This window comes from Pezoporus occidentalis, unplaced genomic scaffold, assembly GCF_034315485.1.
Source record: "Pezoporus occidentalis ecotype Australia unplaced genomic scaffold, CSIRO_AGI_Poc_V1 ctg123, whole genome shotgun sequence".
In the NCBI taxonomy this organism is placed as follows: Eukaryota; Metazoa; Chordata; class Aves; order Psittaciformes; family Psittacidae; genus Pezoporus; species Pezoporus occidentalis.
The window spans coordinates 1,650,976-1,712,498 of NW_026913027.1; the positions used below are offsets into that span (position 1 = coordinate 1,650,976).

The 61,523-nt window shown below is 37.9% G+C and overlaps 1 protein-coding gene across 11 annotated transcripts; it reads left to right on the forward strand.

The window, feature by feature from the left end:
* Nucleotides 1-1,006: 1,006 nt before the first annotated feature.
* THOC2 (THO complex subunit 2) lies at nt 1,007-51,296 on the forward strand. 11 transcript variants are annotated; one of them, XM_062607462.1, is made up of 40 exons: nt 1,009-1,168; nt 7,983-8,041; nt 10,270-10,361; nt 11,536-11,587; nt 13,083-13,153; nt 13,857-13,978; nt 14,688-14,821; nt 16,472-16,638; nt 17,240-17,332; nt 19,716-19,871; nt 21,669-21,841; nt 21,989-22,184; nt 23,791-23,832; nt 24,529-24,570; nt 25,767-25,897; nt 25,986-26,087; nt 26,687-26,807; nt 27,999-28,092; nt 28,584-28,664; nt 28,940-29,036; nt 30,911-31,028; nt 31,797-31,976; nt 32,532-32,696; nt 33,351-33,626; nt 34,063-34,204; nt 35,993-36,150; nt 36,788-36,916; nt 37,416-37,547; nt 37,630-37,814; nt 38,522-38,706; nt 38,995-39,097; nt 39,470-39,906; nt 40,780-40,838; nt 42,352-42,387; nt 45,991-46,128; nt 46,487-46,556; nt 46,631-46,788; nt 47,436-47,512; nt 47,610-47,657; nt 50,434-51,296. In XM_062607462.1, the coding sequence occupies exons 1-39, from the start codon at nt 1,107-1,109 to the stop codon at nt 47,635-47,637; spliced, it is 4,863 nt and encodes a 1,620-aa protein (XP_062463446.1). In that variant the 5' UTR covers nt 1,009-1,106; the 3' UTR covers nt 47,638-47,657; nt 50,434-51,296. The 11 variants fall into 11 exon arrangements, 7 of the variants coding, with proteins under 7 accessions (XP_062463446.1, XP_062463451.1, XP_062463452.1 ...); XM_062607464.1 differs by having other exon boundaries at nt 1,010-1,168; nt 26,723-26,807; XM_062607467.1 differs by lacking the exon at nt 25,986-26,087 and having other exon boundaries at nt 26,723-26,807.
* Nucleotides 51,297-61,523: the final 10,227 nt, after the last annotated feature.

Sequence of the window (61,523 nt, forward strand, 5' to 3'; positions counted from 1 at the left end):
ATATGCAGAACTTGGATAACAAAATAACCCTGAAGGCCTAGTGAGGGCCAGGGGAGTTTCAGGGGCAAGATGTTCTGCAAATCACACCATTGCCTTTACTCCTTTTAAATTCCCATCTTTAAGTTGTGGTTTGGTGTATTAGCTCTGTTGCTCAGTTACTGCAACACTTGTGCTGCTCACACACCCGCATGAAGCTACGTGCTGCTTCCATGCTGCCATGCTTTGGGTCCCTGTGAATTAGAGGACGTTGCTTATGCGGGAAGGCAACATCCGAACGAGTTGGTGTGTTTTCAGCTTTGTGTTATTCAAAGGCAGTGGATGAACAGAGGACACACAGAGATCACAGCTTGTGATCCCGGCCAACTCAGACCTACACAGAGGTTCTTCAGCTGCAGGGTTCATGCAGCTCACATTTTTGGGGTGTTTTTTGGGGAACAGTGATGCAAAGTGGCACATAGTTTTGGAGAAAGCACAGAGCTTTATCCCTATTATAAAATCCGGTTTTAGTTTTTAAAAGCTCTTGCTGCTTTCAAACAACAGCGATGGAATCTGGATCACAAGCTCAGGGGTCAAACAGTAATGGGTTGGTTTTTAACTGTTAACTGTCAATGAACGTCCTTCTAATGGACTGAAATAAAACCCATGCTTCGTGTCACATATGCGTTAAACACATCTAAACACACTCAAGCTCCCTCAGCGTATTTCCTGAACCGTTTTCACAGGTGTAGAAACCTCTGCTCACAGCGTTTTTATCTACCTGAAGGGAGCTGCCTAACGTGACTGGGGAGGTTCCCCCGACCTCAGCAGCTTCACCCGCAGGTCGGGCTGCCCCCATCCGCGGCTCCCGGTGCCCCGAGGGGCTCCGCGGGACGTCGCACGACCAGAGCCGCTATCCGGGTGCCAACCGAGGCGGGCCCGCGCTGCTTAGGCGGGCTGTCCGCACGGCGGGCTTTAGATGGTTCCGAGGCGCATGCGCAGTGGAACGTCGCCCGTCGTCTCCCAGGGTACGGCGCGTTCGCGTCCCGTCGTGCCTCGCGAGCTGTTGCGTCCCCTCTGACCCGGGCTCACGGCTCCACCATCCGGGCTCTCGGCGCCACACGGGGAAGATGGCGGCGCTGCTCCCTGCCGAGTGGATAAAGAACTGGGAGAAAGGGGGCAAGAACGAGTTGTGAGTGTGGGGCTGTAGTGCGGGAGGGGTGATGGGGCTCCGCAGGCCGCTGACCTGCGGGAGCAAGGGGGAGCCTGGGCCTCACTGGCCGAGGGAGGCTGGTGGGGGGGGGGCGGCGAAGAGGTAGGATCGGGCGGGGAGGTCGTTGCTTGGGGCTGCGTCCTTGCTGTCGGGGCTGAGGGTCGAAACCCGGGTCGGGCGGAAGTCTTAGGCCCTCTCTTATGCGGCTCGGCCTTCTTTGTCGGTTGCTAACGACCTCCGCCGAAGCTCGTCCCCCGTAGCTGGGCCTGCTGTCCTGGCGCCCGTTGATTGCGCCCCGATCGTCCCCTTCCCGGCTCTGGGTCAGGTTTATCGGGCGTTGGACTCCTCTTTAGCTACCCACCCGGGGTAACATGAAGCGTGACTTGTTTTTATTTCGCTAGCTCCGCGATTCAGACCTTTCTAGCAGAGGTCCCAGCCCCCGTTCTCACTTTTATACTTATTGTGTGAGTACTAGCACGTTATTCTTTCATTCTGGCAAGGTAGGATCCTAGTCGTTCCTGTTTGCCCTGGAAGGTAATCTTTGTGCACTGAGGGGTCTGGTTATAGCTTCACAAATCAATCCAGGTGTGCTAAAAGCTTTCCCTTTTGGGGCCTTCTGTGTATCTGTTTTAAGCACTTTTAACTTAGCAGGTTCATTAACTGTGGTGTGTTTCAGTAGTCCCTCTGTTTAGGGAGTTGTTCCATTCCATGTTCCTTTGTTGTAGTTAAAAACCCTACAGTTTCAAATATGGGTGGTTGGGGAATCATTTTGAGAAATGCTTCTTGGTGCTCATATTTTGTTATTTTATTTTGTTCACCTGTTTTAAAAGGTTGTGCAGCTGTGGTAGTGATCTTCCCTCTACATGAAGAAAGAAAGAGGTAGTGAGTAGAGAAGAGGCTGTAGAGGCTCCGTGCACAAAACGCAGTTCTTCCCAGAACTTCCATTTTGTAGTGAAGGAGCCCCCCTTTACAGACATGCCCTTTTTGACTTTTCAGTTGTGCTAGAACCATTACAGTAACATGTAAGGTTAACGTGTTTTAATGTGATACAAGGCCGATGAAAATCTCTTTTGTATCTGCGTTTGCAACAATAATAGAAGTGTTCAGGAGCCATCCTCCAAACCATGCTGAGGTTTGCATTGCTTTGTTTTTAATCTCCTATTTAAGATTTTATGACAGTAACTGAATTTGCATCTGGCATGGCAATATTTATTCAATAAAAGACTTTTTATTGAATGTGAGTATTTAGGAATTTCTGTGTCAATAACAAACGAGGAAACATACAGATGTATACAGATACCTTACAGAAGTGCACAAATAACTATAATAAAACAGATTGTCTTATACGTAACTTTATATACACGTAGATGCACGACTAGCTTTTCTGTAATGCCCATTAAGAAATTTTTAACTGAATTAGTCACATATGATTATGGTTTTTGTAACTTGCGCTGTTACGACCACTGAGATTGCATGGTGTATGCACGAGAACAGAAATTTCATAGTTGATCATATAATGGCAGCTGCATAGTTTGCATTGAATTCTTGCGACTTTTAACTGTGTAACAGGCAAGTTACATTGGCTTTTGACCATGCTAGTATTTTACGTTTCTCCCCTCCTCTTAGAGCAGTTCTTAACTGTAATGGGAAGAAAGTTTTAATCTGCTGTGGGACCAATAAAACAAAGCAGTAGGCTAAATTCCTGTGTCTGTGGCATTTATATTTCAATGGGAATACTGCTTAAATGCAGTTCCAAGCATGATTTAAAGTAGCTTGCAAAAGAGGCCATACATTTTAGAAGAAATGTGATTGTGCCTGGATAACAGTTGTTGGATTTTGCAGTGGTAACTTTAGAAGCATCTGGAATATGTACAGACTTCCTTCCTAGATGCAAAGCAGTGTATCTGCAGCCTAAATCTAGAGAACTTTGTGGGAAACTATTTTTTTGGGATAAATCTTCAGTGCATAACTTTGTTTCTTTTTCCAAGATTTTCTATCTCCTGTTTTACTGGTGGAAAGTAAAATCACGGTGCTCTCTTTACAAAAGGAAACTCATGAAATATTTGTAAATGTTACTTAAACTAAGAGTTGTACAATTGTAATGGTATTTTTTATTTTTCTTGAATTATTCATCTAATATAGATAGGCCCAGGATTATAAATTGTCTAGGCCACAACTGCGGTGTTTAGGGCTTGTGGTCCAAAAGTGGGACAATGTGTTAATTGGTAAATAAGTTAGAAAAGTTGTGAGGGAAAGGACACTGCGAAAGGACAAAACTGACATTTCTAGCAAATACAGAATTTACAGAAGTTTTACTCTATGGAAGCCTGGTTTGCTAAAGCCCCTGCATGAAGTCAGAGAACATACGCTCTTGTGTGGAGGGGGTTGTTTTGTTTTTAAACAAAGCGGTGGGCTTCTTCACAGGGAGACAAATACCAACTTTGTTGAAAAGTGAGGATTACAGGAAAAAAAACCCACCCAAACCTCATAATTAGCAGAAAAAAAAGATTAGGTCTTGCAGTGAAAAAAAAGAAAAAGATTTCCTGGAGTATGAAATGGCTTATGTGATCTCACTAGATCAGCCAGAGGTAGTATTTTAGCAGTTTCTAGTCACTTAAAATGCAGTTTCATGTTTTGGGGGAATGTGAAACTGTTTTGAAAGAAGTAAATGGTTTGGTTTTAGTTGGCAGTTCAGTCTCTACTGTGATTAATAATGGATGTTTAAGATGATCCCTGCATGTTGGGTTTTTTTTTGAGTGCTATGGTAGTGGTCTGCTTATGCTTGAAAGCAAACAGGATTTGTAATGTTGCTGTAGTCAGTGGGAGAGGAGAAAAAGTTTGCTAGGATTTTTTAAAAGAAATCCAGTAAGGAAGTTGGTTTTAAATCTTTTACTGTGAAAAATAATGAACTTTATTTTTGCTGATACGGTCCGTTTGTTATGATATAACAGTAATATCCAAAACCCAGAAGGTAAGAATTTTGTACACGTCTTAAGGGTGTCATAATATTAATAAGGCAGCATCATTGAGCTTGGGTAACAGTGAGCATTGACTTAGTAGAAATTGTTCAGAGACCTTGTTAAAATTGTACATGCTGTGATTTTAATTAATTCAGCTACTGATGTGCAGTAATATCTAATACAAATACATAAATGTACATCATGTTGTAGTTTCAAGTGTTCTTAGCTGCCAAAACTATAAATTGGTGGAGATGTGGTCATTTCTCATTTTTTATTTTTTCAGACCCATCTCTGTCTAAACACAATTTATTAAATTATGTGCATTTATTTTGCTACTGCAAAATATTGTGGTACCATGATATCACAGTAAAGATATTGTGTAGAGATTGTTGGAATCTGTGTGACTGCTTATTGTGCTAATCAGTCTAAACTCCTTTTATACCTATTTGCATGTACATATGCTGTCCTCTATTGTGAAATTATGTTGTTATATATAGGGTCTTCCACAATAAGATGCTAGTCTATGACTGCAGCCCATATAGACATTTCTAGTATGCTCACAATGACAAGCACTTACCGTTTGACTGATACCTTGTTCTGTGGTAGATTTAACATTGAGAACTCTTTAGTGGGGAAGTAGGACTAATAATGTTCTTTGCTGGCAGTTGATGTGGTATGTTATGCTTCAAAATAAACTGAAAAAGCTTAATATTCTGTGAATGTGAGTTTTTGGGACTCGATCTTTCAAGCAGTCTCTGCATGCTACTTTACTTGTACAAGGAATGTCACGGTGTTGAGTTAAAGGCCTGAGAGTCAGGAAATCAGAGTTTAGTTGCACTTTTGCCATCCTGGCTGCTAATTGATTTGTACTTCACCTCAAGTAGGGAACTACACACGGTTGAATTATGCATATAGTTAAATGTTTGCAGGCACATGCCCTTTGTGATAATTACTGGCATATGCTATGTGTGTGGGAGTGTAATGGAGGATATAGGATATTGTGTATGAACAAGTAGGGTTAGGTTCAGTTGTTGGCTCTTTCTTGCAAAAACGTTGCTTCAGAATTTGTTGTTGAAGCAAATCTCTCCCATCTTAGTCCAAAAAAAAATAATTTTGAAACTTTGGTTGTCAGAAAGTATTCTCTATTTTTTTAATAATTATTTTTTTCTAGGTTATCATATTTTTTTTAAGTTGTATTTTACATGTATTACACACTTTATCTTTGGATGAAGTGATACAGGTTTTACTAGAGTAGGAGAGGACTCTGTCTGAAGCTTGCAGCAACGAACTCTACAAGATTAATGAAAGTTTCAAATGGGGTGACTGGGTCTGTTGAATTGAAAAGTGGACCTGATAAGTTTCCATTGTTCTGGGTGCCACTTAAGGGGGAAAATATTGGTGTGGCTTTCTTTGTGAATTGATTAATCTTCCTAATACTGACATTTTTATTCTTGTGAACATGCAAGTATTATGACTTTAATTTATGATGTGCTTAATTAAGACTAGATGAAGTAATCTCATAGCTTGTTGGTACTGTAAGGGAGGACTTCTGCCTTGTCTTCATTCACCAGGGTGCTCTCTGCTCTGGTGCTTATCTGGCCTCCTGGTAAGCTTGTTTCAACGTGTGAAGTTGGTAGAACACTTGTTTTTGACCAAGTTTGTCAGTTTAGCTGATTTAATTGACATAAGGGTTAGAACAGGTCAGCCAAGAAGGGAAGAAGTGTTGATGAATGTGTCCCATTTCTGCAGCAAGAAGCCATTAATTAAATCAGCTCAGCTGTGCTGCCTGACAGCACCTTCAGAAAGGGTCATCCTCCTTTGGAGACAGCATACCTGTGTGAAAGAATCTAAGGAGAATTACTAATTTAGATCCAAAGAGTTATACCAGCATCCTCTTTTTTACTACCAATATTTTCCCATGTAGACTTCCACAAAATTAATATTTTGACCTCTCCTGCCCCCCCTTTTAATAATTCGGGGGGGGGGGGGGGGGGGGGGGGGGGGGGGGGGGGCTGTTAATTACAAATGCAAAGCAAGTTGTTTTTAGACTTATCTTAAATAGGGTTTCTTGTTACATTTATCAGTCAAATGTACGTCTTAAAGGTACGTGAAGTTGATAGTATTACTTTAGTATTGCTGGAAAGGGAATTGGAAGAGGTTAAAACTTATTTTGTATTAGGATGTAGTTAAGTGAAGGCTTCAGCTCAAGCAGACAGGGTTGTTGCTCATGTAATCTAGCTAATGATAGCACGTCATGGCACAGGGGTCAAAGCGTGCATCTGAGTAGATAAATTTTTGGAATCAGATATTTCACATGACTGTTATTTGTATACAGACCTTAGAAATAAGTACTTACAGGGTAACATCGTTATAGAGAAGTAATAATTAATATTTAATAAAATCTGACTTGGTTCAAACTGATGTGCTCTTTGGGGACAGTGGGGGGAAAATCAATTGCTTCTTTAAAATACTGTTCATGAAAAAGAAAATAGATTACCTATTTCCCTATTTTGCTGTCTCTTTTCTGGTTATTGCCAAACATGTTGTGTTTTCTTCAATAGCATTTAGAGCATCTTAGCCCTTCAATTGCTTTTTGCTGAGCTTGCACGTTTCTGCTGATTCCACTGTATGTGAAACTGCCCGTTTTCCAGTTGTCATTGTAGGGTGCTTATACCTTGTATTTGCTAATTATAATCCTTTGATTACTGGAACAGTCCTGCTGGAGAGGTAATAATCTCTGGGTAGGATGCAAATAGAATGAGTAATAGATTGCTACAGAATCTTTTCCTACTACTTATTTTTCATGGTAAACCTTACTTGAGAGCATGCTTCAAAATCACTTCCACAGGAAATTGTAGTCTTGCCATCTTATGTAAATACAGTGCAGCTTTGAGAACTGTCTTCAGTTTCTACACAAATCTTTCTTGATGAAAAAGATATGAAACTTTTGGTTGAAGATTTTCAAGTATGAAGAAAATTCTTAAGATATTCTTTGGTATTAGTTATAAATCTAGGTAAATTGCTGCTTTTTTAATATACTGTTGCTTTTAAATGTGAAGCTGCTTTTGAGTCTTCATTGGGGTGACAGTAATGGCAGAGGAGAGGGGAAAATCCTTATAACTTGGAAGCATGTCTTTCTAAGCTGTCAGTGTAGTGGAGAAGCCTCCTCTTTGAGCATTTATTTTATAACATACAGAACTATAATTTCATGAAACAGTCTGTATGGTATTCAGTGAACTAATTTGGTTGGGGGAGCCTCAGGGGTGACTAAAGGCAATGTAACATGGCAGGTCTTTGCTTCCTATATGGGTTACCTTAATGACTTAGTTTATCTTAGCTGTCCCTAGGTTAGATAAAATTCTGCCTTACCGTTGATAAAACATTGCATCAGGAGATCATGCACCTACTTAATGTTAAATGTTTTTACAGGCCAGAGTTTGAAAGTAATCATAGCCATGGTATTTCTGTGAGAAGCATTTCTTCGCTAGTTAGCAACAGTAGGCTAATGCTAGCACATCTGTGCTTCCTTTCATGTACTAGAATTGCCTTTCGTGTACTAGAATGTTCTTGTTTTGCTGTGTATAATATTAGGAAGATTTTTTTTCCTAAGTATATGATATATATGTATGAGATCTGTTGGGAGTCTTGTATTTCTTTGCTCTCACTTCTGTGAATTAGTGTTTACTGTATGAAAATCAAAATGTGGTTGGTCATTTAAGCTGCCCAAATTGAAAGTTATTTTAGCCAGAACAACAAAAAGTGAGCCCCAGACATTTATGTGTGTAGGCTAATATCCAACTTTTAAAGTTTTTTTTCTGTGTTTTTTATTGCAGCGTGCAGTTATGTCGTGCAGTCAGTGAAAACAAAAGCCATGATTCTATGGGTTTCAGAGGTAAGTTGGGTGGGTTTTTTTGGTTGCTTTTGATTAACTAAAAAGCCTGGAAGCGGTTGCTGGTAGTACTATGTGTGTCTGCCTGAAGCATTACTATATGGTGACTATTAGTGTATGCTACAGGTGAATGCTGCAAATTGCAAGGCAGTACAAACATCCACAACTCATTTTGTCTTCAGATGCCCAGGTGAGAGATTTCTTATGTGGTAGTAAGTAATGGTAAGATCCAGTATTTGGTCTGTGCTGTAGAAAATGGAATTCCATTTTGCAAGCTCAACATAAAACTGGATTTTATTCTGAAAGTTAAATATACGAACTCTAATGTATTCAGGTGTGATTATATACTGCAGAAAGTAATTTTGATAACAGCACCTGAGTTACAGACTTTTTCTCCTTTTTTAGTGAAAATCACTGCTGTCATTAAGTTTGAATTTTCACTTTATGAAATCTTTAGTGTTTAAAGAAAAATGTTTGCTTGGCACATTCTGTTGGAAAAATCCTTCCATATGACTGAGACCACAGATGTGCTATGCTGTTTAGATGTTTTTTTGGGTTCTTGCTAAAATAATCATAATGGACAATTATAATAGCAGAAAAGATAAAATGTTTCAATGTAAATTATAAGTAATACTGTTAAGTAGAAAGAATTTATTTTTCAGCAAAGCAAAGTCTTTGTTCCCAAAGTTTGTGAAGAAAGGTCACCAGTTGTTCTCTGTTCTAGAAAGAGATTGATAATTTCTATGTGCTGATTTTTTTCTTTCTTTGTCCTTGCTGTCAGGATCTAAAATATCCCATGGGAATGACTAGATAGATATGTGCAGTGGCTATATTGGAGGAATTAATAGACAGTAGAAATAGAATCATCATAGAATCATTTAGGTTGGAAAAGACCCTTAAGATCATTGAGTAGTTGAAGTGCTTCTGGTGATTGGATAAAAACCTGACAATACGGATAATCTGGAGTGAGGTCCAGAGATACTGACTGGTAAGAATTTCTTTGAGTCCGTGTGACCTGGATCCAGTTCTGAAAACTGTGCTGGCAGTTGCATTTCTGCCCTTTTCCAGAAAAACGTTTACTGAAGTCCAGGGTACCACAAGTTTATGGAGACAGGTCAGATCTGGCCATGTACCTGTGTTAACAACTTCTCCACGATGTGGAGAACCACGTGGAGGTGGCATCTGAGGCTGCACTTACGGCTGGTTTGGATTCTTCATTAATTATTAAATTGGATACTGCACCACTGTCACCAACTCTTGAACTGGCCTTTAAAGCAGTAGAGCTGTGCATAGAATTGATGTCTAAACCAGTCCTGCTCTCGCAATCAGTGTTCTTTTGGCAAAAGTACTGTAAAAAGTAAAATTAACCTGTTTATTTAAAAGAAGCTTTTAATGAAGCTGCAGAGGTCTGCAGTTACCAAGTTATTGAGTACTTGGTTTAGGCCATTAAAATCTGTAACTTGTATACCCATTGTGTATGTTTATTCAGTGAACCACATGGTACATGTGAAAGGTGAAATTATGAGATCTTATTATTTTTCATAAACTAAAAAGGATAGCAGAGCTGTGGTGTATTATTTAAGAACAATTCCTTACAAGTTTACCATAGTTGGTTTTGCAGTCACTACGTTTAACATTGCATGTTTTTTCTCAAATGCAGTACCTCTGTTTCATATTTCAGCTTAATATAAGCTTCTGTAAATCAGCGTTCTTCAGTCATGGGAGACTTTCCTTAAAACAATTAAAATCCTTGTTAAGCATTTTTTCTCCAATTGAATATTACTTTCTCCTAGAGGAATGGTTTTTGAAAGCATATCTGTGATGAGAGATGATTAGGAAAAAATACTGGAATGTTGTCTATGTATTAGATACACACACACAAAAGATGTGTAATATATTAATTTTTTGAATTACAAGGGAAAGGTGTCTGTTAAGCAACTGCTAACACTCAAGTTATATGCAGGGCTAGTTTTTCATCCCATTTTACTGTTCCATAAGCTCTCTAGGGACAGTGGATCATCTCTTACTATCTGCTTGAATGAAACCTTAGATACTGATGCTCAAATTTAATCTATCAGCAGTAAGGAAGTAATCCCCTTCTCACTGGTAAGAAAAGTACATTCTCTCTACTTTCAGGGTGTCTGAAGTCTACAGCATTGTTGTAAACGTTGCGTTAAGTTAGACCAAGGATTACCTAATACGTTCCTTAATCATCTGTTTTCTTTCAACAGATATCCAGCAAGCTCTGTATGAGCTTGCATACCATGTCGTCAGAGGAAACTTAAAGCATGATCAAGCTTCTAATGTTCTTGGTGATGTCATAGTAGGTATCTGTTTGTAATAATTGCTTACTTCCTAAATTTTTAATTTGTTATAAGAGTCTGAATAAAAATCCAGCAGGATAATACTCAACAGACTTGTTTTTCCATGTCTAAAAAGTGGGTTTTGTCCTTTCTTCATTTGTGTGCACTTGAAATAAATGTAATCTGTCAGTTTTTTCCCTCCTTTTTGTGCTGAGGGTTAGATCCATTTTAGCAGAAATTAAAAATTAAGTAATCTTTCCAGGGCAGATAAAGTCTGAAGTCTTTAGCATGCTAAAAATAGATTTCATTTGCTTTTGCGGCATGTCTGTAATGCCACCTACTGGTTTTTTACATCTTGCAGTGTAACAATGCGCATCTGCCATTTTACTGTTGAGATGTCAGAGACCTGTGACTGCCTCTGAAATAATGCATTGCACTTATTTTTTTGTGTTTGAAAAAGTTTTTTCTTACAATGCTTTGAATAAATAGAGAAGGTAAGGAAAAGAATATCTTCCTCTCAACTTCCAGGATTACCAAATGTTGGTGTTCCTAAAAAAAAAAAAAATGGGAAAAGAAATAAGCAAAACACCTTCTAAAAATAATTTATTCTTTGGAAGTTCAGAGATTGCTGTTTTGACGTGTATAGAACATTAAGAATATACATTTTGCAGTAATTGTTCTAAGATAAGCATTTTAGGTTTTTAAACTTCTTCACTGGGTTTGGGAGAAGTGAAGGCTGCAGGGCATGTTAGTGTGGGGGCAGCATTTGATAATGTTTGATCTTTAGTCATGGTAGGAAATCACAGTTTGTTTGGTGCCTGAGAAGATGTAGTTTGCTGTACAGGGAGGTGCTGCTCTTCAGACAGGGAGTTCCCTTGTGCTAGAGAAACAGGAAGTAACTTGAGGAGTTTGTCCCTGGCCACTAGATGCTCTTAGAAATCACATTAAAAGGTTATGTTACTTCATTACATACCAATAATTACTAAAGCACTTATGCTAGATATTACTCAATAATTCAGCCTCTTCATTATTAATTGATCTGAATTATTAATAATTAATATAATTACCAGTGATGTACATTATTAATCTGAACTTCTAGTATGATGAAGTTGTGTTTTATGTAATGAAATAAGAATTGTTTAAAAGTGATATTGGAATTTCTGTACCAATTAAGTGGGATCTTTCTTTTTTCAGGAATTTCGGGAAGACATGCCTTCCATCCTAGCTGATGTATTCTGCATATTAGGTGAGCTGGGTTCCCTTCCTTTCAGCATTGAGACAGATATATGCTTTGTACATTTGCTTGTTAAATTCTTCAGGAGATTTGATTAAATCCATAAAGCACGGCTTCTTTACAAGATATGTGTTGGCTCTTCCTCAGTGTATCTGTATCTTGGTTCTTAATGTTGTCTGTTCCTTCTGTGTTCTGTTACAGTTTCTAGAAGTTTACCTATTAAAGGCAGTGGAAGTTGATCTGCTAAGAATAGTTAAATGAGCTAGCTTGTAAGCATGTTGGATGTTGGTTTAATGGACTCAGTGACTTAGCATTGTTATTATAAGTATTTAAAATGAAAGCTGACTTACTGATAGGTAGATCTTCTATTCTCAGAATGGGTTCTGTAAATATTTTTATCTGTACCGTCACCACTGATGAAACAGAGCTTGCACTAATTATTCAGAAATCTAAAGGCAAATGGTATAATTTGCCAAGTAACTATCTGCCAACTGAGCAGGCTTTAAAGGTGTTTACTTCTTATTCTGGTAATAATTTCTGGATTATGAGAATAATGTTGATCCAAAGCTGTTTTTCTCATGTTTTTAGCAATTTAATCCTGCATTTTTTCCCAGATCAGATTTTCAAATGCTTGCACTTTTTGTCTTGTTCTGTGTGTCTCTAACAAAATACAGCAAATCCTTTTGCCACTGCTCCTCACAGATCCCGGTTTGTTCCCTAGTCAGGAGGAGCGTGGCTGTGCTGTACTGTGCTGTGGCTGCATGTGATATCAAAATTACATTGACTTTGTTTCATAAATGTTCATTCTGTGTACTTGTATCATCTTTTGATAATAATTAGTTTTTGTAATGTGATATTCACTGCATTACACTTGTTTTTTAAGCTGTGTGTGTCTTTTGTGCTTTTTGTTTGTTTTTGTAATGACTGCATTCTTGAGTTCTTCACTCCTTTTGCAGCTCCTCAAGTCCTGTAATGATGTGCTTTTTTTAAACTGCTTTAGCTGGGTGTGCTTCCTTGGCCATTGTTTTATGGGCTAGCGTCCCATAGAAGTGAGTTTATGAATTTCATTCAGTAGCTGATGATGCAAAAGAAAAGAATGGAAATGCAGAATCATATCTAGTAAAAGACTGCAGACCAGGCAGTAAATGGTTGTTACTCTGAAGACACAGCAATTCATCTTTCTCTTCTTTCATGCTTATTATTGGTTCTTAAATGCTTGTCCTTAACTTACTGTAACAGAGAGAAGGGCAGGAAAAATAATTATGGCATTCCTCTGGTTTCTGTTTTACCTTTTCATGAGACTTGTGGATGTGTGAGAATTCTCATCAAAGTATTAATATAGACTTCAAGGTAGATGAGTAGCCAGAAAGTGGCAAGAAGCTAGTATGTTATGAACAAGATGTTTCACACTGTTATCAGTAGTATTTATTGGAATAGTAATAACAAGAATAAACTCTTGCAAGTTCTACAAGTAATGATGTCTTTTTTCCATCTTCTTTTACACTAGATATTGAAACAAGCTGTTTAGAAGAAAAAAGTAAGAGAGATCACTTTACCCAGCTGGTATTAGCCTGTTTGGTAAGTTGCATGTAGAAAGTCTTTTGGTAAAAGTATATGCCAAAATCCAACAAGAAAAAGAAGTTTTGATGTTTGCTCTTTTTTGAGGAAAAGACTGCTAGAAAGTAAATTCCCAACTAATTTAAAAATGCATCTTCAAAGTGTTATGGTAGAGTACTATAGTATAATTGTCTTTTGGATTCTTTGATGAGTTATGAAAGAATTTTTTCCTTGTCAGTTCAACAGAAATTTTGCTTCTGAAGTATGTTTTGAATTTGACTTCTCCTTTATGCAGCCTCCTCTGTCTTTAGAAGTGGTGTTCCTAAGCGTGTGGAGTGAGCTTGATTTTTATCAAAATTCAGCATATGAAAATATTTTCTCCCAGAATATGGGAGAGAGTGGGTACAAGCTTTGTAAATATGCAGCTGTTGGTAATAGATGCTATGCAATATATACTTTGTTACCAGCAGTTAGACCCTAGGGCTTGTTTCTTCAAGGTGCTCTGGTATGTAAAAATCTACCACTGTAACATTCCGATTTCAGTTGAATAGTTTCTCAATTTTGTCTACTTCTGTGTTTGAAGCAAAATGCATGTAGCATGATGGTGTATCATGACATTTGAACTTGGTGGTTGTAGTGAGAATACATATATAGCACGAGTAATAATCATATGGTTTCTAGGTCTTTGTAATTGAGAAACTTGTATGTTTTTGATGTTTTTTAGTATCTTGTATCTGACACTGTCCTAAAGGAACGTTTAGATCCAGAGACACTGGAGTCATTAGGACTTATCAAGCAGTCGCAGCAGTTCAATCAGAAATCAGTTAAAATAAAGACAAAACTATTGTAAGTTACGGGGCGAGGGTTGCTTGGGGAGTGGGTGAGGAGGGTCAAGGGTAATTATAGGAAATGTGTTTTGTTACACTTAAACTCGTCATTGGCAGAAGAACCTTATTAGCCCTCTGCATTTTCAGACTCTTGAGAAATGTAAAATTTTTTTAAATGTCACCTATTGCTATTGTGATTCTGTATGCAGATTAAATATTTAATTTTATTTGTGATAAATGGGAACTTGAAAGTATGAGAAAATTAATCACTGCTGTTCTGTCAGTTAAGCATAGGCATTTGTTTTCATAAGTAAACAAATGTTATGTTGTGGCAACACAGGATACGTTTTTGTGGTGTATGTTAGTTTTCTGTGTGTGACAATGTTTTGATCTAAAGAACACCTCTTAAAACTAGACCAGGTCTTTAAGTGCTACAGAGCAGTTCTCCAGCATAGTGTCTAAGAACAAGCTTTACAAGTATAAGCATGATTTTGCTTTTAAATCGTCTGCATTTGAAATAGAAGAGCTGAATTTGTTTGGAGACTACTGACTACCTCACAGGTATTCTTTGTACTGCATTCTATAATTTTTGCAATAGCTCATGTAAATCACAAGTTCTTAATGTGTTCAAAATTAGCATTTTGTGCAACAAATTTAATGTTAAGATCATAAATAAGCTTCACTAGGCATATGGTACATAATAGTGTTTAATTTCTGTTTATTTGCAGTTACAAGCAACAGAAGTTTAATTTATTGAGAGAGGAGAATGAAGGTTATGCAAAGCTGATTGCAGAACTGGGGCAAGACTTATCTGGAAATATCACTAGTGAGCTAATCCTTGAAAATATCAAATCTTTAATAGGTAAGGAATTTGGGCAGTGGTTTTCTTACATGATCTTATGACTTTTTCTTACGGAAAATGACTTTAGACTACTTTTTGAGATAATCTGTGGATCAAGTAGTATGTCACATGAACATGTAGTATGATAGTAACATGTATTTATAGATCACCTTGGGCAGAATTATGACATTTGAAAGTTCCTGTTTCTGTGGCAAAGTTAATTTTGGGAATGTTGTGTAGTTATTTTAGATACTGATTTTATATGCAGCCTCAAATGTGTATGTTGTGATTTTGGTTCAGTATTTTTTGTGGATGAGTTTGCCATCTCCTAGCAGGCAGATTGCAGTGTAACAAAGTAATGCTTTTTGCTGTTAAAAGTACTTGGCTCAGTGCACGAATATTCTTTCAGTCTTCAAGAAGTTGAATTGAGTTATTCACTATAAAAAGAAATGAGAAGTAGAAATATAGACTAATCACAAACAAAATTAAATAAAGGAAGAACATTTACTAAGTTGAGACTTGGCGAGAATGTAACAAAGTGTGTAATACATTAAAACCAGGAAACACATGTTACGGCCCATGTTTTACCTTTCCTCTTTAAATAAAGAATTTTATACAATATATTGATGTTTTCATGAGATCCTATTTCATGTGGTGCCAGTGCAGTAACATTCAAAGGCGGTGCTACTATTTAATAAAAGATAATTTCTCATCTGTCACAGAACTTTGCCTGAGACTGTAATAATACTATTTATTTTGGAGGAGAGCTAGAGAAGAGGATACTTTTGCTAGTTACTACAGTAAAAAATACTCAGTTTGAGAAATTCTGTAGCAAAGCATTTTTCTGTATTCTGGAATTTTAGGAATTGCAAATATACTTCCCCTAAATTGTCAATTCTTTTAAAGTACTGAGTTGCAGTAGGTCCTGGTGTAGTCGAAATGGCTTTTGGGAAGGAAAGACCGATGCAATTATATATCTGCATAGTGAATATGCCTGGAAAAAACTTCTTATGGCACAATGAAAAAAATAGTCTAGATGTGGATTCTTTTGATCTAAGTAATATTTCTGTCTTGAGGATGTCTCCTGGACTTCTGGTAGAAAAGTTTCTATAGTAAACTACAGGTATAATTACAACGTTGGCTTACCTGATCTGTATCCTTGCCTTTGCTCTCCTCAGAATAAACAAACCATTCTCCCTAACACTAGCAATAACACTGAATTCACAGGACAGTATGACCTGGTGGATCAGGCTCTACCTCAAACTATAACAACTTCTGAGGTGTAAAATAATTTCTAGCTATCTGATGTGTACAACCGCATGAATATGTGTGGCAGCACAAGGTAAGAGGCAGAAACCTGTGCCTTTTGCTGGCACTGTGGTATTACTGAGGTTGAGTTTTTACTTTTTAAGTGTTTGCATTAAGGTGGCAATTTCTATTTCTGTAAACTGAATTGAACATCCTGTTTATTATCTTTGCTTAGCGCAATATTCAGTATAAGTCAAAGTGGTCAATGTTATAGTTACAGATGGTCCAGATTATTTTAATGTGGATAATTCCAGGCTCTGTTTTAACTGAAAAGAATTAACTTTAATATATTTGTGGTTTAGTAACAGAATGAACATGAAATATAGCAATGTTAAGCTTTTATGCTCTGTTTTTCTCCTCTAGGATGTTTTAACCTTGATCCTAACAGAGTTTTGGATATTATCCTAGAGGTTTATGAGTGCAGGCCCGAGTATGATGACTTCTTTGTACCACTGATAGAATCTTACATGTACATGTGTGAACCTCAAACTCTATGCCATATCCTTGGGTTCAAATTCAAATTTTATCAGGTAATGTATCTCTGTTCCCAGTTTTTGGTTTTCATGGTTGGTTATATTCAGTGTTGAACTGCAGTCAGTGATAACATATTTTGGCTGCAGACTTTTTAACATGAAAATTATTTTCTAAGGTGCAAAATTCCAGTATTGAAAGCAATAATTTTATGGTTTGAGTGGAAATCTATAATGTACTTTACAGGAGAATGCTTAGGATTCTCCAAGATAGCTTGTATAGTTATATAAGTACTGGCATTAATGAAGATATTGTACCTTATAAGCAAAAGGCTTGTCCCCAGAAATGAAAAGCGTGTTTGCAAGGGAGTCATGGCTGATCCTTGTTAAAATATTCAAGAGGTTTTTTTATGTATGTTTAGGAATTGCATACAAGCACCATAAGATGTGAAGGTAGTTGAACATCTATTTCTGAACATTCTGATTGTGTATCACAATTAAGTCTAGTGCCTTTGGAGTAATAGCAGCTACATGATAACAAGGAAGACTATGAGTTAATATATTTTTTAACTACACTTTGAGTAGTTTCTTTTCTGTTTCATGACCTGCAGTCATCTGACTGCTGGTTTTTTTCTTAACTTTGCAATCTTGTCCTTTTTAGGATCCAAGTGGTGAGACGCCTTCTTCCTTATACAGAGTTGCTGCTGTCCTCCTGCAACATAATCTCATAGATTTGGAAGACCTTTATGTTCATGTAAGTGACAGTGCTACTCTTTCAAATGTCAAAACTATGAAAACTAAAAAAAACAGATAATTTACCCGATCCCTAAAGCTTCAGATTCAGAGCATACTATGCAATATTTGTATATGTGCATGCTTAATGTCCTTTAAAATTTCCAGCACTTTCTACTGCTGCATATTCATATAAACACACACTGAAATATGAATGCTGATACACTTTCTTTGGATTATCTGTGTAGCAACTTCCATTTTGTTTACCTCCTGCCTGAATAGGAGAGAAATGCGTGAGTAATGTTCCTTAAGAACCAGACTCTTTGGCTGTTTTGCTTTACAAGATCAATTTCTGAAGAAGTGGTAGGATACTCAGCTCCTAACCGTCTTGGTTTAGTTTAATAGTAGGATGTTTTTAAAAAAAAGCCCTCTTATATTCCTGAATAGGCCTGTCACTCCCATTTACAAGAATTTTGGCCATTTGCTAGTTTGGAAGAGGAAAATGGAATTACATGTTCAGACTTAATCAGAGGGAGATACCCTCTCCAGTCTGGCACTTCCCAACCTAAGCAACATATTAATTTGGCAGATGGTAAAGAAAATGCTACAATTGTAAAAATAACTTTACAATACACGTGATTTTTTTAATTTCAGAATATCCATGGATACTTAAAGACTCTTAACTCTTGACTGAAATCAATGAAATGAGCTATGGAAAACTTGGAATGTAGTCATGCCATTAATTGCGTGACAGTAGCATTAGTCACAATAAGACCTGTCAATAACTGTCTCTGGCTTCATAGGAGTACTTTGGCTAAGAACATGTTGGGTGGAGCAGGAGTAGGAGTACATGTCTGAGATAATCGATGTAGAGGGAGGAATGCGTGATGATAATGTTAGTTTGTTAAGGAATGTTCGTAATCTTACAAGACATGCTCAGACTTGGAATTAGAGTGGCCTGTGCAGTCTCAACTCAGACCTGTTATAGGTATGAGCATGTTTTCTGACAGTCTTGGAGCTATAATGGTCCCTGCATAACTTATGCTGTTCACCTTTGTCATGTTGATTTTTGGTCAGTTTTTGTCTCTTTGCATGTTTTCAATGGCATTTTTTATCTCTTCAGTTCAGGCTTAATTTAACTTGCTATGCAAGTTTCAAGAAAATTGTTAGCATGTAGGTGTGAAGTCTTAAATGGTATATATCGTGCAGCTCCTATGCAATAGCAGCTGCCAGCATTACCATTTGTATCAGCAATGTTCTCCCCACCTCTGCCCTGCCCTCCCTTCCCCTTGCAAGCCTGTAAGAATTGTTCTCTGTTTGTGTTTATATGCACACAGCCGCATATAGTACATATTGTGTCCTGTGATTTGCCCCTTGAAATGACATACTAGGTATTTATTGGTGAACATCAGTAGGTTACCTATGTTTTCAAATGAGAAGAGCATAGCTCTTTAAACCTTTTACTTTTCTAAGAGGGATTCCTTCTTCCCTGAATTTCTGTGAAATTGGGGAATTCTACTATCCCTTCTCTGAAGAAGGTAATGCTTAGTCTTTCTACTGTCAGTTCGGGTGGCAAAAAAAAGTAGAAATTTTTCCCTTGTTAAAATCAACGAAGGAGAAGATTACTGTATCAAAGAGGTCATAACTCTACAGTAAGTTTTGATTACTTGCAGTTAAAGTTTGAGCATGACTTTAGGAATCAAATCAATATTTAGTTTTGTCAGCAAAAGAGATTTCCTTCTGTTTCACAACTTGACCTTTTAATTTGTGAGTATAGGGTTATATTGCTCATGCTGATCATTCTCAAGTACAAGACTGCTGAGGTTTTATCATACTAGGTATCTCTTAAAGTAAGAGGGCTTTTAAGAAACAAATGTTACATGTGTGTAACCCACATTGCTGATAAGTAGGAAATTTGGTAAGCTTTAAATAGCATTCCTTTAAAATAAAGGCGTAGTCAAAATGCGTGTTTAAGTAGGTTACCTGGTTTTCTTTGGTGATGATATTTTTTTTTTTCCCTTTAGAAGAGGAAGTGAAAACTTATGTCTTTGAATATTCACTGTTTTAAGACACTGAATTTAGTAAATGTTACCATCACGTATGTGTGCAGTTGTCACTATCTAGCTACAACTGGATGATAAGTTGGAGAGGGGAAGGAGAGCTTACACAGGTAATGGTTGTGAGGAAGTAGAATGGTGTTACTTCTCATGACTCCTTGATTTTTGGAATAGTCTTAATTATATACCACTTTGTTGCGATGATGGTGACAAGGGAAGGAATCTTCCAGGCAGTGAGTTTATTTTACTAGTAACAAGGAAAGCCAAACTTCGGCTTCAAGTGATCCAAAGTAGCAGAACTTAAATTTTCAGATACAATGTTTGGTTTGTTTTTTGCTTTTTTTTTAGCTTCTTCCTGGGGATAATGCCATTGTTGAGGAACACAAGCGAGAGATCATGGAAGCTAAGCAAATTGTCAGGAAGCTTACAATGGTTGTCTTATCCTCGGAAAAAACTGAGGAAAAGGAGAAGGAAAAAGAAAAAGAGGAGGAAAAAACCGAAAAGGTGCGTGTCTGTGAATGTTTCAGATAAATGTAAAAGTGTTTTCATAGCAATTATGTTTAGTTTTAAATAATTTAAAATATTTTTATTGGAAAGGAAACCAGACACGTGTGTATTTTTTGGAAGGCTTGTGCCTGTCCTCTTCCATTATATTGAATATGCAGAAATGCATGGTTTGGGGTTTGTTCTGTATTTCTCTAGGTTTTAATGTTCTTGTTTCAATGGTTAATTATTTCCTCCCTTTTTGTTGTATTAGCTAAACTAAGTATCTCTTGGCACTGATACACTTCACAATCTTTAACAACTGTGTTTTCTAGGAGCCATAATACTATAATCCTAGTTGATTTCTTAAAAATAAGCACATTACTGAGAGTTTATTCCTTATTTCTCCCAGTCAAGAACTGGGACATGAAGAATTGCCAGGCTTAGGAATGCTGGTATGATTATGCTGCATTGTAGAAAAAGGTTTGAACTGAACATTTTAAATTGTAACTGTCAGCTGTGCTTTCCATTTAATCTGTATCTATGTATGTGTAAATATATACCCTTTATTTAAGGTGCTACTGTGTCATGTGTTGTTCATGTTGCTCTAGGTCTGATTTGTTTCTGTGTGTCCAAGTCTTACTTTAAAACCAAAATTATTTAATCTCTTAGCAGCCTTTCTGTTGTCATCTTTTGTCATTTTCATTTGAGAGTCAAAGTACTGCTCAAAACATCTTATTTAGAATTAAGAACTAGGGAATCTTAAGCTGTAGGAGAAACTGCAACATTTTTCTGAAGGATTACAATGACAAGTAACAAAGTCTGGGCCTGTGAGATGGGAAAATGGAGAGCTGTGCTTAACAGAAACAATTTTTGCATGCATTGTGTAAGCGTGTAAAGAGTCTCAGTTTCTTGAAAAACTTGTTTCTGTGTTAGTATTTTTGTATGTGATTCCCTGTGCAATTCATAGCAGTTAGAGTAACTAATGTGAAATCTGTTGACAGTCTTAAATTGAGCACTTTGTGTCCAGTTTTAATGTACAATTTTTGGTACAGTATCATGGAATAAATGCCCAGATAAATAGTGTTTAATGATTATTGACTTTTATAAATTCATAAAGTGCTTATTTTGTGTGGTTAAAATTTATTGTTGTCTCATGACTCCAGTAGTTTAGTACAGGAAAATGCATGATCTACTTTTGCATTTTAAGGTGCATTTGACATAATCAAATAATAGGGAAATACCTGAGAAGTCGCAGAACTCAGCAGCTTGACTAGATTGGTCAGCAGTTCCAGACTGACTCTTGTATGTGCCATACCTGCTTATGCTGTTGGAGAGCATGTTTCAGAAGAGCTTTTTCTTTTTCTTTCTTTCTTTTTTATATCTGGCTTTCCAAGACAAATTTGTGCTTTTAAATCCAGAACAACACAAAACACAAAGGATTCCTAAATGCTTATATTGTCCTTAAAATTCCGTGTGAAGAAATAAACTGCAATAGAATGACCTATGTTCTAATCATGTACTTCTCAAAATGTCACAGGCAACTTTATAAACTTCTGTTTTGAACTTTATTTTTAACTTTTTTCTTTGATCCAGATCTTTGATTTTATGTAGACTGGTTTATTATTGCTTTAGAAGTGTACTTATTGTCTGAATGCCTAGCTGAATTTTATTTTTTATATATATATATTTTACTATGTAGTTAAAATACTAGGGTGTTTTTTCTCTAGCTATGGATTACAGCTGCATAATGCTTAAGGAGAAATATTGAGACTACTATATGAGTATATGAAAAGCTCTTTCATTGTTATCTTTCAGCCTCCTGATAATCAAAAGCTTGGCTTATTGGAAGCTTTATTAAAAATTGGTGACTGGCAGCACGCACAAAGTATTATGGATCAGATGCCCCCGTTTTATGCTACTTCACACAAGCCTATTGCAATTGCCCTTTGTCAGCTTGTACATGTTACAGTTGAACCTCTGTACCGCAGGTAAAGTGAAAAGTAAAGTTCTGTTGCTGTGTAGGGGAAACCTATTTGTTTATAAGCCTGAATTTACTCATAAGCCTAACTATATTGATACATTTCTAAAACTTTCACTTCTGTTTCATGTGACATGCTGCACATCTTATTTTTCAGAGTTGGTGTACCTAAAGGAGCTAAAGGGTCACCAATTTCCTCTTTGCCAAACAAGAGAGCACCAAAACAAGCAGACAGCTTTGAGGACCTGAGAAAGGAAGTGTTCAACATGCTTTGTTACCTTGGTCCTCATCTTTCCCATGATCCCATTTTATTCGCAAAAGTGGTGCGTCTTGGAAAAGCATTTATGAAGGAGGTTGGTATGACAGAACAGCTTGTTAAAACTTGAAAAATACCAATTCATCTGATGTTCAGAAATGCTCGAGTGTATATATTTAAATACTAAACCAGAAAATTTCTTTGACTAAGAACAAATTTGGAGAATCTTACTTTAATTACTGATTGTTTTTATGATCAATAAACATAAACCATTTTAATGAACAAACTAAGGCATTTAAGGTTTAGAACCAAGAATATTTAATAATAATTAATTTTTCATTATGGTCTTTATCTTTCAAAGCATTACCTGTATGTGGATATTTAAAGAAAACCAAACCCCAACCGACATTTGATAGTAATTGCATAGAAGCTTTTGTATCATTAGACTGACAGTGTAGCCAATGGGGGAACAATAACCTAATATGCATCCAGTATTTAAAATAGTACTTGCTATTCCACCTGTTGGGTTACTTGGGAAGCAGGAGATGTTGCATCTCTTTAATTAGTGGGGTGTCACCCTGTTCTGCCAGTTAAAATGCTGCTGTTCTTGCACTTGTGTCAGGGACAAATCCGTGCATGCCAATAAGGATGAGTTCAGTGTGGAGATCTGAAACACCCTGTAAAGCCTCAAGTTGCCAACTTTAGAAATAAAATGGCATTCTGAGATCTGTTGCTGTCTTTTGATAGTATTTTTACTATGCATATGTTGAAGTGTTGATAGCAGGACCTGTTTTCAAAGGCTGAAAGTTCAGTTTATATTCTGAACTCCCTTAGAATATACTCTGCAGCTCAGACTGAGGCTAATGGTTTCTTTTGCTGCTTTTCTGATGCACACATGTGCTCCCCAACTTAAAAATAACTTTGTTACCTAGCTTTTTACTTTAACTTAAAACTGGAAGTCAGGGAGGTTGGTTGATCTAAATGGTACTGTAGGGGGGATTTTCAGTTTTATATCTTTCTTTCTTGAATTTATGTTTTATTTCAGCTACAACTAGCAAATATAGAGGATTCAAAATTTATGTACCACTAGAGGGAAAGCTTTCATGTCCAACTGTATGTGATGTTACAGAGCAAAGAACATAAGTAGTTCTTGGGGTTGAAGATCTTTTTGTTTAACTTCACAGATCTTGGCAAGAGAGTTTGCTCTCATCAGGTTCCAAGATGCCATGATAAGGTGGCAAAAGCTACACTAAGTTTGAGTTCCAAGTAGTCTTTGTAATTAAAACCATGATAACTTAAAGCATTTCCATCTTTCCATACTTCCGTATCTTTGTAGGAGGTGTAGTATCTCGGCATCTTCTCATCCAGAATGATAAGATTTCCCAGTGGGTAATAATCTGGATTTATAGCATGCTTATTTCTTGCTGGCCTGTGAGAAGATAGATATTTGAGTGATATGCTATGTTGCACTGACAGTGCAGCTAATTTGGAAATCATAAGGGAGTAATTGATTTTCTTGCTGTCAGCAGACTATTAAGACTACTTTGTCATTAAGTTCAAATACTGAAGGTTTGTGAGAAAGCCCTTGTTTCTGTGGATACATGCAATTTAGGAGTCTCGTGCAATTTTACTGTATATATATTAATATAATAGTTTAATGTTTTTCTGACAAGAATGAGCAACATTTTAGCTATTTGCTCTAGGTTGGAACTGTGAAGAAATTCGTCAGTGACAGAGTGGTTAAGGTAACACAGGGAAAGTTATTTTTAATGCATTATTGCCATCAGCATGTTCTAGTTATGAAACTACATTTAACACGCAATAGAAATACTTATAACTGGAGATAATTTGACTGTAAGTTAACCTGTGCAGTAGTTTAAAAGTTAGACTACTAACATTGCAGCAGTGCAGCTTTCCTGTGCAAGTGTACCTTTAAAATAATTGTGCACTTATTGGTGTGATAGCTAAATATGCTTTTTATGGAGTGGAACAAGGAGAGAGAAAATAAAGTAATTTAGTAATGAAGGCTAAAAGCTTTAGAGGGTATTATTGTGAAAGAAAGATGGGGAAAATAATCTGTGGCTGTTGATTATTGGGTTGGAAGTCCTGGGGGGTTTGTTTTTAGGTAGAAGGTGAATGCTTAGGGCGCTTTTTTCCTCCCCTTCTCTTCAGCAAGAAAATTCAGTATTTCTTATATAAGTTTCCTTTATTTTGGTTATTACCTTATTTTGAACAAAAGTGTAAAAAGGCCCTATATATGTTCGCAGTGTATTTCATCCCTTATTTAAATTTCTGTTAAAAAAATCAGTGCTGACAGATCTGCTAGATTTTTAGTAGGCACGTAGCCCTTCAGGTTTATGCTTTTGCTGAGGTAGCCTTGTTCTGAAACTATAACTGCTCCATTAATTATGCTTCAATTAACATGATTGTTTTTGTTACAGTTTCAGTCTGATGGAAGCAAGCAAGAAGATAAAGAGAAAATGGTGAGTTTATTTTGGAGGAAGGCGCTTTTATGCGAGATTGTGACCGAGGTTGGTCACACCCAGGGTTTTCTTCTGTTTTGTTTTCCTGTCCTTTTTTCTATTTTTATTTTTTATTCCTGCGTTCCTCAAATCTTTTTTCTCTCAGTCCAGTGCATTCTACTTCTTATTTGCTTAGAATCCACTGGTGTACCTCCAGCTATGTATTCTCTAAATACGCTTTTCATGGTGGCACCTTGTATCTTAAAGAGTTTACTGGGGAAAAGCACAGAGGAAAAGAGAAATGAGAAGTAGGAGAGGTGTTTAATAGTACAATGGCTATTTTTAATTTCTTGGCTAATTTAGCTCTTTCTAAATTTCCTAATTTATTGACTTACCAAGATTGGTCACAATGAAACCCAAGTGTCCAGCTGAGAACGAACTTACAAAAACAAATTGGTATTTTTTTTGTTTGTTTTTTAATCAAGAAGCAAGTTTTCAATGTGAAGTTCATGCAATTTTCATTATTACTTTCATTATTATTTATTACTCCCATTTCTCACTTGTCACGAATCATTCCAGCCTTCCTGAGTCATTGCAGAGAAAATCAGTCTCTTCTGAGTTTTTTTGTTAATGTTCTCCTCTGCCCCCAATGCTAGCATTATTCTAACATAGCTCCATGGGGAAGAAAAATGCTTAAGAAGGGGTGAGAATAGGATATTGAAAACATGGAAGCTGGTGCTGTGTCTTGGGAACATGAATAAAGCCTTCAGGCTTTAATCTCGAATTTTGAAAATGGAAGTAGTGGCAGAAATACCTTAATACATTGAAAGCAGTTGCCAAAATCTATTTTCTCCTGTTGCACTTTGTGCACATCCATGGTACATAGATTTAAAATGATTTAATTGGTTTGAAAATATGAGTGCAACTTACTGGAAACTTCAGCAACTTTGCTTAAGTATCTTATATTGTCAAAATATTGACGGTATATATGGCTCATGAATTATCTAATGAAAGATTTATGATAGGAAATATTTAAGTCCTTTTTAGATTTTTTTTGTTTGTTTGTTCTGCTTTGTTTTTGTTTAGGAAGTCTTAATCTTGTGGCAAACTTGTATTTTATCACTTAACACTTATGTTAAGTTTCTTCATTATCTGCATAGCATTGCTTCTAATGTACTTACTTGATACTTACCTTGAGTTTTTTGTCTTTATCTCAGGAGATACTGTTTAGCTGTCTGCTGAGTATTACTGATCAAGTCTTACTGCCATCTCTTTCTCTGATGGACTGCAATGCATGCATGTCTGAAGAACTATGGGGAATGTTCAAAACTTTTCCGTATCAGTACCGGTGAGTATAGCAATTTGTTTCCATTCTTTGGAAGTGGTCTCCTGAATTGTCAGTCCTAAAGGTTGTTTTTCCTTTATAATCTTTCAAGGTACCGGCTTTATGGACAATGGAAGAATGACACATACAATAGTCACCCACTTCTAGTGAAAGTTAAAGCTCAGACTATAGACCGAGCCAAATATATCATGAAGTAAGTTGACTAAGTACATAAATATTTATCAACCGTGATACAATGTATTGTATGGCACCAATTGAAGAAAAAAATCCTTGACAAATACATTCCCTTTCTAATGATTCGGTAATTTCACCGATAATCCTTGTTCGTGAAGTAGTTAATGTACTACTAATGGATAAAAATGTCAGATAAGTAAGGATACAGACTCAATTTGTCACCAGTAAGGATGCGTAAAACATGTCTCATTAAATTATTAAAAACCTTTTCCGTGGGTATGCTGTTTGAAAAGTTGCTTTGCTTATGGAAGTGTCAGAGTGCAACGTATTTTCTCTAGGTGTGGAGATTCCTAAGTCCAGAAAGTCTCAAAAGTCTTGTTACTTTTATATGTGGTTGAGGTTCCACTGACAACTTCCGAATGCGAAGTGATCAAAGTTGACACTATAATACCATCCATAGTAGTATAGGGACAACTGCAGGATTATAGATTTTAGATTCCCAGGAGAGTAATATTTCTTTACTTAGATCTCTTAAACTCCTGCTAGTGAGTATTTATTCTCTGTGACTAATAAACGGTATTTCTTTACTGGAACTAACTTGTTGTTTTCTTCTTTTAGCTTGTCTGTTCCAATAAAATATGTTCCCTTTCACAGGCGTTTAACTAAGGAAAATGTGAAACCTTCTGGAAGACAAATTGGGAAGCTCAGCCACAGCAATCCTACAATTTTATTTGATTATGTATGTAGTTATATGTATTTGAATACTATTTCATCTTAAGAATTTATATTAAAGTACAGGAAGACACCTGCTGTCTTAGTGAGAGGGCAGTTCTAATTTCATAATTTTTTCATTTTTGATGTAAAATTTAAAACATGCTAATATGCTTAGTAGGGCACAGGCATGAGATGTTTTTTCAAGAGCTATTGTCATATTTAATAATCACTGCACATAAAATTACATTCATTTATAGGAGTATTTAGTCTGAGATAGCTGAGGTGGGTCTCAGAGGTACAGGGGTGTGGTGATCATCAGGTTATGAAGAGCGCAAGTTCAAATTAGGTTGCTCTGGGTGGTTGGAAATACATGTGATGAAGGTACACCAGGGTTAGTTGGAAGGAAACGCAAAGCTTTGAAATCTGAAATACTCCTGTGAAGTTGCAGAGGATTTTTAAGATTGCTTGGTGCTACAGAATGCTGAGAGGTGTGAAAGTATGTTGGTGGATCTCCACCCTATGCACAAATGTGACTTGTGGTTATCAGTCTACCCGTTCTTAGATTTTACTTGAAGAAATTAATGCTGCAGCGCACATGTGCATGCATCTCATGTACCAAAGAGAACATTCTAAAATTAGATTAATAAGGAAGAAGTTCTTTGAGGTACTGAAATGGGTTGCCCAAAGAAGTGGTAAATGCTCCATCCCTGGCAGTGTTCAAGGCCAGGTTGGACAGAATCTTGGGCAGCCTGTTCTAGTGTGAGGCATCCCTGCCTATGGCAGGGAGGTTGGAACTAGATCTTAAGGTCCTTTCCAACTCTAAATACTCTATGATTCTATGACTTAGGTTCTTTTTTATAATAGTCTTCTTACTGTATGTAGCAACGGAAGCATACTGCAAAGATTTAGGAGTCTTAAGAAATCTTAGAAAAAAGTGAGTGAAATGTTTTGCGATTTTATTCTCTGATAATTGAAAAGAAACAATTATATAGAATTGTTTTTACATGTTAGAGACATGTTTCATTGGTATCTCTAAGGCACTAGATAAATTACTGATATTGCCTTTGAAAGTGGTTTAAGACCTTCAGAAAAATCATTTCAAAGCATGTTTTGTGTAGGTTCTGAATATTTAATAAGCACTGTTAAATGGTTTTGATTTGTGTGAATGATAAGGAATACTGCTCCTGTTCAGCTGAATGTCTTTTGTAACTTCCAGATCTTATCGCAAATACAAAAATACGATAACTTAATAACTCCGGTTGTTGATTCACTAAAATACCTCACTTCGCTGAACTATGATGTCTTGGCATGTATCCTTTTATGTAAATTGATACATGTAGTTACTGATAAAGTTGCAGTTGAAGCCAGATGAAATCTATTGTCTGTGAGTAAATATTATCTCCTGTTGTTTTCTATTCTTGTTGCTTTTTTGCTGGAAATTTTAATGACATTTGCAAATACCTGTTTGCTCTTAATGGGTTGCAAAACCCTCTATTCATTCTTTCATACTAAGCAAATTAAACTTTATTTTAAGATTTTTAGGGTTTGTTTTTTTTTTTTTACTACTTCACTCTGTTATTGAAGGCACACTGATCCTGTAAAGAGTGAGGTAAATACTGCTTTCTAAGTTAATTTAATTTTATTTTTTATACCAAAACTGTGTTAGTGGATTCCCTATATCATGCTTGCTATACTTGCACATCATGTTCACATATTGCAAATAGTTGAGCTTGAAAAACAGGTTTGTGTAAGTTTTGTGTTTACGAACTGAAGAAAAACGTTCTCTTTAACTCGACCAAAGACTGTATTATTGAAGCTCTGGCAAACCCTGAGAAGGAGAGAATGAAGCACGATGACACTACAATCTCAAGCTGGCTGCAGAGTTAGTATTTTTGTTTCATTTATTACATTTATGTTTAAAATACTTCACTTGCTCTGTGACCTACCATAGCATTGATCATTATGATCAGTACTTGGATCTGCCAGCTAACTTTCTAAAAAAAGCAGAAAGCTGGCAAGTTTAATCAATAGGAAAAGATTTTTTTCTTTGTGTTACAAAAATCCATGTACTGCAGACATTCTGCATGTAGGTGGTTAATGCCTATGTAGCGATAAGTATCTTGTGAGGTGCAATCACAACTGTTTTTGTTGCTTCAGGTCTGGCAAGTTTTTGTGGTGCAGTTTTCCGGAAATACCCAATTGAACTTGCTGGTCTACTTCAGTATGTAGCCAACCAATTGAAAGCTGGGAAAAGGCAAGTCTGGCACAACTGATATTTATAAACTTACTTTTTATAGTGTTTTGCTTGGATGTTTGCTGATAGATGGGCGCTTGATGTTGCAGTTACTCATGTAGTCATTAAATTCCATAATACTAGGAAGGTTAAAAAATCTAAATGGCAGGAAGAATAATATCCTCTTTAGGGTACATTATATTTCCTCTAATTGCATAGCTGTGACATGTTATTTTTGAAGTACTGATTTTTTTAATCTGCAACTTATAATACAGTTATCTTAACAGCTAACCAGACAGGGGAAAACCCTGCCAGTATGTAATATTTTACAGAAATTATAGTATATTGTTTAAGAAATAAGTAGCCATGGTTATAAAAGGATGTGACCGATTTGGTTTATTCTTTCCTTGTAATGTCTTCTTTGCAGAGATGGCTCTTAACATTTTAACAGTGCTTTAAGTAGTTTGTCCAGTTCATTTAATGGCAGTTGAATTGCTTCTTCATAGGTGAATGTTAATTATAACTAAAATATATATATATAAACAAAGTTTACAATTTGAATTTTCCTTTTGTCCTTCCATTCCCATCATTTAGTATTATTGTTTCATTTATGTACTTAATTTTAATGTGTTGTTTTTATCACATAGGTGAGTATCAACTTTTTTCTGTTGTGAATCTCGATATGCTTACTTGAAAGATATCTCTCCAATGGAGATAATGCAGCATGGTATTTTAGGGTATTTGTTGAGAAATGTAGTTTTTTTTACCTTCCCTGCAATGTAGACAATCAGTCTCATGTGTTCCCCTGTCCCAAATTTGTTTTGTATTTTGATGATGGTACAATTACATTGAGCCACAGAGGAAGGGTAAGTAATGCTTCTTGTCTTTCCCTAGAATTAAGACTTCACATATTTTGGGGGGAAAAAAAACAAACCCCAAACCAAAGGACCCTACTTATTTTAGTATTTGGGATTGTAAAACTAAAATGGATTTGCTGCTGTCACCAGTTTCAGAGGACTGGAGTATTCAGTTATTTGAATTGGCTATTTCTTAGTTCCTAGCCAGAATGCATATTTGTGGTTGGAGCAGCAAAACAAAAAATCAACAGTATAAATTATTTAAATACAGCCCTTTGATTTAGAGGGCACAGGTCTGTACTTCCTGTAAGTAGGTCACACAAATTTCAGAAGTTACTGGAAAATACTGCTTTTGAATATTTTATAAGATCATGATTTGAATGATCATGGTGCAGTTTACTGTGTTCTGTTGAGGAGATGTCATTGCCCTTGTAGAATTCTGGGCTAGCAGTAAAGCCTGGTCTCTGGTCAGGATGGTTATTGAAGCGTTTTGCATATACTGTGTTTTAAGTAAAAAAAAAAAGTCTTCCAAGTTCCAAATAACCTCTCCAGGCTGATTTTTTTTGTCAGTAAATTTCTAAGGCTGTATACTATTCTAGAATTTTTTAATAAAGTTTCAAATATTCCATGTTCATGAAATAACTGGATAGCTACAGTATGAAATGAAATAACTGGATAGATACAATATGAAGCATGTAAAACAGCAAAAGGGAGCAATAAACTTTATGATTAATTTGTTGCTACTTAAAAGTTAATAGCACTACTCTCACTATTATTTTCAAAAACAATGAAATTGTTGTGAAGGGTTTCTGGGATCCAGCTTTTTGAATGCCTGCGTTGCTATTCAGTAGTAACTTTTTAGTTGCAATAAAGAAATCCTGGTGCGCTCTGCATACTAGTTCCGTATTCATAAACTAATTAAATGTTATTTGTTTTCATGCTCATCATAGTATTGCTTTATGCTGTATTGAATGTCATGGGTTCCATTTCTTAAACAAATGTTCTCGGTTTTGCTCCACTTTTCTGTTTTCTGTGCAGCTTTGATTTGCTTATTTTAAAAGAGGTAGTGCAGAAAATGGCAGGGATAGAAATCACGGAAGAAATGACAATGGAGCAATTGGAAGCCATGACTGGTGGAGAACAACTAAAAGCTGAGGTATGTCCCTGGTAAATTTAATTAATTAATAGCTGTTGCTTCTTAATGGTGGTTCTATAGACTCTAATTCATGAACTCTGGCAGCATAGCTGACAAAAGTGTTATTGCTCTCATCAGAGAACCACTCTTTCTGAGGCTTACAAGCATGGCAGACAGACAGCCAAGACATTGTAAACCAGAGCATTTAATTGTTGTGCTTCACAACATATCAACAAAAGCAGCTTTCATTATCCGGTGTTACATGACAGATGCGTGAATTATAGGAGCCAGTGAGCTTGCACATTATGCAGTCTTGCTGTTTCAGCCCTGCTCTGGGTGGTAGCAGCTCCCTGTTGAGTGGATAAATATCTTAAACCATTTCAACAGCTAGAACTGTTGCAGCCTTGGTGTCAAAGAGATAGTTGAATCTGACCTAGACTCAACTCTTTAGGGGGTTGAATAGGCATAAATTTATAGGCATAAAATCTGAAACTCCTGTACTGAACAGAGAAGAGATGTTGAGCAGACCTAGGTTTAAAATGCAGTGTCATGGTGCCTGAGCTGAAATATCACTCTCAGTTTGCTGCGTGAAAGACTAATTAAGAGCATGCAAGACTAGTTAGTTTCTGATTCATATATATATATATATCCCTACACATTGCTGTACAGGACCCAGAGAGAGGGTGTTATTGGTGGACAGGGCACTCCAGTGATGTTAATTCATCAGTATGGTTTCCATTTTGTGATGTAGTGTTTCCAAACTTGAGTAACATTTTCTGTACTGTGCAGGGTGGATACTTTGGCCAGATCAGGAACACGAAAAAATCTTCTCAGAGATTGAAAGATGCATTATTGGACCATGATCTTGCCCTTCCACTGTGCCTGCTTATGGCTCAACAGAGAAATGGTGTGATCTTTCAAGAGGGAGGGGAAAAACATCTGAAGCTGGTGGGAAAACTGTATGATCAGGCAAGTAAAACCACTTGCATTTATGAGAACCCCTTTGGTAACTGCTACTGTTACAAAATACCAATATATAAGAATTTTCAGAATTAGTTGTAGTGATCTCATCTAAAATATATGGGTATATTAAATATATATTGAGAAGCGACTTCTGAGTGAAAGATTAAAATGTCCTTTGTCATTAAAAGTTAAATTCTTATTTCTTAAGGCAGCTATTGTGTTTTTCTGACCTTTCTTTGTTAGAGGAACTTTTTTCTATTAAAAAGAAACAGCCTGAATTCCTTTGCTGCCTTAGGCAATAGGAACTAGTTTAATTTCATTCTGGTAGATTAGAATGCTCTTACAGTTCTGCTGGCTTTTGTAGGGCTTTTTTTTTTTTTTTTTCTCACAGATAGATTTTAGTCAGTGTTGAGCGACAGAAGTATGTGGCATGGGATAATTTTTGCTGTACTGTGTGTTAACTTTTTTAATAAGAAGAAAAGAAAAAGGTCAAGCTCTCCTGATCTTCACTTCTGAACAAAATAAGACTGTTTGCTAACTTTTTCTGTCTTTCCCACGTAGTGCCATGACACCCTGGTACAGTTTGGTGGGTTTTTAGCATCCAATCTAAGCACAGAGGATTACATTAAGCGAGTGCCTTCTATTGATGTTCTCTGTAACGAGTTTCACACACCTCATGATGCTGCATTTTTCCTCTCAAGACCCATGTATGCACATCATATTTCAGTAAGTAGAATGCTTCTGTTTGCCTGTCATTAGCACTGCTATATTACATGCTATCAATATATGTGCTAGACTTCTGCTAATGTTTGCTAAATAAAAATTGCAGGAGCTTTATGAGTAGAAGTAGAAAGAGGAGCTGTGGGCTGGAGCAGGTTATCTTTGTCTTCATAAAAAATATGGCCTGTGTGTCAGCTTTGACACCACTGACAGAGGTTGTAGCTTATGAAGTCATCTCTTCTGATGATTTGGGTGATCAGCAGTTCTCTTCCTCCCCATTCCCTGAAAAGTGCAGATTCTGCAGATGTTTTCGATGTATTTTTGCTGTGGAGGAAAACATTGCAGCTGCCAAAAGGTGCGGTATCTCAGGAAGTGTCAGAAATGGATTTGTCCCTGCATCTAAAATGTTAAATATTGAGAGCAAATCTTACTTGGTGTAGTATGATGTGTTACTATAACACTAGGTAGCAACATCAGAAGAAGGTAAATCCATCCAATATGGATGAATACTTAAAAGTTCTGTAAGATGTTTTCAGTGCTTTGTGTTCATAAATGACTTTTCTTGTGTGTAAATATTTGTTATGTAGGTTTTTGTAATCTCATAAACCAAAATAATTTAACTTCTCAAATTTCTTATTTTTCATTTTTTTTTCTCCACAGTCAAAGTATGATGAACTAAAAAAAGCTGAGAAGGGCAATAAGCAGCAGCACAAAGTTCACAAATACATTACATCGTGTGAGCTGGTGATGGCTCCTGTTCATGATGCTGTGATTTCTCTGCACCTTCCCAAAGTATGGGATGACATCAGTCCTCAGTTTTACGCTACATTCTGGTCTTTGACAATGTATGACCTTGCCGTCCCACATAGTAGCTATGACAGAGAAGTCAATAAACTTAAAGTCCAGATGAAAGCCATAGATGACAATCAGGAAATGGTATGTTTATGTATTTTTATGGTCTAACCTTGAAAGACTCTTTTCTTATTTTTGTGAAATCTTATATTAAGGTCATTTTTATCTGGGAGGTTTTCTCACCTGATCCTGATTTGTTGCATTCACATGATTTGGATTTCCTCTTCCTTATAATTCCTGCATTAAAAATAACCAGTGACTTCACTAAGTGAAAATTACTGGAAAGTCTGTGTTTCACAAAGAGTTTTTTGACACCTGTATTTAGCTGTGGTTTAGCTGTTCATTTTTGTCTTTGACAGTATTCATAAAATCAGTTGATTACGAAAGCAGAAGTTTATTTAGTGAATCTTTTTATAAAGAAAGCGTTTTCAAGTGTTCTTTAGCATTATCAGGAATTTAATTGCTATGTCTATAGCAAGTGTTAGAATAATACTAAGTGAGCTGCATTGACATTTTGTAGCCTCCAAATAAAAAGAAGAAAGAAAAAGAACGTTGCACAGCTCTCCAGGACAAGCTTCTTGAAGAGGAGAAGAAGCAGTTGGAGCATGTGCAGAGGGTCCTACAGAGACTGAAACTAGAGAAGGATAACTGGCTTCTGGCAAGTAAGTGTTTGTAGGGGAAACACTCTGGATGTTTTTATAGTCCTTGGTGTCCCCAGAACTAAAAAGTCAGCTTTTACTAATGCTCCTAATGTTGATTTTTAAAATCTCTTTATATGTTGAGGTCTGTTAGCAGGGCAAACATTTAATTAGAGTGTAATGTGTCTTTGCTGCAAATGTGGAGAAGTTGGTTTTTAGGGTGATGTTTTGTTTGTATCTTGCCATTGCAAGAAACGATATCAAGACCTTTCAAATATTGCATTAATTTAGAAAAGAAATCAAAGATTGACCAATTCAGTGGAAAGTTATAACTGCAAGATAGCTTGTGCTTATTTACTGCAGTTAGAGTGCTGCTAAGTTAGGATAATTGCTACATTGCAAGAAATAGGCATATAAACACTCCATGAACAGTTTAATGGTCAAGTCCTATGATTAGGAGCAATATGCCAGTACCTCAGCAGTTACATAAACCCTGTTCCAATGACAAGATAAGTATTGTGCAAGCCTAACTACACCACAAAATGAAACAGCATGCAAATGTTTCGTGGGGCAGATGTGCAGAAGGCAGAACAAACATTTATTTTTTTTTTTTTTCCTCTGATAAAGCCTCTGTAATGTTTCGTATTGATTGTGAACTCTACTAGTATGGTTAATCTGAAATGTTTTTCTCTGGTCAGTTTTCTTCCTGGAGGAACTTTCAGTTTGTAACTGGAAGTAGTTGTTCATCTGTCCCAAGGAGCCTAGCATAATCCAGTGGAAAAGCGTTTTATTGTCTGACTCATGTAAGATACACCCAACTGATCTAATGAAGAAACATTGACAGTTAAGAAAAGTTATTCCCCTACAAGTATTTAATGCACTGCTATGGACAGCTGATTAGCTACATGAAATAACTGGTTGAAAAAATACTACCAGCCTAGGTCTAGACCTGACCGATAAATTTGTCTGCTCCCAGCAAAAAAACACCAGTTGCCCTCATGAGGATTGTGACTGTTCTTCCTCTGAAGGCATCCATTTTCAGTCTTCAGTTCTGTGCTTTCATCCTTGTGTTTAATTTCTTCTTGCCTGCCTTTTTGTGCTGTGCATCCCTCCCAGCTTGTTTTTATGCTCCTTGTTAACTGGGCAAGAGCTCATGGTACCAGTTTGGGTATGTGGTTGGTTGTTACGTTGGCCAGCCAGTGACTGGTCAGATAGAATGGGGTAACTTGAGCATACAGTACAGTCATTCACTCAGTGGTAGAATGAAGCCTTCACACAATATATCTGTATTGGGATGGTGGTTTAGTGAAGACTGTCTTTAAATTCCTATAATTGTTTGGTTGAAAAAATGGTTGTTGAAGGATTGTATATGCACAGACAACATGTTCTTCCATTTCTAAGGGAGCCAACCTGAAAGTTACCCCATCTAGAAAGGAGAAAACAAATGTTCTAGAGAAATAGCAGATGCTGCTGCTTCTGCTAATTTACAGATTTTGAGCATTTAGAGTTGACCAAAGGTTTTTCTGAGCCTCTTCCCTCCCTCACACCCTATTGTGTAATAGAAGCATTTTCCCAGTAAGAAATGAAGATTTGCTGCAGCCACCCTCCTACCATGCCCCCATCCCCAAACACTTCAGCTTATTTTGACTTTTTCTGAGCAGTGCTAAAGATATGTCTGGAAAACAAGTGGCCTAATATACAAACTCAAGAATACAGATGTGTGACAATGAACTTGGAAAGAGCAGTTGAGTGTTAACCCATTTACTAACTGGTTTTTCTTTCTTGTTTCTCCCAACTTCTCTGTTTTTGAAGAGTCTACGAAAAATGAGACTATCACAAAATTTCTGCAGTTATGTATATTTCCTCGGTGCATTTTTTCGGCAATCGATGCAGTTTATTGTGCTCACTTTGTAGAACTGGTGCATCAGCAGAAAACACCCAACTTCTCCACACTTCTTTGCTATGACAGAGTAAGTACCTAGAACCATGTGTATGTACTTAATTACTATTATGAGCATGCAGAGCTAGTGTCCTGCCTGCCTCCCAAAAGGGTAAACAAAATCTTTTAATTCTAAACTCTGTGACAATCAAAAGTACTTCAGGTTCTACAAACCAAGTTTTCCTAGAGCTTCAGGGGTTTATTTGCAAGAAATTTTGGTTTTGATTTATCTAATGAGACTAGAGTATCAGAGCAAAGGCATTAGCAGTCACAGGACTTGTATTTGGGTTTTGCAGCCTTCCAGTGGTCTGCATTTCTTTGGCCTCATTTCACTCTCCCATTTTCAGTTGTGTATGTATTCCTACTCAAGTAGCCAGTCCACTTGACAAAAACAAGCAATTGCAGGAGCCCTTTTGATGAACCTGCACAGGCCAGGGTGCATCATCTTGGCTAGGTGTCTACTTCCACCTGCTCAAACAAGTTACTGATTTGAAAACAAAACACTTATATGCCAATGAAGACACAGACCAAGAATATTTTGAGATCTCCTTTATATTTAGAAGCCAGCTTAACAGCGGCTTAGATGAGAAATTTGCAATTCTTGTTGGTTCTTGTTCTTTTTGTAATTCAGTGAAGTCATTGTAACCTTTTATTGCTGCTGTTCACAGGTTTTCTCTGATATTATATATACAGTTGCAAGTTGCACTGAAAATGAAGCTAGTAGATATGGCAGGTTTTTGTGCTGTATGCTGGAGACTGTGACTAGGTGGCACAGTGACAGAGTCATATATGAAAAGGTACGTGAAGTTATTGAAACAAACTTACTCATGAGAATGTAATGGCCGCTTGCATAATTCAGCCCAATAAAAATGGATTTAGTGAAATAGATGTAGAAACACCGAATTTTTTATTAGTGTAGTCTTAAAATTGAGTTTCTGTAATTCATGTAATTTTAATAGAATAGTTTTGTGTGGTGTCAGAAAATATATGGCTGAAAAAAAACTAATCTTGCATTTCTGATAGCTTGTCTTGAAGATAATTCAGGGAGCATATGGAAACTCATAATATTCTTTGCAAAAGCTATTTAAATGATGAGTAATCTTTTCTCTTGACCACAACTCGGGTTTCAACATAAATAAGCTTTTAAAAGAAGTCTGTAAGTCTTGTAAAGTGTAGTTGTGTCTTAGTCTTTAACAGAATCAGTGAAAAAGTGCTGTAGCTACCATATTAACTGTTGCAGAATTACTGTTTTCATGCTTCCTGAAAAATAAATATTCTTCCTTTTATGCAATTTAGGAATGTGGCAACTATCCAGGTTTCCTAACTATATTACGGGCAACTGGATTTGATGGTGGAAATAAAGCTGATCAATTGGATTATGAGAATTTTAGACATGTGGTACACAAATGGCACTACAAACTAACTAAGGTAAATAAATATGTCAAAAAACATAGATTTTTGGAAGCTTTAGTAACAATAAAAGCTTCATTAGAATTCATTTGCGTTCCAGGCTTCTGTGCACTGCCTTGAAACGGGGGAATACACACATATCAGAAATATCCTGATTGTGCTGACCAAAATCCTTCCATGGTATCCAAAAGTGCTGAATCTGGGCCAAGCCTTGGAAAGAAGAGTACACAAGATATGTCAGGAAGAGAAAGAGAAGAGACCTGATCTATATGCATTGGCTATGGGGTAACAACACCTTACTTTAAGAAAGTGGTTAAAAGTGGATCATGAAAGGCTTCTAAAGACTCGGAACTGTTACAGTCCTAACATTGATTTTTACCTTATCACAGAAGATTTCGCTATCCTGCATCTCAGTACTGGCAGTGTGAATGAAAACATTCATTTTGTGCTGGATGATCACTAATTTTCTTTACAAGACTCTAGTAAAACACTCACAAGAGCATAGTTTAGTTGTAGAGAAGTAGTATAGCAGCAAGTATATAGGAGGGAGAGTAAAATGAAGAAAGCCAAGGGCCACTGATGCAAGACTGCTTAGATTTTGGAAGTTTATATGATTCTAAAAATGCTTATTTATGCTTCACATCTTTGTGATGAATGCAGAATCATCCACGTATGCTTGAGGGACAATTCAGAGTTATAAGTTTTGACAGTAGGCTGTTTCTTCTGCATGTTTGGCAGGGGAGTGTGTGGTGGTGGTGAAGAGAGTGTGGAGGTAGGGCTGCTTCTGTGTCTAGTAGGTTTTTTGTTTGTTTTTGTTCTGTTTTGTTTGTGTTTCTTTTGAGCTCATCGATAAAGGGGGAAGAAACTGCATATCAGTTGGGAAAACCTGTGAAATAAATAACAGATGAACTGTTAGATTAGATCCTCATTTAAGATTCAACCCATGTTTTGCTTTATGTTTGTGCATATTTAACAATCTGTGCGACTTGCAGCTATTCTGGGCAGTTGAAAAGTAGGAAGCCTTTCATGATACCTGAAAATGAATTCCACCACAAAGACCCACCTGCCAGGAATGCTGTAGCTGCAACAGTACAAAATGGGCCAGGTGGTGCTGGGATGCCTACATCTCTCACAATAAATACAGTTAGACTGGAAGAAGGCACTGCTGAGGAGACTGGTAAACAAACCTATGATTACTGCTTATTTTTATTTTTTTAGTAGAATTCTGTTGACATCGAGGTTTAGCTTATTAAAGTGAAAAAATCTGAATGTGATGTTAAATTGGGTCAGTGTTGTGTTCTTTAGTTTTTAGTTGGTTTTGGGAGTGGGTGTTCTGCATTTAATTACCTATTTTAACTGTTAGCTACATATGATCTTACATGAATATTCTTAGGTACTTGTTTTATTTTAATCTGTAGGATATATATTAACTTACTGAAATAAAACTATTATCTTTTTTAAATAGAGAAACTAAAGGAGAAGTCTCAGGGTGTGGTGAAGGTTGTTAATAAAGCTGTAAATGCTACACCGAAGGTGACTACAAGCAATGGAAACAGTGCTTCTAATAGGTGAGAAAAGCTGCTCTCTGGCATTCTCTGTTTTCTTCCTTCCAAACCATAGAATTATATTTAAAACTGACTTCCTTACTTTCAGGTTCTGAGAAATTCTTTCCCTTTCTTCAAAGTTTATTAAATGAGAATTTCTTCCAAAATATACAGCTGTAATGATCTGGCACTGTTGTTAAATGCATTCCATTTTAGCTAAAGATAAAACAAATGAAAACATTTGCTTCTTGTTGTTCTGATAAAGAGACAGCAAATCTGAAATCTGACAGTGACTGCTTTAGGAGGCTCTGTCAAACCACCAGAAGTAAAATCTGTGCGGTAAAACTGGAGCTGTTTATTTATGCATTCTAATTGGCCTTTTTATTTGTGATGCAGCAAAATTGTTAAGGAGAAAGAGGATAAAGAAAAAAGTGGGAAGGAAAAAGATAAAGAAAAAAAAGACAAGACTCCAGCTGCCACTCCAGAGATGAAGGCACTTGGGAAGGATGGGAAAGATAAACCTAAGGAAGAACGGGCAAATAAAGATGATAAAGCAAGAGAGATCAAGGAGAAAACGCCAAAATCGGACAAGGAGAAGGAAAAGGTCAAGAAAGAAGAAAAAGCTTCAAAAGAAGAAAAATCCAAGACAGTTGTTACCATCGTTGAGTCAAAGTCAACGTCAGAAAAGGAGAGAGAAAAGGAGCCATCCAGAGAAAGAGATGTAGCGAAGGAAATGAAATCCAAGGAAAATGCTAAAGGAGGAGAAAAGGTGCCAGTAGCTGGGTCCTTGAAGTCACCTGTTCCCCGATCAGAAACATCAGAATCTGAAAGGGGTAAGTTTGCATATTTAATTGGTACTCTTGTCTATTAAAATGGGAGGTGTCACTGGGAAATCATTGAATGTCTGAAAATGCTAGAGATGGCAAGAAAGAATTGCTACATGCTAGCTGTCATTTTGGCACTGGCTTTTAAGTACAGTTAGTGCCTAAAGTAGATAGTCGGGGTATCTGCAAAAGGTGAACTATGTGAACATGTGAACTTCACATGTCCTCTGTGAATGCTCGTTTTCTTACAGACTGTAATTTTTTTAGTATAAATCTTGTAGGGTCTTTTAATTAAAATGCATTTGTATAGCTGTGGCCTTGCAGGTTTTGCACAAATTTAACACAATCCCCTCAAAAGCGTAACCAAGAGTTTCTTCATAACCTTTGAATTGAAAGAAAATGGGCTGTGGAAGATGTAGGCTTTTACTGTGTCCTACTTCAGGACACAGTAAGCTTTATCAGTCCCTTCTTACATTAAGGATTAACAAATCCTTAACGTTGATATTTCAAGTTCTTATAATCTGAGGCTGATGTTGAGTTTACTTGCACTGCTTAAGGCAAACTAAGTAAAGGAGGGTTGTGTTGCTTTTCACTGGGCTCACGTTTTCAGGGTCTTCACAGCAATTCTGACACAGATTTTCATAAAATAAAAGTTTAAGCATAATTTGCAGCAGTTGGTTCTCATGATACTTTCCTTGTAAACTTTCACAAAGAGGGTTAATACATGCTGGTAACTCTAGGTAGCTTAAGAATAACAAAATTTACATAGTGATAAACCCTAAATTCTAGCCTAAATTATTTTGGTACTTCAGAAAGCCATATTATTAGATTATCCTCTTTCAGATGTGTTTTAACAGTGCTATTGTTCTTTTCTTTCCTCAGAACAAAAACGCCGCAAAGTTGATACACATTCTTCTCCATCACATTCCTCAACAGTAAAGGTTAGTATAGCCTGAGGAAGGCAGCACCCATGTTAGGCTCACGAGTTTGGGATGCCAATGTTCGACTTCCTTCAAGTTTTGTGCCAAGTATACACTGGAACCACTGGAGGTTTTATGTTGCATTAGAAAATGCATTCCTTTTCTTTATTGGCGGACTATTTTTTTTCTATAAAAATATTTTTAAATAACAAAATAATGCTTCAAGGACCTAGCACAAATTTTGTAAATAGTGTTTGGAAGTGGCAAGAGAATTTTTACACAGAAGTGCCTCATTGTTTTAAGCAGTCAGTTTTTTTGGAGTCAATGGTAGCTACAAGCAAATGAGTCTTTGCATCAGAGTGGAGCATATTTTTCTGCCCTTCTATTGAAGAATCTGTAGCGCTGAAGATTACTGGATGATACGGGATGTACGATACCTCTGAATTCATCAGGCTTCTTGATGAGCATCATACCGATATGTGCCTTCTAAGGAGGAGTCTTGAAAGGAGTTCCATTTTAAAGTCTCCTTGGTGATCAGTTCTCCTGTAGTTGTGTATATTCAGTGCGCATGCAGCTTCTGTTGTACCTTCCCTTCGAGGTTTGTTTATTTCCAATGGGTTCCCACCATGTTGAGCCCTGCGTTACGATAAAACCAGATGTGGCAACCAAGCCTACTACCCAGCAAAGAGAAATCCCAAGCACTCAAGCGCAGCACAAAACCATGGGCGTAGCCTACTTGAAGACTCAGGGTAGCCATTCCTTGCTCCATATCTCTTTTATTTCTAAACCATCTATGTTCATGGAATCTTTGAATTTGCAGTACGTTGAACGTTTAAAACTGTAAGTTAATACTACTTCATCAAGAGCACTGTGATGGATTATGTGGGCCTTTAAACTTCACCATCTTACCAACTTTAGAACAAGCTTTTCTTTTTTTTCCTGTTTTTTTCAGAGCATACATCTTTTTCTGTGTAAGATTTGCTTGAAAAATTTGGGCTAATTTTGGAAAACTCAAATATCTGTTACTAGTTTTGAGGAAGCAGGTGATAGTGATAACTACTCAAAACAATGACATTTTTCTTCCCTGTTTTGGATGGAAACTCATTCTAGAGGAACTTCTACCACATTTAACTGAAAGTGGAGAAGATACAGGTTTAAAAACATTTTAAACCTGTTTCACCTGTGGCTCAGCTAAATTTAGAGTTAAGACTATTTTTTCTTTATATCTTGTTTTGGTGGGAGAGTTTTTTTCACTGTTTTATGAAGAATTAGAGATAAACACAGTTTGTAGTTTACTTAATTGGGTCTAGAGAATAGATATGACTGTCTTTTTTTTCTTTCCTTTTTTTTCTCCTTCTTCCTTTTTAAAAGTTATTTCGGTTCCTAGCTTTGTTCAGTGTACAGTATTAACATGAGATTTATTCCAGAAGGAGTAGCTGCTTTTTGTTTCAAGGGTACGGCCATGCTTCCCAAAGTTCCTCTGGTTTCTGAAAACTATTCCAGCTCACGTGTCATCTCCATTCATTTTCTACAGGACAACCTCAACGAACTCAAGGACTCTTCAGCAAAGGTTTGAATCTTTTAGACACCACCAAAGTTTACTTTCGTGTTTTGTTGTGGAAAGAACTTAACTTTTGGTCTTGTGGCAAACCCCACCAGGGAATGCAAATTCCATTCCTTTATATGCTAGTATAGTAACAGAGGGGAATTTTTTCAATCTGCTATATAGAACCTCTGTACAGGATAGAGGAGTAGTTATGTGGAAGCAACATAACGAAAATCCTCTGAATTTACCATTCTGTCAATATTTTAAAGAGATTTTATGGGTCAATATCTCTTCTGGTCCTCTTATTTCCAACCAGAATCTCCCCAGACGTAACCTGTATGCTTGTCTTTTCCATGTGACTCCTTGTAAAAAGAAGTCTTCATCTTCTGTGTAGCCACCCTTTAAATACTGGAACATGGTGATAAGGTTTTCCCTGAGCCTTCTTTTCTCAAGGCTGAACCCAGTTCTGTCAGCCTGTTTACATCTTTCTATAGCTGGGACCATGAAGACAGTATTCCAGGTGTGGATTGACAAATGCTGAGTAGAGTGGGATGAGACTGAATGACATACTGTGATTTAGAAAGCTATTCTGTTGTGTTTTTTAAAGAATCAACCACTTGCATAGTAACACTCGCAAATACTCTGAAGTTGCTAATATACTAGGCTAATAGGAAATGGCTCAGATCTTCTAAAGTTTCTGTTAACGATTTTTGATGATGCAGTCAGCATCAGTGTGTAACTGAATAGCACAAATGTTTATCACTTGGCAAATGCTGACCCTTTGGACTTCCTGGGATAATTTAGGGTTTATCTAGGATTACTTATATTCCCTTAATTTAAAAACGCATAATGGATTATCACTTCCTATTCTACATTTACACTGCTCTTTTCCTTGTAGCTCTGTTTCTATAAACAAAGTGTTCAGAACACTTTATTTTAGTTCAAAATAGCCCTGATTTTATAGTGGACGCTTGCTGATGGTTGTATTGAATCTTTCCAGTAACAACCATATCTGCTCATAAGGAGAATGTATAGGAAGTAGCCTTTGATTCTTACAGTTGATGAAATTACAGTGTCTCTAGATTGAATCCATACATGTCAAAAAAAGATTTATGAATCGTTGCGATGATACCTTGTATATTTAAGATTTTTTTTGAAATCAGAAAGCTACAGTATTTGCTTTGAGCTCACATCTCTCTGAATTGCGGTATATGGTAGTCTGTATAATCTCACTTTTCCCTCACTTCTTTTATTAGTTAGGGTTCAACTGGTTAATTGAAACTTCACTCAAGTTTTCATTAGCTAAGCTAATTTTTTTATTCCTTCTACATATTAACCCATTGATGTGGTAATGGAGCAGACAGTGGAGCTATTTGTGTTTAAATGATCAACAAACAGCTTCATTTTTCTAGTCAATTAAAAAAAGTTAAACTTTAGAATTGACTATAATGTGTTTCTGTAGACTTAACTGAAAGTGTACTGCAGTTGTGTGACTTCAAGGATTTATTGGTTTAAGTGTTTGGGGGATGGAGAGTGTTCAAAACTTTCCTCTTCTAAGTACTGTTTTCTGTTCTTTCTCACTTAATGAACTAATTTTCATTCTCCAGTGCCATTCTAACAGACTTAAGGCACTGCTTGACAGTGTTCCCTATTCATGATGTAAGACAAGTCAAATGCTCTTTATACTTATTTGGGGAAAGGGTGGGTTATTCAGAAGCTTGGAAGATTTATGGGTTCAGCTTCTACTGAAAGTTAGTAGAAGTCTAGTGCTGTTGTCTGCTTACAACCTTTATTCCTGACTTCATCCATTTTCTGGACCAAGACCATTGAAACATTGGTTTACATTGCAGGTTATAAAATAAATGAAGCCAGACTTGAGTTTAGATTTGTGTTTATTCTTGTTTTGGCCTTTTCCTAAGTTACACAATATATAACAGTGCCCAGAATTTGATGTGGTTTCAGTTAGCAGCATTTCTAGAGCAGGTTGATAAAGCCTGATGAGCTAAACCCAGCCCTTTCCTGTAAAAGGGGATTGGAGAGATGCGGTTTTCCAAAACTGCGTTGGGATAGTAGAAGAGCGGTGGAATCAGTTATGAACAATCATGTGGACTTAAGAAACAGAATAGGAGAAAGCAGAGCTATCTGTTTGCTGTCTCACATGGAAAGCATCTGTGGGAGACAACTGAATGGGGCTGCATAGAAAAAACGTATTTGCAAGTCACTGAAGTTGACACCAAAAGGGGATCAAGGATACATTTACCTGTGGAATGGCAACATAGAAAATGGAACAAGCAAAGAGGAGTGAAGGGAAAATAGTAGAAAGAAAAGTAGTACTGAAGGTTCAGTCTGCTGTGTAAGAGGATAATAAAATCCAGTTCAGTAATAAAAAGAAAGACCTAACATTGCCAGTGTGGTTTTTGACATAGGACCAGTAACATCAAATTTTGGTAAGTTAAACATTTACCGGAACTGGAGAAGGGCAGGATTAATTTTGCTAAAAGAATAAAATAATTTGAAACAATATTTGTTTGCATCAAGTGATTACTAGATTGTTCTAAACTAATCTTCTACTTATCTCTTTCTTTGGTGTCCTTTTAAGTAAAATGTCTCTCCAAAAAGAAATATAGAGAATATTTAATTAAAAGCTACTGTGTTTTCCCCAGAATTAATAGCTTATTTAAGTGGGGAAATATTAAGGTATATTGATCTAAGTTTGTGTGTTACTGTAACTTAAGGATATAAAATACCAAGGAAAGAGGAGTTTAATTTAAATGTGGCCTTATTGGTATTTTATGAAAAATATTTCTTGAATCTAGTTTATAATAGTATTTAAGGAGACAGAATTTAGTTACTGAATACATCAATACTTATACACAGTAGCGCCTGTATTACAGATATACACGCACACACAGAGTAGCGTTTAAACTTTGTCAATGTTATACTTTTACTGTGGCTTTTCTGTTCTTCTCCCCTGTGATCCCAGTTTATATTAAGATATATAAAGCTTTGTGGAACTCGTATGTTTTAGAGTTTATCAAAGTTGTTAGAAGAGAGAGTGGAGTAACAATCTAGGACACATTATAGAGCAAAACCAATTCTTTTCTATGTTCACCTGCTTTATCATTTGAAATTTAGGCTTAAGGTAGAGTTTTGTATTACATTAGATGAAAACCTGTATTATACATAGTATTTGTTTAAATTATTCATGGATTAAGTTTATTCTTTAAAAATTAACTAGAATCTGTTTAAGCAGCTGATTCCATTCACTCGTTCCAGGCAAAACGACAAGTGTTAAGTCAGTCCAGGGATCTGCATACCCTGTTTCGATAGTGCTGCTATCTGATGTGTTTTGATGGATCAGACAATGCTGGTGAACAATGTTGTGTGTATTTAACATAAGTGTTTCAGTTAAGAGAAAGTGTTCTTGAATTTCCAGTGTTGAGAAAACTGTATATTAAATTATAGATAACAAGTTTTAAAGTATCTCAAATCACTTTTGGTTTTGGTAGTAAAGTATTAATGTTTAATTTTGCTTTTGAGCTAGATCTGTTATATTAGAGTAAGACTTTTTATTTATACATCTAGGTATACATATTAATATTTGGTGATACTGCCTTAATTTAACAGCACTACATTAACCACACTACTCCAACACTGTCCAAGAGTAAGGAGAGAGAAGTGGACAAGAAAGATTTGGACAAGTCAAGGGAAAGATCCAGAGAGAGAGAGAAGAAAGATGACAAGGACAGGAAGGATCGAAAAAGGGTTGGTGACATTTTTATGAACTAGTTTAGAAAGTTGGTATATACTTGGGAAGCTTTCTGTTCAAAGTCCTTGCAGTAATAATTGGCTGTACAGTCTAGCCAAGCAAAAGTGATCCATATGAGGGGTGTTTCTCTTTTGTCCTTTTGCTTTTTCTAAGGTCAGTTTACAGTAATGTATTCAAATGCTTTTCCCTTCAAAACTGATCTCAAGAAACACACAGGATGTTTAGACAAGATGTAATAGCTCAAATACATTTGAATACTCAAAAATCAGTTCTCCAAAATAGCATTATAAGCAAGCGCTACTTCGGGAGTATGTTTTAATCTGTTAACATCTGCATAATTGTATTTGGTGCCAGGATCATTCAAACAGTGACCGGGAGGTACCACAGGATTCAACTAAAAGACGCAAAGAGGAAAACGGAACAAGTACGTATTTAACATTTTGTGTATGTATTAGGCTTTTACTTGCTGTGAATTACAGCTGAGTCTTGTGTTTTTAGCTGGTTCTTCAAAACATAGTAAAAGTGAAAGTCCATCAGATTCCCCTCGCTTAAATGAAAAGGAGAAGGAGAAGAACAAATCAAAATCTTCAGGAAAAGAGAAAGGTGATTCAATTAAAGCAGAAAAGATGGAGAAGAGCTCCTCTGGTAGCAAAAAGGTAAAATAAGTATTCTCATTTTGTTGCTTTGATGCTGACATTGACAGAGCGAACTGATTCTTTTCTTCCTGTATTTTATTGCTGGTTTATGGCCTAAACTGAAAAAAGTACACTGTGAATGTGTAAGATGCTGCTTCTGGAAATTCTGGTATCTTGTGGCTCTAAATATTTCAGCACTCACTCCTGGTAGAATAAATGGGAGAAATGGTTCATTTTGGCAGCAGCGAAGAAAGTTCAGAATTTACACTTCAGGGTTTAAATAATCTAGAATATTGCAGACTTGCTTGGTGAGCAAATATGTGAAAGCAGAGTTAACTGACACATAAACTAGTCTGCTTGTATTCAGATTCATGTGCATGTGTCAGCACAGCATTCTTTTGTGGAAGCAGAAGTCATTTCTGTTTGTAGTTATTTGTAATACACCAAACAGTAGTTCCCAGTTTTAACTCATTAGTGATAGTGGTTATCATACAACTGCAAGACAAAGTTAGAATAATCTCAGAAATCATAGAAGCTGATTACTGTCATTCTAACTGATAACTTTTTTAGCTGTGGCCAGTTATAACTTTAAATATTCATAATCCTTCTTATCAGACTATACCTTGTATACTATAATAAATGATTTCCCTTGTATGAATTTTTTAAAGGAATCAAGACATGATAAAGAAAAAACAGAAAAGAAAGAAAAACGAGACAGTACTGGAGGAAAGGAAGAAAAGAAACAATATCCTTTTACACATTAACATTTCAGAACAATACAGAAAATGAGCTTCCTTTTATTATATGTAGGGAAATACATTTTTCCTTAACGCTGAATCTACTCATAAATCTTCAGACAAGCACAGATAATGAAGATTGTTCCAGTCAAGGTAAAAATTTTTATGGTTTGCTCTGACTTGGTGTCCCTCATGGGTCCTTTTGACTGGTAAAAAAATATACAAACAAAACAGCCTGTGTGTAAAAGGGCTGAAATCACCCAGGGTGGGTTTTAGGGTGGTTTTGTTGTTTGGGGGGGGATTTTCTGGAGGTAGTTGTGGTTTTGTTTGCTTGGGGAGGGCAGGTTTTTGTGGTGGTTTTTTATTCTATCCCAGGGAAAAAAAAACCTTCCCCATCATCTGCATAGAGATTGTATAGATGCTCACCTCTTTGGCAAATGTGGTCGTGATAGCCATCAGTCTTGCTAACCTGTTAAGAATATCTTGCCCTAATATGTTAGAAACTCAAGTTTTGTATTCTTTTTTTAATTTAAGGAAAGCACTAGCTTTTAGACCAAATTGCTATATAGTGTAGTAAATCAGTTCATTATCTCTGATTCATCTCTTATCTGATAGATTTAAGGAGGAAGAAACCAAAGGAAAACTTTCACATAGAGGCATTGACTATTTGCAGAAAGAAAAGAGAAACTTCAGAGTATTTTGAGTAGCCCATATTTGGGCTAGAGTTTTTTAGAAAAATAAATTGTTCATTGAAGCTGACTGTTCTGATTTTTTTTTTTTTTTCTTAAGAACTATGCAAAGATGAGGTAACTTACGTTTAGTTTTAGGGGTATGAGGGTGGGGTTTTTTCTGCTGTTTGCAGCTAGCCATTTTGAGACTTGGAACATCTCATTTTCAGTTATTTGGGCAGGAAAAGAAAGTGTCCCAGTGAACTTAAAATAAGTTCACCTGACCTCCCCAGCTCGAGGCACCCGCTGCTACCAATCTTTCTACATAAAGCAGTGGACACTTTACATTTTAAGAAGTGTCTATATGTTGGGTAAACATGAAAATAACTGATAGTGCTTAACAAATAGCAAACAATATGGCTTCTTTCTGAACGTTCACAAATTGTCCAAGTGTTTATCATTCTTGTTTGTTCTCTATTTAGAATTGATGAATTGTTTGTTAAAAATTTGTGTATAGGTTCTGTGAGAGCTCAAAGGAAGCACGAGCAGAAATGAAGTAGAAACAGTTTTTTATTCACTTACACATTTTCATGGTTTGAGATTATTTGCTTTCATAGAGTAGTATATGAACAAAACAAGGCATGCAGAGTTTTTCTTTTTATCAGGCAAACTGACACTGTTAGGGGGAAGACAACATTTTTAAATCAGTAAATCATTCTTTGTTGTGGATTTTGAAGAAGAATTGATGAGCCTCCAAATTTGTCTTGTTTTCACAACTGTCTTGGCTGGTCTGTAAAGTGATGCTACCTTTCATAGATATGATTTGTTGTAAACCCCACTTGAAGATATTGGGGGAGGGCGAAAGTCTTATTACTGAGAGAATGGTCAAAAATTTAACAGTTTGCCCAGGGAGGTGGTGGAGCTGCTATCCTTAGGATATTCAAAACCTAAGTTGGTAATCCACAGTCCTGAGCAACCTGCTCCAGTTAATTCTGCTTTGTGAGCAAGGTGTTGGAGTGGACAGTCTTCAGAGGTCCCTTCCAACCTCACTGGTTTTGAAATTCAGTTATATGTCTGCTGTCATGTTTGAGAATACTTCAGGTGATACTGTATGGCAAAGCTTACAGGAGAGATTTATTGGCTGTGGACTCCTAATTAACATTGCTCGTTGTCGTGGCTGTACTTGCTTTAGACGTATCAGAGAGAGACCATGATGCAGTCCCCTGTTCTTCTGTTTGCCTCTAACTAAAACAGCAGAGACTGAGTCTGAAAGGTGTAAAGGCTTTGCTGGTGGGAACTTCTCTCCAAGAGGCCTAAGCATTATAGGATGGCTTATACAATACTTACAGAGGTGTGTTTTGATGGAGGTCCAACAAAACAAACTAAGAAACCAAAATTTGAGTTATGAAATCTTCCTGATCATCTGGAAATGTCTTCTGAAAAAATTCTCCACGCATGGATTGTGGCCTCAAAGAGGAAAGGGAGGGAGAGTATTAGAAAAAGGGTCTGAAGAGGTTATTGTTGTCTGAACACTGTGGATGGATCCCCAGGTTTTTCCCCCATTTAAATGTTGCTTTGGGGGAGAAAAAGAAACAGTTTTGGTAGATGAAGTTCACAACTTCAGGACTTCCATCTTTCTTTCATAATGTGAAGTTTTATCTTGACTAGCAATTCAGCATAAATTGAGGATTGTAACAACTTAAAGCCCAGCTGTGTTGTTATGACTATATCATGACCTAAGCAACGTGGGTGTAGGTAAATGTCAGTTGCACAGTAAAATTCATATCCAGCTATGTAGTAGGCTAAGATGGGTCATATGGCCTAGAATAGTGACAACACCCCTAGAATAGTGACAACGCCCCATCATTCGCATAGTAAAAGATGAAGAAATGCTCTTTATAGCAACACGGTTGTTGTTGTTGTGCTGTGCTCCAGTTTGTTTTATAACATTATTCCTAGTGTATTTCTTGCTTAATTTAGAGATAGTAATATTCTGAGGGGTTTGTACTTCTGGAAGAGTTTTTACCTCCACAAGTGACTACTTGAGTTTTATTTATATCTTTAAATTAGTGTTTCCCTCCTTCATTAATACAGTTCTTGCTGTGGACTGAATTGGTTATGGAATGAATGACTGATAAAACTAGTTTTATTTCCCCACCCCCGCTCATTCTTTGAATTGTGAATGGAATAAAACGCTAAGTTGTGAGATCAGTATTCATTTGAACAACATCTAATTCTAATTATGTGTGCTGTTGTTGCAGGTGAGATTGAAATGGGAAGATACCCAGCTGTGACCAGAAATGTATTTTCCAGAGTATAGATTGCACAGAAATTTGTGAATGAAGAGGACCCATCTGCATCTCCTTAAATTATTCAGTTCTCTGCTTTATTTCCCCATGCTGAGGATTTAATTGTTGAGTTGTACATTACTGTATTTTTAACTTGTTGCTTAGTTTCTTACACATTTATTTTCAGTACCTGGCTGAAAGTGTTACCTATTCCATATTTTAGCACAATGTGCTGCAAACAAACAGTTGCCATAGTGCAAATGAGGTTTCATGTGTACAGAGTTCCACTTTAGGTTGTCAAAAATACTGCCTGAGTTTAGTAATTCTTTCGATCTGAAATGCGTTCTTTTAGATGTTTGAAAACCGCAAATAAACAGTTATTGAACCTTTTTGGATTTACCTCATTTAAACTCAGTTTTTATTTATTACTTGGCCTGTTTTTAATATGACTAAAAAAAAAAGTCAAGTGGGAGCACTGTTTTCATGCAATGCGTAGGGATTATTTGTATATTGTGTACAACGTTGACTTGTTTAAAGAAAAAAAGAATGAAGCCTGTCCCTTCCATCCTGACCTCAACCTGTGCTCAGTTGTCCCTTGCCACACCTTTTGTTTGTCATGTTTTTAGATCGATTGGAAATGCTCTCTTCAAACCAGAAGTAAATTAAGTTTCAATTACAGCTACAGGAGCTTTGTATTGCCGAACTTTAGTCTGAAAAGTTTCACAATGACATTTTTAAGAAAAAAAAGGAAAAAAAAAAGAATTTTTTTATCTGCTGAATTCTACCAGTGTAACCTTTTTTCTAAATAAACAATAGTTTTCTCAATGGGTCGTAAATCGTTCTGTGTGTGGTCGCTTTATTGCTCTGTGTATTGTTACAAACATTTGATACTATTTGGGATGCTGGGAGGTGTTTTCTGTCTTATGAGCCCTCTGTACTTGCTTACTGATCAGACACAAAGAGTTAATTACATAGTGTGGGGCCAGCTGTAAAATGACCTTGTGTTCCTTCTCCAGTGATTGCAGGAAGCTCAGTGTTCCTGCATTCCCACATTCAGTCAAGTTTATGCCTTTCTCTTGAGGCATTTGTCCCTCCTCCAAGACTCATTAAAGTATCTGGCACTTTTTTCCCACCATTTCCTGATTTAGTCTAATTGGACTGACCCCAGAGTGTCTTGAAAATGTGTTATTTTGACCAGTTTAATTTAATGCCTGACAACAAATGGACTCTACCTGGCTTCTGACGTGGCACAGTAGGTCACTTTGGTGAAGTTGCCATCTCAGATGTTCACCTAGGTAAGAAACCTTGAGGTCTTTGAAGGGGTCATGTTCCTGCCCCCCACCAAAGGTGTGGATTTCCTTCAGTAAAAATGATCACTGGCTTGTTCTAACTAGAAAATGTGAGTTGTGAAGGAATCTGGGGTTGTGTTCTTTGGAGAACGGAGATTCAGTGTCCTGTCTTGAGTCTCCATTTGCTGTTTAGTGATTAAGAAGGAATAAGTGGAAGCTGAGCTTTTTTGGCCTGGGTACAGCAGTTGAAATACCCAATGAGAATATATATTCACCAAGGAGCAGGAGCTGCTGTTACAGCTAGTTTCTTATCTTTTGGAGGTGCTGCATCCCTTGTGCTCTTCAGCCAGTTCTTGCTCCAGGGGCTGCAGGACTGACTGAAACTTTGAATGCATTTGCTCCTCTGCCCAGAGTTCTGCGAGACAGACTAGCTCTCTGTAGACCCCAGCTAAGTCCTTTGTACCTGCAGTCAGCATGTGTGGTAGAAGGAGAAGTGGTGACCTGGAGGGGGAGAGAAAACTTTTACATATCAAAACTGAAATATTAGCAGAACTGTAAAACCTTGGTCTTCATGTAACTTCAGATCATGAGTGGAAGTAGTGAGAGCTGTCATAGCTGCTGTCTGAAGGCTGGAGTGAAGTTTTCCTCTGGTTTTTAACAGCAAATACAAGGCTCTGATCATAGTACCTTTAATTTGAATAATTAAAAGATTAAGTGCAAATTAAGGATGAGTTTCTTGGAAGAGGTGTGGAATCTAAGTTTGAATGATTTAAGTGCTGGGAAGTGGTGATCTTGATAACAGATTTCTCATAGGTGTAACATCTCTCAGGACTGTAATGTAATCAAATCCCTGTAATACTGGAATTATTACATATAGAGCATGTTCTCAATTTTTACAGTCTCTGACAGGAAAGGATGATCATGTTTTTCAAGGTTACACTTTCAGCTTGACAAGCAGAAAATTCATTCTGCCTGTTGGACTGCTGTGGTTTGTGCTACTGCCACCAGTGTGCCATGCTGGTCCCTCATGCCTTGATTCTGCTTACCTCCATTAGCACCACGCTTGTAGCAGCAGTGATGCCTATAAATGCTTTCTGTTGGTTGCGTTCTCCAGAAAGATGTTTATTGATTCTTAGTAATAGATACAAATCAACTTAAGTTTAGATGGTGTAATCAGTCCTTATTGAACAGGCTTGGGAAATGGGGTTTGCTCACAGGGAAGGGTATAAAATACAACTCTAGTCAGAGCAAACTGATTTTTAATGATTGCTGGGAGAAACATGCTTAATAGATTTAAATGTTCAATATTCTGTTTGTGATCTTCTAAAATAAAAGCACGTAAGGAGATAAGGATGACATTAAAAACTTAAATCCTATTTCAAATGGGAAGTTAATTGCTGTGTGCTGGTTTGCTTTATGCAGTGTCACACCTGTATGGCTTTTCCCTGTGCTGCTCGTTCCCTTGTCCAAAAAAATCTTGTATGAGGCACTTGAGTTTCTGAAGGTCATTTCTTTGTCAAGGAATTCTCTTTGGTGACAGGCAGGACTGTATATCGATCACCAGCAGATCAAGCTGAGGCAGGCAGTGTGGGTTTGGCTCAAGAGTCAGTGTTTCTGTGGAGCTTGATTGGTATTTATTTAGGATTTTCTTGTAATGACTATTTTAAAATAGTAAAATGAGTAAGGTACACTCTGTACTAAACTGATACAGTGTTCAACAGGACTGAGGCAAATACTCTTCATGGATTAGTTATTTTAGCTGGTGGTCAAGACAAGCTGCTGGTTCATAAAACGTGACAAACTGGGGAAAACGTTATGCTGACCACCTCTTAAAGAATCCCAATATAGCAGTTTTTTCTCCTTTGAGAATTTTGTTGTCCACACCTGAAGCAATGAGCCTGGGTGTGTTGTGAGATGACAGGGATCTGAGCTATCACTGTGCCTGGGTGCGTGATACTGTTGGCACTGAAGTAGATGATGGACTGATAGGAGGTGGAGTAAGTGCCTGCTTAAAGTCACTGCCTTGCAAGGAGTTGTAACTTGATGGATTTTTGACTGCAGATCATGATCTTGGCCTGCAGGTTCACAAAGTAAATTAATTTATTCTATTCTCAGCAGTGTTTAGCAATAGATTTTTTTGCACTGATTCACTATCAACAAAAGCAAACTTTTTTTAGTTGATGATGGAATATTTGCTGATTACAATGCTAAAACCCAAACCTGTTCACATCAAGTATTAGTACTATTAAATAGACACTCGTCTTTTACATATGTGGCTTTTTAGGTTTTGTTTGTTGTTTTTTTTTCTTGGGGGGGGGGAATTGTTGGTTGTTGTTGGCTTGGTTTGGGGTTGGCTGATTTGTTTAGTATCTGCTTTGTTAAATACAATCCAGAGAAAATGAACTTGAACCAGAAATTGAGCATCCCTCGTGCTCTGTGAATGCTGGTTTGTGTTTTCTGTAACCTGGGGGTTGGGGCAGGGGGGGCTGTCATCCTGGTGGCTGTATTTTAACATACTGAATATTAAGGAATTGCAGTGCTTATAGACTTGATAGGTAAAACTCTTCTGATTAGCTTTGTCCTTGTTAATTAGAGGTTATTTCTGAATAAATCGGAGAAGATTACAAATGCTTGTGCTGCAGTGCAAGAAAGACACAGACAAATTGGGAAGGGAATCAGGTAAGAGTTACCCAGCTAATTAGAGGCGGGAAGAGTTACTGAAACAGAGTAACCAAGCTAAATGCTCAGGCACTTTTAATTAACTCATTAGTTCAGTCTAAAATGAAATGCTTCCATCAAAGTCATCCTGGTCCTTGTGGTTTACTGGAGTGCGATGAGATGAGGCTTTGGCTGGGTGACTGTGTGGGCGTATGAGGCTTCGAGTGGAAATAGGGGGGTCAGTGAGTCCCAGAGGGCTGGGGAAAGCACGGGAAGAAGGGGTCTGTGTTTCCAGAGCTGGTGGGGTTGCATCCACTGGCTCAACCCCATCGACTAAAGTTGAGAGGGTTGTGAAGAGCAGGCAGAGCTGGATGGGTGAGCAGGAGGGCAGCCCAGGCAGTGCACCCTATGCAGTGCAATCTGAATGAATCCCTGTTTCTGGTGTGGCCTGTTCGATGTGATATTCTAATTGTTCTGTGTAATCTGCAGCATCTGTGATAGGTCACAACTTCACCTATTCTGTAATAAGCTATTTTGCCTGAATATGGCAAACTTCCCTTGTTTAAAGGGCAGGGGAATATTAAATAAATACCATTTATATTTATTTGCCTCAGATCAAACTGTGGCTCTTACATTAATTTTGTAGGTTTTTGGTAATTAGGCTGCTCAGGCCATATTTGGAATCCAAATCCAATATTTGTTGAAAAGCTCCGAATGATATTAAAGTCTGCTCCCCGGGCACAGAGCAAACACCTCTCCCTCGCAGAAAAGGCCAGCCCTGCCCCGAAGGCTGTCACGGCAGCACGGGTATGAAGAGCCTGGTCAAAGGGACATGGATGTGCAAAGCCACGGTGCTGTTGGAGGTGGCTGGGCTGGGACCCCCTTCCCTCGTGATGGCGGGGGGGACCCGGGCTGCCTGGGGAGAGCCTCAGGTACCCGCTGGGCCGGCGGGAGCTGGGGCTGGGCAGGGTGCGGCGAGCGGCGCTCCTCGGCCGCTGTATGTCAGTGTTGCTCCGAGCAGCGGCGGCGGGCTGAGGCCCCAGCCTTGCGCTGGGGTTTCTCTGCTTCGAGTACCCAGACGGCATCAAAACGCCTCATGGCGCCTGCCCTCCCGCACAGAACGCAGCTCTGCTTCTATACTCTTTAATCGGTTTCCTGTGTTCAATCAGACATTTCCTCACTCATTACAGCATCTCGAGCATCTCCCATGCGCTTATTAATTGGTCAGTTGTGTTATTTATAAAGTACCAGCATCACGGCTGTGGTTTGTGCTTGTATTTTTATAGGCTTTAGGTGTTTCACCCTGCTTTGCCATCAAGGTGCTTGGTGGACGCTGTTAAACCTTTACAGGTTTTGTCCCTGTGCAGCCCTGTGATGTCTGTGCAGGTCCCCACTGTTGTAGGGCAGCTCTGTAAGCACCCGCTGTGCTTCGCAGCCCTTCCTCAGAGCCAGCTCTCTTTGGCTTTATCTTGTTTTCTGCCTAAAACTAGAATAAAATAAGGAAGACCCGAAACTGTAATAAAATACGCGATGGCAGAATCCCCTGTAACCGTCTGCTGGGCCAGCCCAGGTGCCGCTGCTCATCCTGGTTTCAAACCTCTGCTGCTACAGCTTGGCTCCGAGTTAACCTTTAGGTGTCAGTTCTGCCTGCTTGTGTGGGGATGTCAACAGCCTCTTCATCAGCTGGAAATGAAGCACCGCTGGAAATCCTCTGCTCTTCCTCAGCTCTGTTCTGCAGTGCCCTGTGCTCCGTCACTTCTCAGGCGCCTTCCCTGCCCCTCCTGCTCTGCTGATTACAAGCTGCTGTGGAATGGGATCTTGTCCTCTCGCTCTTCTGTTAGATGTCCTGTCATCCTGAAACGCCACAGCTATCATCAGTAATTCGGGGCTAACACTTCAGTGTTAGAAACTGCAATAAATAAATGTTTGATGTGTGCACAGAGGAGTCATCAGCCTGCCCTCCCTGTCAGCACCACCACCCAGCACATCAGTCTCTCCCAGTGTCCAGCAAAAACAGTGATGCAGGTGCTTCCAGTGGGCTTTATCAACCACTCTAGAGAGCAGATGGGATGGAAAGCCTGGTAGCTGGGAAGGGGCAGAGGTTTTGCTGTTATGCTGGCCATAAGGTGTCTGTGGCAGCTCCTTTGCTCAGACTCCTCTCTGGGTACTGGTGTAGTGTTTGGCTGCTCTTTCATCTCATGTGGTGATTGCTGCTGATGCCTGTGCCCACAGGTAGGGATGCTGGAAAGCACATCTGTTGATGCTGTTGCAGAGCGGCTGCTGTGTTAAAAAACATCTCAGTAACTCTTCTACTGATGGGTGATGAAATCATAGAATCCTGGAGTGGTTTGGGAACAGAACAGGGAGACCTCCCACTAGACCAGGTTGCTCAAATCCCATCCAGCCTGGCCTTGAACACTGCTAGGGATGGGGTGTGAAGACAAAGAAGCCTGAGGACAGAGGCAGAGCACACAGGAGGGAGGGTCCCACAGTAGTGGTGGGGCTCCTGACCCCCTTCGGTGCTAGCCCATGGCACAAGTCCAGCCTGGGCTTTCCTTGCAGCCCCGGTGCTGAGGGGCACTGAGCCCAGCTCCACAGGGTGTCAGGATGAGGGCGCTGCTGCTGCTGTGGGCACTGTCCTCCCTGATCCCAATTTTAGGTGTACTATATTCTGAGTTAATATTACTTTGAAATTTGTAATATCCATGGAAAAATTATCTCTGCACTTAAATTCTCCAGCTTAATTGAATAGAGCTATCATTATCCAGAGCTTGTTTATGTATTGCTGCCTGCAAAATAGTCAATTTTCCAGACTGAGATGTTGAATATGAGCACCAAAGACATTTTGTAATTTAATAACCATGACATATTATTATTTTAATAACCATAAATAATAATTATTAAAAAACAATGGCTCAGTGCTTTGTACAAAACCTTGAAAGGAAAACTATGCCATAATGTACAGTGGGGGTTGCATTACAGCTTATTATTTTGGCGTCAGATGTGTTCATTACTGTGAGGCAGAGCTGCTATGGGTTTGGGATTTTTAGGTGTGAACTTGACCACTGTTGGTGTCCTTTTGCTCCCACTGATGGCTCTGGAAACTGGATGAATTACTCTGAATATTTCCTTATGTTATTTCCCAAATAACAAAGTCAGTTTGGGGTGTGTTAGAGCACTGTGTTCCAGGGCTGTACGCTAGCCCTGCTGCCTTCACTGCAGTGTTACGTTGTGAAATACAGGTTTTGGCTTAACATAGGCTGTCCCAGCCTGACCTGGGGTAGCACACAAGCTCCTGTGCCTCACCCTTGTGGCCATGGCCCTGTGTACGGCTGTCCCGTACCCTACCTTGCCCTGGCTGGCCGGGCTGTCCCAGCTCAGTGATGCAGCTGTGCCACTTCACCCCAGCCCCAATCAGTTCCACCTGATAATATGTATTTATTAGCAGTTCTTAACACCCGTTTTGCTTGGATGTGGTGCTCCGTGTGACCCCAGCAGACGGGTTAGCTATCAGACTGGCACTGCTGTGTTGCTCACACTCTCCCAGCTCAGTGCTGGGGCTCTGCCAGCATTAAGCCATGCTCACAGCAGTGTTTTGGCAGGTATGTGGGGACGGGAGCATCGCTCACTCCTATAGCCAGTGCGGGGCTGCATGCAGCTATAGGAATGAATCAAGACCGTTCTCTAAACACATCCTGCCCACGGTCAGGTGTGAAATGAAGGTGAATGGTAATTTTTTCATGCCTCCCTGCATTTTCTGTGTGGGCACTTTACATGTAAATAGGCTTATGTCAGCGAGAGCCTGGCAGTGCTGAGCACAGTGATCTGCTCGCCCCCAAAGCACCCTAAAACCTTCAGTCTTGTGGGCTGGTTTGGTGTCAAATACTTGCTATTTATTGCTCTTGGATTAGCTCTCATTCCTGAGCTTTGTTTGCTCTTGCTGAAGACTCCTCTGAAGACACGCAGGTGAGCTCAGTGCCTGTGTCCCACCACCGTGCTCACGTACAACAGGTACCACAGCTGATGGCAGCTCTGCAGGGAGCAGGGCCCACAGCCAGGACCCGCTGCTGGGCACCGAGTGCTGCCCTGGGAAAGGCACTGAGATGATTGCCACATGTGTTTTTACCTGCAGCCAGTGATGCTCCATACATCAAGTCTGGTTGGGTTTCAAGGTGTGCTTTGGCCAGGAGGTACCAAGCCGGTCGCTCAGGTCCCATGCTGCTGGCTCTGCAGCGGCACTCCCTGCTTAGGGCCCTCACTGTTGCGCTCTTTGCCAGGAGATGATCTTTCCATCCCCACAGCCCAGTGAAGTCTTGCACTGCTCCAGCTCAGCCCTCAGCAGGCACTGGGCACTCGTCACCCGTGTGGACCCCAGAAAGAGCCCAGTGGGAGCTGGCTTCTGATGGGGACCATGAGGCTGGTTGAGCCGCCCAAAGGGTTGCCCTTGCTGCGATGTGACTTGGGTGCACACCAGCTGTTTAACACCAGGATTACTTCCCATGGCTCATAGTTTGTGGTGAGTAGGAAAAAACAAAGTGTGGATGAGGTAAGCTCCATAAATTAGAGTTGGGATTAGCTGTAATGTGGGGTGAAGTTTATTTTCTTTTCAAAGCATTGCTGAAAATGTGGGAACTGCAGGAAAATACATCTGTAGAGTCAGTGTGAGGAACTGATTTACCTATGCTGCTGGCCACTCCAGGGCAGGGCATAGCATCCCTTGGGCTCTCCCCTGCCCCACAGGGTGCCCTTTGGAACTGGCCAGAGGGATCATCAAGAGTGAAATCAGTTTGTTTGCGGGGTACCAAAACAGGAATATGCATTTCCCAGCAGCATCCTCTGTTCAGTGCTGTGGGTGGCCCCAAACTAAATACCTGTGGACATCCTAAGTAGAAAGGGACAGGTTTCCCTCCTCCTCTGGTGAAAAGATCAGCTGGCTCTTTAACTTTTTTCTTTACAGTTTTATTTACAAAATGTATTAAAACTCTTTGTACAACACCTCATTAAAATGAGGCTCAGTAATTGATGCCCACACATGCAGTTTATGCTTTTACAGCCATTAATTTGCTTGGCAATTTTTTCTGCTCACTGAAGTGCAGTTTCAAAGACCAAAACCAGGAAAGTAAATTACCAAAAAAAAAAAAAAAAAAAAGAAAAACAATGAGGAAGGAAAAGAACCCAAGACAAGAAAAAGGAAAGAATCCCCAAATCCCCCAAAGTAAAACATACTGAAACAAATCATGGTGAGACTACTGCCGAACTTCCGATAGCTTGAAGTTGGTAGCCGGGATTGGTAAGCACTCAACACGTTTTGTTTTAGCTTTACATGCAAGTTTAAAAAATATCAAACCATTTCTCAACCCCCCTTCACTGGTGTGAAGCCACCACTTAAAAATGAATCTGATAAACATACATCTTTTATACAGCGTTTAAGAAAAACGTTTGTTTTAAATACAACTCGTACTGCACAGCTTTAGCTTGCCCAAACTGGGGCCGTGATCGCCTTCAGAAGTTGAAAAGAAATCACAGTTTCATGAAAAGAAAATGAAAACCAACCACCAATTTGTTGTCAATATCTTGTTAAAAACGTGAACAATAAATTATTCTCCTACGAGCTTTTAAAATGGTTTTTATATTACATTTTGTTGGAAATACTTATTTTTAACAAGACTTTCCCCATAGAATCCTTTTTTTTTCTTTTTTTAACTCCTATTAAAAGTTCAAATCTATCATCAGCAAACTAAACGCCTAAGGGTCAGACTGCTTTAAATGAGTTTCCTTTTCATTGTATGTTACTGATGAAATAAAACTCTATAGTAAACTACAGAAAATACATATTGTCGATTAGAGGTAATTAGTATGCAGATATTCCATTGAATATTTCCCATGTGATTGACAATATGTTTAAAGGTTGTTTTTTTTTTTGTCTTTTGCTATTTTTTTAAATTTTATTTTATTTTTAAGATGAAGTTAAGTAGTTTCCAGGCAGAGGTTCAAGGCTGAAACGCTGCTGCTGTCTAAGACGTTGATGTGAGTAATAGTGAGCCCCTACCTGTAGCAGTGTCGGCTGGAGCACGGTGTCCTCTTCCCAGAGGGGCAAGGACAGGAGTATCCTCTCACCAGTAGCCATGAAACAAGAGTTGGCAGGAGCTGATATAATATAACAGTACTAGCAGGAATCATGTTAGATCGCTTAATATTACCCTGGAACTGCAGCTCTACTTTGAGTTACTATCCTCTTTCCTTACTTCTGGTTTAAAATAACCATTCCCGAGAAGCATTAGCTGAGCACAGTGCTAGTTGTGAGAGAACTGGGGGCGGAAGCAGAAGCACGCCTGGGCAAAACTAACCTGTGCTTCTCTTGCTTCATTGCTTGATATTAAACAGTGAATTAGAATGCAAATGCACAGCAAGAAAAGAGATATATGGTCTGAACCTAAACAGCAAGTAGCTTTTCTTCTCTTTATTTTCCTTTTAAAAGCCACCCAATGTCATTTTAATAAAGCACCTGTAGGTATGCCTGATGATAGAAGAAAACCCCAGGAATGCAATATTTTCTGCCTGCACTTTAGCTACCTTGTCAAGAAATTAATTTACTGATCTGGAAGCAAGACATGCAGTTCCACAGATTACTTTCTTTTGGATTTACAGATTCACAGTCATTGACCTTAACTGGTTTTAATGCACAGATTCTTTTCTTCAGGTGTCACAGCTTTTACTGCTATACAGAATTGCTCAGATTAGCTGGAGAGTTAAAGTGGCTCAGACAAAAAATAAATCACACCACTGGTAAGTAAATACAGAAACATCTTGACATCAGCTCGTACAAGCAGTGACAGGCCAGTCCGTGTTCGCACGCAGCAGATTTCTGAGGCTTTGTGTCAGGAGGAGTTTCATAATTTGATACAACTGGGGTGGCTGATGAAACCGGCTGCGGTTTGCTTTCAGGACACAAGTTCATTTACTGTGCAGTGGTATCAAAGAATGGCTTTTGTTGCACTGATTTTTTTACAAGATTTTTTTTCCACATACTAATATCTTGTTACCTGTCCTTTCCTTTTCCCCTTTCCTCATTCTCCTCTTCCCTTTTCTTTCTCTTTTTCTCCTTCCTTATCTTCT

Coding starts and splice junctions, on each gene's coding strand:
- THOC2 (XM_062607462.1), top strand. CDS start 1,107: ATGGCGGCGCTGCTCCCTGCCGAGTGGATAAAGAACTGGGAGAAAGGG. Junction 17,333..19,715: donor TGGAAGACCTTTATGTTCAT/GTAAGTGACAGT, acceptor CTTTTTTTTTAG/CTTCTTCCTGGGGATAATGC. Junction 33,627..34,062: donor TAGATGACAATCAGGAAATG/GTATGTTTATGT, acceptor GACATTTTGTAG/CCTCCAAATAAAAAGAAGAA.